This window comes from Rhipicephalus sanguineus, chromosome 1 (assembly GCF_013339695.2).
Source record: "Rhipicephalus sanguineus isolate Rsan-2018 chromosome 1, BIME_Rsan_1.4, whole genome shotgun sequence".
NCBI lineage: Eukaryota > Metazoa > Arthropoda > Arachnida > Ixodida > Ixodidae > Rhipicephalus > Rhipicephalus sanguineus.
Window position 1 is genome coordinate 279,023,312 of NC_051176.1, and position 60,948 is coordinate 279,084,259.

Here is a 60,948-nt window from a genome sequence, read left to right on the forward strand (position 1 = left end):
GCGATGACTTTGTGCGGATACGATAAAGGAAAGCGGCTTCAGTTCTTTAAGGACCCTGAATCACGAAGGGTTGTTGCGATGGAGACCGCACTGATCGGAAGTGGCTACGTCGAGTTTATACGTATACAGTTTCGTAGCCTACGCATTATTACTGGGGTGCTAAATAAGCGTTAACACAAGCGAACTAAAAAAAAAAAGATGAAAAAGAAAATGACGAATAATTGGGTGACGTGCATGGGTATATTAAGCGCTATCGTCAGACTCCTATAAAAACTTAAGGCTAGAAGATCAAATGAGTTTTAAAAAGAACACAAACCGCGGTCGAGCTTATCAGGAGGCTATAGACTTGGCGCAATGAATAATGAAACAAAGGAAGCCCTCGACAAGGTGTCTTTCCTGAAATAAAAGCTGTTTGATCTCGTTACGATATAGAGCCAAGGTCGATAGAGCTGGCATTGCTATGGGCAATATGATAGCTTTGCAAGGTGGCCGGAGAAGGACAAACGCTTCCCACAGACGAGCAACTGGCCGAATGTGAGCTCAGCTCAGGACTTGTCTTCACGAAGCCTCTTTTCCACGAGTTTCGTTTGGAGAATCGTTTCACGTGCTTACCATCTCTGAAAGCAGATGACGCGTGATTAAAATAACCTAATTTCAATTCATGATTGATCTGGTGAAAACGCATCTACTAGAGCTAGCATATCTGGTGTGCCATATTTTCCCTCACCCAGCTTAGCACGTATACGATTACATGTCGATGGTGAGACTTTAAATTGTTCTGACGCACGATGGATTCTTGTTCGCACCAACCAGCACCAACTTCCTTATACAATTCTAGAGTGCTAAAGTGAAGAAGCAGATATGTCAGATACAATATACTGAATTAATCAGTCAGTGTATTACTTGTTTGCTGGTTTTTACACTATTTTTATATTTAACAATTAGTGCCGGGCAACACCATAGCGGCTACTTTCTGTCCAAAGTATTCATAAGCGGTCTAAAGCGTGCTCAAAAACCAGTTATGAATCATCATAATTAACATCACCACCGCCACCACCTCCATCACATCAGCTTGTTCTGTGTCTACTGCAAGATGAAGGCCTCCCCCAACGATTTCCAATATACCCGAACTTGAGCGAGCTGATTCCCCTTTATTTTGCGAACTTCTTAATTTTATCACCCCACCTAATTCTTTGCCTGCAGCGGCTGCGTTTCCGATCCCGCGGTATCCGTTCCGTCGTTCTCCTCACTGACCATCGGCTATCTACCCTACGCATTACGTGACCTGGTCATGCCCACTTTTAGCTCTTAATGTCAACAAGGAGATCAGCTACCCTTGTTTATTCTCCGATCCACTCTGCTCTCTTCCTATCCATGTTACGCCAATCATTTCTCGTTCCATCGCACGCTGCGTGGTCTAATTGCTCATCGAGTTTCCTTGTTGTCCTCCAAGTTTCTGCCCCGTATGTTAGAAGCGATATAATGCAACCGTTGTACACTTTCCGAAGCCCTAGGGGCAGCGGTAAATTCCGTGTCATGATTTGGCAACGTCTGCCGTTAACCTTATTCTTTGGGCAATTTCCTTCTCATGAGTAGGCTGAACTGTTGGTAATTGGCCTAGATACGCACATCCTTGCACAGATTCTCGGGGTTTGTTGCTAATCATGAACTCTTGCTCTTTCGCCCGGCTATTATTACTCTCCTGTCTATTGCTCTCTTGAAAAGCGTGCGAAAGTACTCATTTGCATGCCCCCTCTCTCTTTTAGCTTAAGATTTCAATGCCGGATAGTTCTGGAAACACGCACGAGCGCGCGCATTTCAACGTGTGACATGCTCACTTGCCCGCCCGGCGAAGAGGAAAATAAGCGGGAGAAGCGAAAGGCGAAGATCCGCTTGAGAGGACACGAAGAAGCGGGAAGGAGAAAAAACCGCGGCGGCAGGAACTGCGGGCGCCCGCGGAACACGGCGGGGACCTCGCCCGCGATTCAGCCGCGTTGGCGGTCGTAATTCATTTCCTCCGCCGAGACACTTCTGGAAGAGAGGCGAGCGAGGTATTCGCATATAGGTAGCGGCGTCGGTGGCCACTGAACCACTGGGGAGTGCAGTGACCCACAGGCGTACAGCTACGCCATGCTATACGCAGTGCACGTCCCATCCACCGCATGCAAGCACACTAACCAGCAGCTACGTTTGCATAGTTTATCACCTAAAATCACCTGTTGACGCACGGGGAAATCGCTTCCGGGCAGTGGCCATCGCGGGCACTTCGGACGCCTTGCAACGGCGATGGCCACTGCCCGGAAGCCATTTCCTCGTGCGTCAACAGGTGATTTTAGGTGATAAACTATGCAAACGTACCTGCTGGTTAGTGTGCTTGCATGCGGTGGATGGGACGTGCACTGCGTATAGCATGGCGTAGCTGTCCGCCTGTGGGTCACTGCACTCCCCAGTGGTTCAGTGGCTATCGCGGCTGCCGCCGAGCACGAGTTCACGTCTTCGATTCCCGGCTCATGCACCTGTATTCTGATACGCGTGTACCGAGCTTTTAGTGTACCTTATACCCCTGTCAAACGGCACATGTAATGTCATTCGCAGCGAGTGTCATTAGGCGTTAATGCCATTTTTGTTGCTGCTACACGGGCATGGCGAATGACATTCACCCCTAATGGCATTCGCCCATAGTTCACCGAACGTGACCGAACTCATTCAGGCGCGACATGTGTAATCTCGTCAACAGGGGCTTGGCAAAACTTTGAACTTTGAACTTTATTATCATTAAACGAAATACAGTAAAACAAAAACATGTTAGCAACATCTGGATCCTTAGCAGAATGCTAAGGATCCAGATGTTGCGATTGCGACATCGATATCTTAAAGCACGTTAAAGCAATATGTAAACGATGTTAGCGTTCTTGTTAAAGGTTATTGTTAACTTTTCGGTAACTTTTTTACGTACAACGGGATATTGGAAGCAATTTGTGCAGCTATACTCTCTTTCCCACACTCCTACTTGACGCTAGCGCCACCTGCTGTCAGCCATGTGGCCATGTTTACAAACGCTCACTGTTGTTTTGGTGAAGCGACGCCGCGGTAGCCGTAGCGATAGTTGCACGCCATGGATGCGAACCCCGGAAGCAAAAAAAAAAAAAAAATATGTAATGAGTCGGCCCACATAGCTGCGCGAGGACTAGTAGACCGCGTAGCTACCGGAGGGCGCGCTGAGGTTTTGGAGAATCGGGACCCGCCCACCTCGTATAACGAAATTACCAAACATTTTTACCTGGGGCGGAGACAGTACCCTCCACCACACAGAAAATTAAGCAGACCACAGGCTCTGACACTCAGACTACTTCAAGTCGGGGCGTACCCTAACCCCGCGCTATTGCACAAGATCTATCCTGAAATACAGCCAACTAATGCATGTTCATTATGCGCAGATATCGCTAATCTCGAACATATGCTCTGGCGGTGCCCCGCGTTACACGGCGGCGAAGTCATCACGCCGTCAAAATGGGAAGAAGCTATTACAAGCTCCGGACTCGAAGCACAACTATGGGCAGTCCAACGGGCCCGCGACGCAGCAGAGAGACTTGGTCTTTCTGTTCCGACGTGGGAGCGGCCCGCAACGTGCTAGGGCGCGTTCCGAGGGACCGAAATAAAGTTTATTCATCCATCCATCCATGTAAACTAAAAGCACAATTTGTAACTTTTTGTTATCACAGCCGCCTGCCAATAAACATTGACATCAATGGCGAATGTCATTTCATATGGCCGTGTAGACCCGGAACACTAAGATCGCAATGACATTCGTTTTGAATGTCATTCGCAGCGAGTGATATTACATGTGCCGTGTGACAGGGGTATTAAAAGGACCTAAGGCGATCAAAGTCATTTCGAACGCCCCAGTGCGACGTCTCTCGCAGCCCAAAACGCCGCTCCCGCTTTAAATTCTATTTGCTTTGGGTCCAGCGCAGCGGTGTAGGCATGCTCGGTGCAGCACACCGCGGTGTAGGCATAGCTTATGTTATCGACCCTTGCGATTTTCGTTTGGAGGCACTGTAATACTCGAAAATCTACCATTGCACTTGAAATTAGCGTAGTATGTATTTCATAGTATACAACTCGAACTAACAGGAACAGCTGACGAGTTGGTAGACCTGCATTATGAAATAAAGCTTGAAAAAAAAAACGACAACAGGGAGGAACGTTCCGCCATGTTGTCGTCCCTCCCTGTTGTGGCTTTTTCGCGCTTCATTTCATATGATACAGCTTGGCCGATATTGATGACATTACTCTCTTCAAATACAATTAGAATGACTGGCGTGCAAGGAACAGAAATGTTACAGGCAGAGTTATAACGCGTTGAGGAGCCGTCAGTAGACATGTGCATTGCAGTGTAGTAGTTTAGGCTAATTTAGAAGGCTGTTTTTTTGGTTGTATATTCTTCTTGGAAGAAGCTGCACATGAAAGGGTGTAGTTTCGAATCTAGCAATGCGTGGCCTTAAATGACAATAAGACACTGCTGGGCTATGGAGCACAAGAACTGCACCGTTTTCACTCACTCACTCACTCACTCACTCACTCACTCACTCACTCACTCACTCACTCACTCACTCACTCACTCACTCACTCACTCACTCACTCACTCACTCACTCACTCACTCACTCACTCACTCACTCACTCACTCACTCACTCACTCACTCACTCACTCACTCACTCACTCACTCACTCACTCACTCACTCACTCACTCACTCACTCTTCTGTAGGGTCTTCCCCTAAGTTGCATTCTTTGCGAAGTAGCAAGTGGGAAAGTAGACATCGGCCTAACCACTCTTCTTTTCAATAAAAAACTCTCCCTCTCCTTCTCTATTTCCCTTTCTCTCTCTATTTTGCGCTGCCATGTGTAACACGGTTTCGATTACAGCTGGCCGCAACAGTAGGACGCAACGTTCACGCACGAGAAGACGGGGTCAAAGGCACGAGTGATGGCCGTGTGGTAAGCATGCGCTAGTCCTAGTGAATGTAAACGAGCGAGTCTTCGGTCAGGCCTCAGCTGAGACGAGGACAGACAAATCAACAAGCAACGTGCATCGTCCCAAAACCACAAATTGGCACGCAGTGAAATGCAAACGGTCGTTGTATGTGCGTGCCCTGCACTTTTTGTACCCGCGCTCTCGGCCCGTGACGGGGCCAGCGGTGCCGGTTCAGCTAGCCCAGCGTGGGCGCCGTTAACCGGACCGTCGCGTAGCGTCGTTGACAACGGACACGCTAGCCGAGGAGCTCGTCCACATCACGACGTCGCCGAGAACACGCGCCCATCCCGGAAGCACCGCCACCGATCGACGAGCGGCAAGGTCATTCGCACGAAGCTGGTCTCGCCACCCCGCGCCCGGAGTGTCATATCTACAGAAATCCGGGTTAGCGGGCTTCTAAATACGGCCGATGCCGCCGTTGGGCAGGACGTCTCTGTACAACGGCGTCATCGGATACTGTGGCTCTCCTCTCGTTTGAAGATGGCGAGCACCGCGGCGCGAGAAGTGGCCCGTGGCCATCGCTGTTTCCCAGCGGTGCACCGCCAACGAGCCCAGCGTTGTGTTCCCAGCGGCTGGAGCATATACCTAGCCTCTAGGCCGCGCCGGCTATCGAGAAGACTTGGCGAAAGCACTGCGCAGTGGACTGCAGCACTGTCGTCGCCGACAACGCGATTGATTTGAGCACGGAAAGGGCCGATAATTGTGGCTGTACTCTTACAGCCATCGTCGTTGCTCAGCCGGACACCAGGAGCTAGACGATTCCGTTGACCCCGTTCCCAAATTCAATTACGCGCAGACAATGGGAACCCCTCCTTTGCTTCCCATCCTTTCTGCTTGGTCGCGAAAGGGAAAGCCAGAGCTGCCCCGGCGGCCACTTCCACATCGCCGGAGAACGACCCCCCCCCCCCCCTCCATCCTCGCCGCGCCCAATACACGAGTCGCGCACCAGCTCCTTATTAGAAGGTGCCGCCCTAGCCAGGCGGCCGGAATCTGTGGGTGAGCGGCGGGTTTGTCGATGGGTGAGCAGGTGCAAAGGTCAGACCACCGAAGAGCCCGATGCTTTTTCATCGTTGCATACGCCCATAACAGAGTCCTGAATGATAGCAACTCCCAGTGTAGATTCGTAAAGGAAGTTTTCTATCCAGTTATTCACGCTCACTCAGAAATGCCTCCTGCAGGGCATTAATTTAGCCATTTCCACCTGCCGGGCATGCGTGCAGGCACTAGGTCAGGATATGTCACCTCAAGGGGTCATCGCTTTTATAATGCAATCGCACACTAAAAAGTGTGATTGCATTCATAAATGACACGACAGCTACGAAGATCGAATTGCCACCTTGCCCCAATGCAACACGCGGGGTGCGCATAAGTTAAGAACACCGAATAGTGTACACGGTGTTTTGAGGTGACGTTTACTAGACAGATTAGCGATAGACAGTAGCAAAGAGCGCTTACGAGCAAAATGCCTTGTGATTTCAGCCGGGGGGGGGGGGGGGTCTCGTTGCTAACTTAAGTAGAAGACTTCATTCTAAAGAGTCAACCTTGTCACGGAGACGCGTATGACCCATGTGGGCAAGTCAAGGTGGTAATAGTAATCACAAGCGTGCGCGAGAGTGGGGGAGGGAAGAGGTGCAAGTTTTGTTTTGTTACTTTTATTATTCTGCAAGCAGTCCACGGACCTCTCAGTTGAAATTATCAAAAAGCGCCTGAGACGACTACGTTTTGTACAACTGCGACAGAGACCATGAAAGTACTGGCTGTAGTATACCTGTGTATAGCTTGGCAACAGAAGTAAAATATGTGAGTTGAGCTTTTTAGTTTAATTTTTAATATGGTGGTAAAAGGCGCCACATACGGTGAGGTTAGGAAGTTGGAGAGGGGAAAGTCCTACGCTGGACAACTGCGCACACCAGTGCGCAGATAGTGGAAGAGAGCAGTGTCGACTCAGTAGAGAGAGAGAGAGAGAGAACATATAAAATTATATCGAAGTAGCACGCGACCGACGCAGTTGCAGAAATTGTTCGAGTGCAGGGCGTGGACAATGTGGAATGTTCTATTGGCTCTACTAGCTATATCAGCGAATTGATAAATAAAGTCAATTTGCCACCCGTTACTGAAACAAACCGTGTTTGTAGGCTGAAGTTCTTTTATCAGTTAGTAAAGGATGATTACAAAACTCACACATCACATATATTGATTCCATCTAAAGGTTACGCAACTAGAATCCGACATTCACACACAATCAAGCCTTTAATGCAAAGAGTCAATTCCTTTAACTATTCTTTCTCTCCTCGCACAATAAACGATTGGAATAACCTGTCTAACGAAGCTGTGGCCCAAAAATCTTTGGTATCCTTTGGCGAGCATTTGATCTGAAGTGTTCTGTAACCTGTCCAGACTGTTCAATTAAACAAATAAATAAATAAATAAATAAATAAATAAATAAATAAATAAATAAATAAATAAATAAATAAATAAATAAATAAATAATGTGTTGCCACAAAAAGTTTTGTAGAGCGGACTTTCCGCAAAGAGAGGAACGTCGGCATCTGTTTAACAACCTCGCTAGTGCTCGTATGACCCCTTTCAGTGCCTCGTGGGTGGGATACCCGCTGGTGCACTTGCAGCCATGTAGCCCTTCGGGTATTGATAGGCGCAATTACACCGGCCAGTTACTAAGGGTGAAATCAAGAGCTCTGTACATTTAACTATTGTGACAGTAATGTTATTTGGCGCTACAGCATAAAATGGTCGAGTAAAGCTGACGCTGTCGCTTCTGATTACACAGCAGATCTAGAAGACACTTTCAGAATGTGCAATATTACGTTTTGAGACACAGCTGAACACTGTGCTCACTAATAGCCTGGGTTCAAAAAAGTTATGCGTATGGCTCCGTGTTTTAACAATTCCGATTTATCCGATAAACTCCGATTTTCAAAGGAAATTTTCAACGTTCAAAGGGCATTTTCAAAGCTGAGAGTCATCACTCGAAAGGAGTGCACCTCCATCAGCTGCAACAACCTCGTAAAATATACTTGAGTCTATTACAACAAGCTTTAAGGCTGCAATACGAACAAACGTAGGTGTTTTGTATTCAAGTATTTGTGCTTGTATGTACATGTGTTTGTGCGTTCAAACCTTCCAGACATCTAAAATACATTTAGTTTGTTCGCATGTTTTCGTGTCCAGATATCATTTCATCTAAGATTTCGGAGTACTGAGAATAATAATAATAATAGGTTCTTTATTTTTCATCAAGAAGATGAGGGAGGCTGGGAGAAGAAGCTGACCAGCAGCTTGACTATCTCCTGCTCCTCCCAAACGTACACTTTGGCGAGTTGACAACAATGCACATCAACAGCCTTTTATTAGCAGGGTAAATGAACAGGAAGTGAGAGAAAATGAAAGGATGGAGAAACAGGATTATCAGCAACAATGCAACGCATTTTCGTTGGAAATAAAATTAATAAGAACACATCGCAACAACTTATAATGCAAAATTAAACACCAAATTTCGGAGAATGGGAGATTTACGTGAAATAAGCTCCGATAAACGCCGAATTTCCTCCCAAAAAATCAACTCCGAAAACACGGAACCCTACTTTTATGCAGAAGCCAACCGACCCTCACTAATTGACGTGCATTGGTAAGCCGGACCATGGATGGTGATGGCCATGCTGTAATTGAATGCTCACAACATGCACAGTTCCTCCGAAAGAGCAAACGCAAACGAAGTCACGACTTCTTAGTAAATACATATACGCCCCCTGGCAAATGATCGACAATAGCCAGTCGAACGCATTCGGGCCAACAACAATCGCAGAGGCCCTCTTGCGAGTGCCGGCGAATTCGTGCATCCGCCGGGCCAAGCCACACGGGTGGCCGCGAGCGCTTATAGGAAAGCGAACGAGCCATTCCGTACGTATCTGGGTCAAACCAATTAAGGCGAACCCGATAAGCAAAGAGCCCACAAGGACCCACAAACACTGCTCCGTCTTCCCGCGCGAAGGACGAAACACATGCGAGAAGTCCGGACGCTACCTGGCGCTGCGCGCCCAATCAACAACTCGCCGAGCTCCGTCCGAATTCCTGGCGTCCAGAGTGAGTTACGTGCTGGCATCTCCGATTCATCTACGGAAAATGGGCTGGTCAGAGAAGCAAGTGCGGGGATTGTAAACAAACAAACAAAAACACAGAAGTAATATCGGCACCACGAAAGGTGGCGGAGGCCAAGCCGTCAGTGTAATGGACAAGTCGCATGCGTAGACAAGTTGCCTGCTCTGCTGAGGATGGCGCACAAGCGAGCAGTTACGTATGAGGTGCCTGAAAAATGGCTATACTAGTAAGCACACTTGATATGCGTGGTTAGTTTCATTGATGCGCGAAAGCCGCAGTAGTGGGTATTTAAGAAGCACTTTAATGCGCTAAGGCTACAAAAATTTAATCAGAGAAAAAAAATGCAATTCTTGCAGCTAAAATCTAATTATTGGAAGATGCTGCGGACGGATGCTGCCACTAGAATGAACTACGGCTATCTTACGAGCATTCTCAGAAGCCTAAACAGTTAAAGCTCACAATAAACTTCATTTGATTATAAAAATATTCCTTTCTTGCAGCGTCCCTCATTCGAGAAAGTCACTGACAGCTTTCGCCAGTAAGGAGTCGATTTAAGCTGCCATGGGGTTTCTTGACCCTCGATGGTAGAATAGCTGATGTCAGCAACCTAATGATCACGGGCAGTATGAGGTTAGAGCTCGGAAGATAAAGGGGGCTATGATTGACGCCACTAGAGTATATGTGTGATGTATACGTATCTGCCTCAGTTCCCGCGTCGAGATGAGTCATCCTGCACGTCCTGTTCACATGCAGATAAGGTGTTATGTAGTCGTATGAGTGCGCCGCGGCGTCGAACATCTTCGTAGGTTGCGAGACTGGGGATTTCAGGCTTGTTGGGCTCTGGCTGTAAGCAAGGCGTGGAGGAATGGGCGGTAATCATACCTGTGTACTTCTAAATGCGGAGAAGACCACGGGAGAAGAAGGTGATGGAAATGTCACTGAGGGTAATACGGCCGATGATACAGGAGGCGGCGAAACTTGCCCGGTGTACACAGCAACCTCTTCTAATATACGCGAGAATCTTTCCGCCTGAAACATTCCCTATTCAAGGCTCGAGAGGCTCAAGTGCAGGCGACATCTCCAGAATGCTGCATTAGACAAGCGAACTATCATGTGCGCTGAAGGCATGGCGACAAGCTCGCGCATTTGTACAACGGTACAAGTGCGCGAGGTCAGACACGCAGAGGTAAGAGGCGGAAACGGAGGTAAGTAACGCGCTCTCTAAATTAATTACAGAGTGCGGTTGGGGCTCATACGTATCCCGAAGTAAATTAATGGCGCCCTTGTCGCGCTACTGTGCCTCCAAGGCCCGCACATGCGCTACCGTTCGAGGCACTGGGAAGAACGCCCCGATTTCAACGAAGTACTTAGTTTTCGGTGCATACAAAGCGACTTAATAGATAATGCGATGTATTCTCTCAAGCGAATTTCACGTAAGAAACATTTACAATGTTGCTCTATAGATCTTACTTCTGCTCTGGCAAAAAAAAAACAGAAAAAAGAAAGGAAAGGGGAATTCTGCTCGGAGGTTCAGCGTTTGTTTCCAAATCTCGATAGCTACGCTGTTGCCGCGTTTGTAAGCAGTGTTATTCATCACGCTCGGTTATTTATTGACTCAGAGAAAACATCACTGCAAGAGAGCTCGATCCATTTGACTAGATATGTATGTATGGCTTGCCTACTTCCACATACACTACCTTAATTTTTCGAGCACAAATCCGTGCTGCGAGGTAGGACACTGTCAGCGGTCATCATGAAAAAAGAAAAGCAGCTCGATAAACTGGACAAGAACGTACGCAACACGCACGCACGCGCATATCGCACATCAGCGCTGCTTTGATTCGTCACGTTACATCTGCATCTTCTTTATTGCCCTCCTTCCCTTGCTGTGTGTGTTTTCTTTTCATCCTGTGCTACAAGAATGCATGAAACTATTTAGCAATCATCACTATATTGCTGCAGTTAATCTTAAACTTTTTTAGCAATGGGTAAAACGTATTTATTCATTTAGAAAATGGAGTCAGCTATACTCACCGTCCCATAAGCAACTGCAGCAAACACAGCGCATACACAGTGCACATCCGAATGAATGAATGAATGAATGAATGAATGAATGAATGAATGAATGAATGAATGAATGAATGAATGAATGAAATACGTATAGCAGTCATGACAGCAATTACTGAAAATCCAGAGGGCATGTCTAACATCGCCAGATGTGGGCACAAATGCCTTCCCGGATGCCTTAAACAGAATAAACACTGTTGAACATTGAAATCGTTGACCGACACAGAACAGGAAGAAACGTAGCGGACAGGATAGGCGCTCTTCAGTTGTAAGTGAGCGCCTATCCTGTGCACTACGTTTCGTCCTGTTCTGTGTCGCTCAACGATTTCACAGTGATGCGCCAACTGACCCTGCAGTCTACAATATTAGTTATCTTGCACTGAAGGCCTTATTTACAACAATCGGTTTTTCAAGTTTCTGCTTTTTGCGATGGGAACCGGCAGCAGAAGGATCCATGTTTAGGAAGAAGCAGTATTTTCCATTTCTTCCCAAGATGAAAAAAAGTGTCTGAGCCCAAGGTACCATGAAAGCTCACGCTTCTCGCTAAATACGGAAAAACAGTGCACATAACCATAACCATAAGATAACGACTAGCAATAGAATAGCGAGACATAAAAATAAAATAATGAAGGAGGAACAGAGAATGGCATCACCAATTAAATAAATTTTCGGATAAAAAGTGTGTCATTTCTGGCCGCAAGCGGTAAATGTTCGTACAAAAAAAAATGAAAATAAGCAAAAGCTACGTCCAATACAGATTTTTTTTTCCTTGATAGGATAGCGTACCAGTTAGAATGCCGACATCGAAACTTGGAAACGCTGTCAAAATATGGCGATTGTAGTTACCTAACGACTAGCACAAGCCGGCAAGATACACTTGAGGGTAATCGCCTCCAACGGCGCCGACATTAGTACGGTGCTTATTCATAACGACTATTCGATTGTTTGTTTATTTGTTTTTTGTTTTTGTTTTTTTTAGAAGAACTTCTTGCTGGACGAGTTCGTGCACGTCTATGGAGGGAGTCGTTGCGCATACAGTGTTTGTTTTGCCATAGACAGAAACTGTTTCTAATAATGTTTGAGACATTTCTTTCCGGATGAGTCATGCGGCTCCAAACTTGCGCGATCTCCGCTCACTTTGTAAAACCTATGTCTATGGTATGAAGCGCTCGATTGACAACTACTGCACCTACGCCGCTCTGCTGCCGCTATGCCGAGCAGATCTGGTCGTTGTCCTCCACTTGTCTCGCCAGAGAACGCCTCGGCGGATTCATGCTTGCTCTGCAGCAATCGCTGCGTAGCGAATTCATCCGCAAACAGCCGTCGAACTGCATTCGTACCCACACGTGCTCGTGGATGCACGTTCAGCCTCAACACGAGCACGCGCCGAGTAAACCACGACGCGTCCTCGTAGACTCGTATATCGTTGTTTGTCCTGGAACAACCTTGAAGTCCAAGCGGCACATCACGACCTGCCATTCAATACAGAAGAGCTGTATAGGCGGCCATACATAAAGAAGGAAGAGGCTGCCAAACGGCCCCTTTGTATCATTTTTTTTCCTCTTTTTTTTTTTCTTTTTGGCAGGCCTGCTTGTACTCTTCGCTGTCTACGGCGGAGCGATCAAGTGAGATGTGTACACGGAGAATTATCTTTCCTTTCTTTCTCTCTCTCTCTCTTCGTGTGACGCAGTGCGGACGATCGGTGACCAAAGTTTTCAAGAGTTGTACGGATGCGCACAGTAAGTAAACAGGAATCCAATAATATATTTACCTCCGTATGCCGCTGGGCAAACTGTCGAAAAAAAAAAAAACGTTAAAGTAATAGAGCAAGCATCAATTGCAATTTATCACACTAACTGTAGACTGAAATATCCCTAGTACATGTTTTACCACCGAAAACCTGCACATGATACTACTCGGTGGCGTGTATATCTATCTATCTATCTATCTATCTATCTATCTATCTATCTATCTATCTATCTATCTATCTATCTATCTATCTATCTATCTATCTATCTATCTATCTATCTATCTATCTATCTATCTATCTATCTATCTATCTATCTATCTATCTATCTATCTATCTATCTATCTATCTATCTATCTATCTATCTATCTATCTATCTATCTATTCCATTTGCAGCCGATAGGGCATTGCATCACATTACTGACAGTACTGCAAAACATAAAAGACCAAGTGTACCATCATACCTCGAGTGGACAGCGGATTTTAGAGTATGCGGGACGCTTCGGCAACTAAACAGGCCGCACAGACACTCCAGAGCAGTCAGGAGGGGTGAGGTCTGACCCCTCACTGCACTCTTTCACGCAGTACACGTGTACGCGGCCATCGCAGACCTGTAGCTTGGAAGCGACAGACTACTCATTTAGATATATCGTCCCTGAAGAACGCAGCCAACAGTACTGAAGCCCATAGTCTTGTCTCAATGGTGCATGCGCTCTCTTTGATGACTACGGATAATACCCGCGTGTGAGCAAGCACCCCATCGTCTTGTGAGCCTTGCACGCTCATGACGCTTTCTTTACGTCATACCTTCTATATCTGCATAAAGAAGAGCCGATTCGAGCAGGCCATCACCCTGTAGTTGTCAAGGCAGCCACAGGCTCGCAGTAGCGAACTTCTTAGTACTCCTCAAGAAGCTAAGACAAATCAAACAATTTAAGGAATGGGCGTTCGCGTTCCTCATTCTTCAAACAATAAGGAATGAGGAACGCGAATCAGCGAAGTACCCACTACGCGTTCGTAAAGCAATACGCGCACTTACGCAGCTGATGATGATGATCAATCAAGCCTGCGCACTTTGCAATGGGTGGCGCTTTAAACCACCCACTCGTTCGGCACTTCACATGGTGTGACGCCTGGTGCGATTCTTCGCTTCATCACCATGCAATATTACACGTGTTAACTTGACTCCTCGCACTGCATGACGCCTGCATATGGCTTTTTGTTGCGCACAAGCTTCAAACACTGGCGTGGCTCTGCTGTTGAACGCCTGCTTGTCACGCAGAAGGCCTGGGTTCGACTCCGGTTCGGACCCGCGATTTTGATTATTTGCATCCAACGCGATTTTTCGCTGACAACTGACGACGCCTATGACACCGACATGGAAATTCCTGCGACACGGACTCTTCAACGCTATTGCGTTAAGAAGAGTTCGTTAACTTCGCTTCAAATAAGGTGCGATTTTTTTTTGCTGTTGTTATTGAACATTTATGAGCAACACTATGCCTTTACTTATGCCACAGCCACATTTACTACGGTGCACCACACAATGGCCTTGCTCATAAAACTTAGCGCCAGCTTCTTCACTTTCTATGCAATTACAAGAAATCACTTTTAGCAGGTCATGTAAGAGACATGTAATAACAATCCACTTGCTTCTGTGCATGTTCACGGTACCACTTCGAAACACGAGACAAGCATCAAATGGCAATTACAATTTACCGATATGTCACGATGTTTACCGCGGGAGACTTGTTCAGTCTCATGGTTCAAAGGTCTGGAATCGTTTTCCACTAACAAAAACTGCCACCAACTTCAGATTATCTTCGAAGCTCTTGCCACAACATCAAAATATTCGCGAGTTACCTATCAGAATGATCTGATATAGTTGTATTTTTCTTCTCACTTCAGTTGTCACGAACTACTTGCATTGTAAAGGTATTCACATGGTTTGTTTATATTATATTTTAAGGCGAAAGCTCTAGATGCCTTATCAAACACGAAAATTGACCGTCGGTGTTCGGCGGCGTCCCGCGTCGGCGGCGTCAACACGAGTGATGCAAAAAATCGTCCCCACGTGATGACATCATATGGTGACAGATCGCCAAAATTCGTGACGTAATCATGACGTCAACGTGACGGCACTATGATGACATCACATAACGTGACTTCACACTATGACACTTCACACTTCGCTTGGTCGAAGGTGGGCCGATCCAAGAGGCAGTACATAACAAGCTGAGGTGCAGAAAGCTTGCAGTGCCTCCGATCCTTGAGGCGGTAAGAAGACCACGTTAGGTGCAGAAATATCTTGGAAGGGGGGGGGATGTCCATTACATCGACTGGGAAGAAAAAGAAGAAGATTTATTTCGCCTTCCAATCGTCTTAGGTGAATGCATAAGGGAGCTTGGGAGTTTTCTGTTAAGTTCGCCCCTGTGACCAACCTATCTGTCAGACTTGAACACATCGACAATATTCTGCTGAAGATACTCTATTTTAAGTAGATTCACAGTAATTTGGTATGTTGGAAACATTCTGAGGGAGGAGTATTTTTGCTTTAACTTAAATACACAGAACGTTTACCAACCCCTGCGGCCGCTACAGGCATATTTCCGTTGTTCAACAAAAGCAGGCTGTAAGGCTGCGTACACCAACTCGCACAAACTTGACAAGGTCAGCGCTGCCTTACGTCCTTTAGCCAAATGATGAACCGTGCAGCATGAGAAAGTAAAAGCGACTGACGCGATCACACAAAAGAAACTGGGTCCTCAATACACGCACGCAAGTTCGCTGCAGCGAGACAAAATATATCATGCGATTATGTAAGAACACACGGCTTAACTGTTGCAGCGCCCTCTAAGTGCGCCGGTCGGGCAACTCTCGCGAATTTAAATTCGCACTGCCGATTCCAGTGGGCGTAAACGGTAAACGACCCGCCTCCCTTGTACAGCACCACACTAAAACTTCAGTGCCGCCTCGACTTTTCCATACAGGGTGAAAGGCGACGAGGCCGCAGCAGCCTCCCGCTTGCGTGCACCGAATGCGTGCGCCATTTCACATTTCACAAGTGCGCATGGGAGTATCTTCAACGTGATGAAATCTTTTTTTCCTGGTATTGCGTACTCTACTTAGATACTATTTAGTGCGATACTCAATACCTTGTCTGATTTGGCAATTATGTACGATTAAAAAAAGGTGATTAATAAAATTAATAATTATTTAATTAATAGCAATACCGTTGTCTCCTACTTTTGTTCCAATGCACTAGGAGAACGTTATGGTCCTGGAGGTAGCGACGAATGATCACAAACTAGCACTCAGTCACCAACGCTCCAAAGCCAGGAAGAGGAAAAGTTTGCCCAACAGTTAACCTTTCCTACGAACACACCCTTCTCTACAGGACTAAGCATTATATTATAGCACGAAGAGCCCCTATAGAAAATGTTACAGCTAAATCAGCGACCTACAAGAACACACACATATGCACACAAAGCTCAGTGATAACTGCAGATCGCTGCAGAACAACATCCAAAATAACTTTGTAAGAATAACCATTCAAAACAATTCATTCATGTGTAGCGAAGACGACGAACGACGGCCAGTCATCCTCAACGGCGCTCGGCGCGGGTTTGCTGCTCGTGTTCGCACTCGATGGTCCCTTTCTAACCGTCACGTTATCTCCAAATGATTGTGCTCCAACCATCCGAATCATCCAATCTATGCCTCCATTACTGCGCCAACGCCAGAAAAATAATAGCTAACACAGATCAACAAATGCAGCTGCGTCAGTGGTTCTTGCCCACACCAATGCCCACCGATTAAATTAAAATTTATCAGCATAATATCTCCAAAGTTTTTTAAACTTGATGTTAAAATGGCCCCAAGATCCGGTGATATTCCTAACACTTCATTTTTTTTCGGGCGGGGGGGGGGGGGGGGGGAGAGAGCGGAGGGGAGTGCATTTTCTACGTAAAATATTTACGTATCACGTTCACCAGATTGTTGAGGGAAGGCGCCTTTCCAGATTACTGAAGCAGCGTAAAAATTTGTAAACATGGAGTGTCTGTTCGAGCCGACGTTTCGACAAGTGGGCTTGTCTTCTTCAAAGATAAGCCGGTGACCAAAGGCCAGCCTTTGCGAGAGGCACGTCACTGCTTCAGTGCCATTTTTGCATTCGTTGCGAAGCTTCTTTTTTTCCGGAATCGAACAATAAAGCAAGGGGGGGGGGGTCTGAAACTTCACTTCCCCCAATGGCGAACACTTCGCACGCCTATGATTGTCCTGCCAAGTGACGTTGGACATAACTTCCAGATATGATTGAGCAACTGAACTGGCAAATATGTGTTTCCAAGAACGATATAACGGTAATGTTCAGGAGCCTTGCAAAGAAACAAGAGTTTGTGATACGTAGTTAAGCTCCAAGCCGTGAAAGGTTACATCTATGTAGACTAGGTAGTATAAGGGGACAAAATCACGAGAGGCAAGCCTGCAGACGAATCACATAAAATGCATTGCACGTGGTAGGCATTCCAAAGTCATGAACGCTAGCTTACCGATGTCATTAAATGTGACTGTTGTGCAATAAGTGCATTCTGCATGGGCTAACCTGTGGAGCCCCCAACTACGAGAGTAAGAGACATGAGATGAAAGTAAGGATCGCAAATTACGCGTCAATTATTTCTTTCTTGCACTGCGCAATTATGTAAGAAATAGTAATGATTTAAGTTACGATGTAGACATAAGGAATACGGTACGGATAAGAGAACAAACGAGGCCCTGTAATACATACAGCAGACAACCTGTGGTCCATTACAGTGAAAGAACGTTTGCCAAGGAAAGGGAAGCGCATTTTGGGTCTGGTATAATACTGAAGCATTTGCAGGGATAAGATCGATTGAACAGGTTAGTACAATAATGGTGATTGCTGGAAGAGGCATTCGTCCTTGAGTCGATATAAATGAGTGAACGAATGATCACGGATTACGTGAAATAAGGTCGAGTGTCATATACGTAGCAAACAGCTCACCACAACGAAAGCAATCGTTTGTGAATTTGTGGTTATTATAATGACACCCTAACAGGATGAAAACAAGATACGAACGAGGCCGTGCCCAAACGTTTGGGTCGTTTGAAAATGGCGGTTCAGAAGCAAAGAAGCCCTGGCAAGCGCGGCAGCGCCGTCTCTAGGGATTTCGCGAAAGGAGCCAGTGATCCGCAGCTGCAGGCAGCAACGGAGAAAGGAAATAAAGACGATAAAGACGCTAGTGAGTCACAAGGTGCCCGCGAGATGACGGCCCCGTCGTTTCAACGCACTACATCGGCTACAACGCTGCCAATAAAGAACCCTGCACCTCACAAATGTCTTATTGCAGCCGCCAGGCGATAACAAACACGTGCTCACATAGCGTGCTATTTGAGCTTCCGCTTTCTGCTACAGCAATAAACAAGATAAGGCGAGCGACGTTAGTAGGGAAGCACGTTTCAGTAGTCGGGCAATAAAAGCAGTGGCTTTAATTAAACTCCCGGCTGGTATTAAACCGCAGGAAGCAAACTATTTTTGTTACTGCAGCTAGCGCTAATGTCACGAAAAGTATTTGAAAAGTTTTTTCGAATATCTAGCCCTTCGTTGAAATTAGTCGTATCTATGAACTCAACAGTTTAGCACCATAATTAAATAAAAGTTATACTATCGTTTTGTCACTTCTATTCGTCGTGCAGAATGTTATGACCATTCAAGGTGGCCAACTCAACGTGGAAACTGTGGTGCAGAACCAAAGTAAATTATTTGTACTCAACAGTTCGCATGTCTGCAAGCTATTGCATATTATGCAGAAATATGCAGCACTGCAGATCGGCTTGCCCTAATCAGTTCTCTCGCAGGCGTTACTTATTGGTGCCAAGCGGATTAATCGTGGTATGACATTTAGCATAAATCATAGCTAACTTAGTTTATGGCCATTGAGGTTTTAAGTATTAAAAATGATTTGGTGTAACAATACTCTTGGGATAAACGTGTTGCATACATCGTGTTCAATGCCCTTTTGAACTCCTTTGCAGTGTAACGCTCAATTCAGGCTACTTCACTATATTTAGAACACCTTATTCGAAAACTCGATGGGCAGTCCGTTTAGATCTGCAACATGCCATTTTGTACCTGGTTACCCTCACAGAAAGTTGCACTGAGAAATTTAATGAAATGCAAAGGAAGGACATGGGGCTTATTTACCCATAGACATCATGCAAAAGCCGAATTCGGATAGCTTCTACCTCGTATGCGAGCTTCGCCACCGGCCAGCCGCCTTCAGTGACCTTCACTAATGATTTGTTCAGCGTTTGGACTCGCTGAAATATTCGTTCACGAACAACTTTACCATAATATGATTTTGTGGTTTGGGATCCAGAACTCCTTGCAAGAACGTCTATAAGGAAGGGGTAAGGAAGTGTTCCATTTTTTTACGTATACTGAAAATTTCTCTGCTTTCATAACAATAAAGTAATTGTGAACAAGGGCTGGTGAATGAGCTTCTCCGAAGCCATTTGCACATTAACGGGGTGTAGAACAGACGCTTAAGAGAAACACAGTACACGTGCAAAGAAGTGGACAGCCAAACAGTTTCACATTCAGACTTTCGTCACCAATTTAACTAATATTGAGGATTCTACCGAGAACTAGACTTTTCAATTGTCTGCTGTCCGTTGAGGATCGAAACAAACTCATGTAGGCACCTTGCCGGAAGCAGCACAGGGCTTGCATTTAATTAATAAATAATTAGGATGGTGAATAAACTTTTTTACAGCGAAAGCTGTTATGAGATCATTTCACCGGCCGTTTTTGGCGCCGTAGTTGTCCGCCGCCGCCGCCGCCGCCGGTGTCCGTAACCAGTATCGCTCGAAATAAGAAAAAAAAACGAAATAAGAAAAAAATTCCAGGATGGAACGAGGTTCGAACCTGGACCCTCTGCGTGGGAGCCCAGTAGTCAACCTCTGAGCCATGCCGGTACTTGAAACTGCTTTGCAAAAAGGTCCTATACAGGCTTCATGTCGGGAAGGAACCACATTAGCATATGCAATATAGCGTGGTAGAAGAGTAAAATAAGCACCAAGCGTCGCACAACGCGAATTCTGTAAACCGGCGTCACACAATGCGAATTGCGCAACGAGTAGGTTGTTGAATGCTTCCAACCCATTACAAAGGGATCTGCCATAATTGTTCGTCGTCATCAGGCACAGCATCAACAAAGTGCGCATAATGTCTTACATGCGTTTAGCAGGTACCACGGCTCTCCGTAGAATGACGAAAAATGGCACACTGCCTGCTGCCCTACTTCTCAAAAATTACAATGATTTATAGCGTAGTGGGTTTCTCGCAAGTGCGCTTATATTGGTTGCCAAGGAAGCCCATAAGCGCATGATCCACTTCCTCGGGGTCTCAGTAAAATTACAATGATTTAGAGCGTAGTGGGTTCCTCGCAAGTGCACTTGTATTGGTTTCCAAGGAAGCCCATAAGCGCATGATCCATTTCCTCGGGGTCTCAGTAAAGTTCTTCGCCCCCCCCCCCCCCCGTCTCTCTCCCACGTCAACGTATGTTATACAGAATGACGGGAGAGGGAAATGGTGACCGGGCGTCACCCAATGCAAATTTCGTACCTGGTGGGCCGTTTAAAGCTTCCAACCCATTACAAAGGGTTGAGCCATAATTCTTCATCGTCATCAGTCGTCGCGTCAACAAAGTGCACATAATGCCTTACAGACGTGTAGCCGGTGCCTCGTTTCTCCGCAGAATGACGAATGGGAGTCCGTTCAACACAAATGGGAGTCCGTTCAACAACCTGGCCGACCAAATGACCATCCTTACATGACAACCCACGAACCTCGCTTCCTTCCGATCTCGCGCCCAAGCCGTGAAGTCCATCCTTTCCCGACTGGACACACGTGCACTTATACCCCCGTTTGTCCGCTTCCTTCCCCGCAAATAACCTTTCCCGGGTCTCGAGGAAGTTTACCTCCAGAGGCTCCGCGCTACATAGCTGATGTCACGTGGGCATAGCGACCTGTGAGAACCCTCAACGTACCCAGTCTCCGGCAACTGTGTCCGTGGCGAACATTAGTCACCTCTTATGGTTGTGCCCTGGTACCAAGGACATTAGGTACATGGTGCTCAGAGAGGCCTAATGCTGGATAATTCGAACAACTATGCTAATTCGCTGCTGTATTACCTGCATCAAACAGGACTGCGTGCATTTATTTGACGCCCATCTGCTCATTTTTGTACACATTCCTCGCAACGAACTCCTCCCTCAGACCCACAAGAAACAAAAAGAAGGAAGAATATTGCAATCGATTAATTAATCTTGATATCTGGGGTTTAACGTCCCAAAACCACGATATGATTATGAGAGACGCCGTAGTGGAGGGCTCAGGACATTTCGACCACCTGGGGTTCTTTAACATGCACCTAAATCTAAGTACACGGGCCTCAGACATTTTCGCCTCCATCGGAAATGCAGCCGCCGCGGCGGAGATTCTATCCCGCGACCTTCGGGTCAGCAGTCGAGCGCCATAACCACTAGACCACTCTGGCGGGGCTATCTTTTGTTTTCACTTTACTTTATTCTTTCTGTTTGTCTTCTTTTATCAGAGCTCTACTGCATTTTCTGTTCTTCATAATAAAAAGTTCTGTACTTCGCACAGTCCAAGCAGCCTTTGCATAAATATTTGAGAATATTTTCGCACATTATCTGAGTAAATATTAGAGCGACAATAGTTTTTATACTAATAATTGTTGGTGTTTTACGTCCCAAAACCATGATATGAATATGAGAGACGCCGTAGTGAAGGGCTCCGCAAATTTCGGCCCCCTGGGGTTCTTTAACGTGCACCTAAATCTAAGTACACTGGCATCAAGCATTTTGCCTCCATCGAAATGCTCGCCGCGGCGGCCGGGACCGCAACCTTCAGGTCAGCAGTCGAGGACCATAACCACTAGACCACCGTGGCGGGTTGAAAATAGTTTTTTAAACTCGCGTGTGACAAACCACCCACTTCGGTTTGTACAGGTAGATTACATAAAATAGGAGGCTTAATTACACGACAAGTTGCAGCGTACAAGTAGCTAATTAAGATATTACCTAATTAACTTTTGTAATAATGCACCTTATTGCGCATATTCAAATTACTAAAGTAAATTTATATATGGCTTTTGCAGTAATCCTCAAACTGGCACGACTTTCGAGATATCCAACCTTTGCAAAATCGGCAGACACTAAATCATTCAGGTAGACTGGAGACAATGCTGTCTTTTGAAGTATAGGCCGCCGCCCGCATCGTATTTTTCACATTTTGCTTCCCTATTTTTAGACATCCTTATTTCTTTATAGTTTTACATTTTATTTCTTTGATTGGTTTGTTTACTTTTCGCTCCTATTTATTTCGGTCATCGGAAACATGAATCATCAAAGAACGTGAATGGTGGAGGCATAATCCAATGGTGGATTCAATATGACGCGTAGCGCTTCTGTCTAGCTGTTCGGCACAACACTAACTGCGATGTGAACGCGCTTTGTGGCGATTTTTTTTTTTTTTTGCGTTAATCTCGAAGAAAAATTTCAACAGCGCAGGAATCAACACGAATGCACGAAAAGAGAGCCGACACGGACAAGCGCTTGGCCGTGTCGGCTCTCTTTTCGTGCATTCCTGTTTATTCCCGCGCAGTTGAAATTTTCTTCACGATGAACTACCAACTCGCCCAAGCACTCACGTTAACCCATCTCGAAAGTGGTGCCAGTAAGGATTAATAGTAAGCACGCATGACTTCACTGCAAAGCTTCATTTTAACAGTTTCAGCGTAAAATGCGCAAACACGGACGCAAGAGAGGAGTACCAGACTACACAAGCGTGGTCCTCTTGTGTCCGTGTTTACACACCTTACTTAAATTTTAATTTGATTAATTGCCACTGGAATATTACTTTGTGCCTTTTTCTTCTTCGCGCATCTATTACTTCATGGTGGACTTGCCCGATTTCAGCAACGAGCTGCTGACGCGCGCCATGATGTAAAGTGGAGGGTAGACTTTGGAGGGCTGCTTTGCTATTGCAGAAGATAGACCACGAATTAGGTGTCTGCTCTATGACAAACTGAAGAGTAGCACGGAGGGCTACTATAGCTCAGCAGCTGTAGTTGAGGTTGCGGTTGAGCTTCATAACTCAACCACCAGTGTAAATATGGATGTGAGCATTGTGCACCTCATTTAAGTACAGTATAGTGCGGCCTGTTTAAGGGCAACCGATGACATCCTTGTTTTCTTCGTAATTCCAGGTATATCAAGGCGCACTTCGGGTCGATGTAGGCACCATGAAGGCGAGGACGGTCTTGCTGCAGGCGTATATAGTTCGAGGGCAAAGAAGTGCTATTGGCAGCAATAATGTGGCTGAATGTTGTGTGCGGTCTTCTTGCAGGCAAAGATGCCAGATGGCGGATTGACCGGCGGGTTATGGGAGACACCGTACCTATAGTGTGAGGAGAGGGAATGCTTCTGACCTCCCGGGCTTCCTGTCCGACGGAAGGCACACGAGCGTTCTCAGAATCGAACATGCGCCTTAACGCTCAGAACGACACCGCAGCAGATATGTGCCAGAAAATGAAGAACCACAATCTTCATTAGCAAATATATTTGATTGGCTATCCGGACATTGCAATTTCGCATGCAGGTATAACTCGCCTCATCCCTATATCCACGTAATTTGTAATTAATTAAAGTACATTGAAGAAATTTCTAAAAAGTAATTAATGTATTTTAATTACACATTAGGAGTAAATTTGCAATATTTGTGGAGGACGGAAAAAGGTTTTTCTTACTCTGCGGCCGCGTGTGCTTGCTTCCCTGTAAGTTGTAAATACGCGCTTTTTAAATCTTTTCCGACCTTTTTTCTCCTGATCTATGCTTTCGCAACTTTAGTCTTATCTTGCAAAGTATAGTCACAATTGTTGCCTGTAATTGTTGCACCTGTAAGTGCAGCATACGTGTTTGTGTGTGTTGGTTTGCGCGTATGTTGGCGCGTCCGCTAGTAGACAAAATATCGAAGCATTTCCAATAACCGTAGGCGTGCACACAGGAAACGGGGGGAGGGCACCAAGTCTGCTTCATACCTTTGCTAGTAAGAGCTGTCCCGTTAAAGTTCATGGTTATGGCCATGCGAGCATTGGACGATAATGACAGCCGAGGACTCCTGATGTTTATTTCGAAGACGTTTACTTCCCACTGTTTATTTATTTTATTCAAAATACCCCTAAGGGCCCTCTTACGAGGGTATTACATAGGGAGGCGGGTACATTTGAAAAAAAACGCCAGGCAGCACAGTCACAGCGAAAGCTGGAAGAGCGGCATTTCTAGAGCCCGTTATAAACTCTCCTGTGGCTACTAATACAGGTACATTAGCCACGTACCCACTACGCAACAAAGCGTAATTTTTGGGAAGTTGGGAAGCACCCAGCACGACATTATTCGTTGTTCAGCGGAGAAGCGAGGTACCATATGTAAGCGATTATGTGCAGTTTGTTGATGCGGTGGTTGATGACGATGAATAATTATGGTTGCGCCCTTTGTAATGGGTTGGAAGCCTTAAACGACCCACTAGTTACGTAATGCATATTGTGTGACGCCCGGTCGTTATTTAACTGTCCCACCACGCTTTATAACACACTAAGACCAGAGAAACGTAGAGCGAGAGAGAGAGAGAGAATTGACTTTATTGAGACCCTGAGGAAATGGATCATGGGAGCCTTATGGTAGAGTGTACTAGAACAGGGGAGTGCTCGGAACGGCCGCAGCACCAATGTATAGAAAGTGAAGCCCAAACAGGGTCAATCCGCTTGTAGCGCTGCGATCGGTAGTCTGCAATGTGTCGTTGTTTAAAGAATTGCGCGCGGCTCCGCGAAAGTGGTGCAGTGGTACAATCCCGGATTCCCACTCAAAAGGCCCGGGTTCGAATCGCAGCTGTACAGGGTGGGTTTTTATTCGTAGTGTCTACCTTCATAGCTGTATTGGTTTCCCTTACTTTCTTAAAACTAGCTTCAATTGCTATGTATTGCTACCAAAAGTAACGCAAAATGAGAAGTAAAATAGAAAAAAAAAATCACAGTGAGCGTAGTTATTTGAAGCGCCATCCCGCGGAATTCAACAAAAACATAAGGTATGGCCCCCGAGATTGAATCCCAAGAGATGGCGCTGCAAATAATTATGTTAACTGTGATTTTTTTTTTATTTTACTTCTCATTTTGCATCACTTTTTGCAGTAATACGTAGCAACTGAAGCTAATTTTAAGAAAGTGAGGGAAGCCAATACAGCTATGAAGGTAGACACTACGAATAAAAACCCACCCTGCACAGCTGCGATTCGAACCCGGGCATTTTGAGTGGGAAGCGGGGATCGTACCACTGCACCACTTTCGCGGAGCCGCGCGCAACTCTTTAAACAACGACACATTGCAGACTACCGATCGCAGCGCTACAAGCGGATTGACCCTCTTTGGGCTTCACTTTTTGAAGCTCGTTCCGGGCACTCCCCTGTTCTAGTACACTCTACTTATGGGCTTCCTTGGAAACCAACAGAAGTGCACTTGCGAGGAACCCACTACGCTATAAATCATTGTAATTTTTGAGAAGTAGGGCAGTAGGCAATGTGCCATTTTTCGTCATTCTACAGACAGCCGTGGTACCTGCTAAACGCATGTAAGGCATTATGCGCACTTTGTTGATGCTGCGCGTGATCGGCGTGATGACGATGAAGAATTATGGAAGAGCTCTTTGTAATGGGTTGGAAGCATTCAACAACCTACTCGTTGCGCAATTCGCATTGTGTGACGCCTAGTTAAAGAATTCGCGTTGTGCGACGCTTGGTGCTTATTCTACTCTTTTACCACGCTATATTGCATATGCTAATGTGGTTTTTTCCCGACATGAAGCCTGTATAGGACCTTTTTGCAAAGCAGTTTCACGCACCGGCATGGCTCACAGGTTGAATACTGGGCTCCCACGCAGAGGGCCCAGGTTCGAACCTCATTCCATCCTGGAATTTTTTTCTTATTTTAGTTTTTTTTCTTATTTCGAGCGATACTGGTTACGGACACCGGCGGCGGTGGCGGCGGCGGACAACTACTGCACCAAAAACGGCCGGTGAAATTATCTCATAACAGCTTTCGCTGTAAAAGAAGCGGAAAAAAGAAATACAACTGTGGAACATATATAAAAGATGGAATTAATACATCATTATAGCAGGAGCATCATGTACGGCACAAATATAAAAGCTTTGACATTTTGTGATTAGAAAACATATAGACATAGTAACAGTGGTAGATGCAGCATTACATTAAACTCACACTGATGCTAAATGTATTGTTGCGTTCATAACAGAAACCGGTAATGCTATTAGTCTAAATAAACTCTTCCCGTAAGAAAGCCTGAAAAGATGACAAATTAGTTTCAGTCGCTATGTATAACGCTAGATTATTCCATTCAATGATTGTGCGTGGTATAAATGATTTAGCGTAAAAAGATGAGCGGCAAGTTATGCGTGCTACTTTGTTATGATGGTCACGGCGCGGGAAGACAACGTGGGGTGAAGAAAAGAAGTCATTATGAAGCGTGCGATCATAGTACAGTTTATGAAATAAGGTTAGGCGAGCAAAGTGACGTCGACGTGATAGTGGTTCCAACTCGGCTCGTTACTTTAATGCTGGGACACTCGTGAAGCGGGAGTAATCGGAGTAGATGAAGCGAGCAGCACGGTTCTGCAACGATTCGATGTTGTTGATGACATATGTTTGATCAGGATGCCATATTGCAGAAGCATATTCAATCTTTGGGCGGATCAGTGTTATGTAAGCTAGTTTTTTTAGGTGGGATGGGGCATGCTTGAGGTTACGCTTGAGAAGACTGAATGCTCGGTTAGCTGATGCTAATACAGTGTTAATATGGTAATGCCAAGTTAAATCAGACTGAACATGGACACCAAGGTACTTATAGGTTTATGTAAGTTCAATGCTAGTATTATTGAGTAAGTACGTTGTAGCAAGACGAGTGGAATGGTTAGTAAATGATATTAGCTTTGTTTTAGACGCATTTAGGGACATTAGCCGTGAGGAGCACCAAGTTGTCACTTCTTCAAGGTCAGTTTGGAGGGCATGGCGGTCAGCATCATTAGTAATTTTTCTGTATGTAACTCAATCATCTGCGAATAATCGAATTTTAGAGGAAGCACGTTTCGGCAGATCATTAATAAAAATTTAGAAAAGTAGGGGACCAAGAACACTGCCTTGAGGGTCTCCAGAGGTTACGGGAACAGAAGAAGAGTTAGAGCACATGTGTATTGTTGTCTATTGGAAAGAAACTCTTTAATACAGGCGATAACATTAGGATGAATATTGAGGTGCGTTAATTTGGTTAGAAGCCGGTGATGAGGAACGCGATCAAAAGCCTTAGAGTAATCGAGAAACACTGCGTCCACATGAAAGCCTGCGTCAAGTGCTGAAAATAAATCGTGAGTAAATCCGGCGAGTTGTGCATCACATGAGTAACCCTTGCCAAAACCGTGCTGATATTTAAAAATTATGCCATGCTCTTCTAGGTAACTTATTACTTGAGTATGTATGACGTGCTCGAGAAGTTTACATATGTTACTAGTTAATGAGATAGGACGATAGTTGAGTAGAACGGAGCGGTCACCTGATTTGAAAATAGGGATTACTTTAGCTATTCGCCAGTCGTGAGGAACAATACCAGATGATAATGACTGTGAGAACAAGGCTGATAACACTGGAGAAAGGTTTAGAGAAGCATTTTAAGTATCTTGTTATTGAAACCGAGGTGATCGGAGCTGGTAGTAGTTTTGAGGTTATTCAACAGGGCATAAATTCCGGATGCACTCACGATAATTTCTGACATAGAAGTGTTAGGCAGTGGCTGCAATGTGCGTGAAGAAGTGATGTCTTCATTGGGGAAAACAGATGAAAAGGCATCGTTTAGCAGTCGTGAACACCCAGTTTCAGTGACTGGTTCGCCGTCAATAGTCGTTAGGAGTATGTCAGGATGAAAACTTGGATTGATTACTCGCCAGAATCGATAAAAATTATTGGTTAACATAATGGGGAGATCATGACTGAAGAAATGACGACGAGTTGTTTTAAGCAGAGTCTGATACTCCTTATCGCAAACACGGTACTTCTCCCATTACAAAGGGAAGCCTCTATCAACTGCTCGGCGGCACAGGTGTTTTTTCTTATTATTAAGGTGACGAAGGCGATGTGTAAACCAAGGTGAATTTTTATGATGACGGATGGCGATAGTCGGCACATACTTCTCGACAAGGTTAGTCAATGTGGTTTTAAGCGACAGCCAATTTTGTTCAACTGAGCGAGTTGAATAATGAGCAAGGAAGTTGTCAGAAAAGGTTTGTAGTTCTGTGTTAATCATCTCAAAATTAGCGCGGCTGTAGCAGTGAATTTTTTTAGTGGTTGTTTTCTTTTTGCTGAACGGATTCGTGGTGCATCCGGTAATAATGTCATGATCAGATAGACCATTAAAATGCAGCATATCAGTAATAACGTCTGGGTTGTTTGTTAGGACGAGATCAAGGATATTTGCAGCTGTAGAGGTGCGACGAGTAGGACTAATAATTAATTGCGGCAGAGAAAAATCCAATCAGGACGAAAGAAATGCATGGGCTTCATTGTCACTACAATTAACAGAGAGTTTGACCCAATCAATGTTTGGAAAATTGAAGTCGCCAAAGACGAGGAACATCGCGTTAGAAAAGTGTACATGTAAGTCGCTAAGTATTCGGTGAAATTCACAAGAAAATCCACTACACATATCGGGAGGCCGATAAAAAGCACCAGTAATAACATCGGTAACGCCCAGTTTGCACCGTATCCACACACATTCAAGGAAAGTAGGAACAGTGAGGGGAACAGCGGATATTCGTTTACTTGTGGCTATAAGAACGCCGCCCCCTTTTCTATTTTTTCTGTCACAACGAAAAAAGCAAAATTCAGATTCGCTGAGCAGGATGCCATGATCCGGGATAGAATCATCGAGCCAAGTTTCAGTTAACAAAAGAAGTGAAGTACATGTAGAATCTACGAGTGAAGAAAGGGCGACAGTTTTGGATAAAATACTTCTAATGTTTGTGAACAAGAAATTGGCGATACTCCTTACGCAAGGGCGAACATTAGGCGGAAATGCAGCAGGCACTGGGGAAGTTGATTTATCTGCCAACACAGGTCAAGCTGTTGCGGGTTGATTTATTGGTACCGCACGAGCACCCGCAACATCCCACATGTAAATGTGCAGCTTTACAGTTACCCCCGGAAGGCCGGGCACCAAAGGCAGGCCGTTCTGACAAGCACGTCATCACTTCATTTTCATTTTTACACCCATTGCGAAGCTTGTATATTCTCTTTCGGACTCCACCAACAAAGGGGGGTGAAACTTTGCTACCGGCGCATACCTATGCCAATAACCCAGAAAAGAAATATCCGGTATGCCTGAAGCCGGTGCACTAAAGCGCTCTTTCGTCTGCCCTCACTGTCAACTGAATTCAAATTTTTCACATAAATGAACAGTGAGTTCATCAAGTTTCTTCGACACTATACACGAACTCGGGCAAGACACCCCCAATCCGCGTATAAAGTATAACCAAACTGTACAGGCTGCACGTCCGTGTGGACGTGTGTGAGTACATAAACCGCAGCAAGAAGACAATACGTCGATTGTGCCTTCATCTTTGAAAGCACGAGCATGGAACATTTAGTTAAGGATATCGGAAGCATTGCGCTCCTACTGGAAAGAAGGAAGTGACAACGACGAGCTGCTCGAAGGACCTCTAGAAAAGCCGATGAATGGGTAGGGACGAGCGCAGTGTTTGCCAAACCGTGTCGATAGGATATAAATCGTGCACTAATTGAAGCACGTAACCAACGACTCCCAGCTTTTGGCGCAGTCGATCTATAGACGTTCGTCTGCCGTCTTTGATTAACACGCCGAATTGCTTTGGAGAGCAAACGATAGCTGGAGAATTCAGAGAGGAAGCGATAATGGGGCGCGGCTCTCCGTGCGTCCTTGAGCGCAATCCTCTGGGGCGCCTGCCTTGTTGCATCGAGATGCCTCGTTGATACACGTTTCCATTACACAAACGGGTCGGCGGAAAGCACAAACGACGTGCCAGAGCTTCGGCCGCGCTAAGAGCTCGCAGCAGCGGGCGCGATGAAGCAGTGAAAATCGTTGACCGTTTTTCGGGGTGTGTGCTGCGGACGAAGTGGCGGCCGGCGCACCTCGTCTGAACCGAGCGGCCGATGATCGCGTCTCTTAGCGCAGTAATTGGGTTTCGAGAATGGAAAGCGGGCAGAAAACAGCCGGGCAGGCCTAGAAAAGGAGCGGCTGTTCGACCTCCCCGAAAGGGCCGAGGCACGCGTAAAGCGCGCCCGGAGCTTATCTCTTCACCGCGATGACAGCTCGCACGCGAGGGAAGCACCCGTCGATCGGTACGAAGAAAATCTCGAACTCGAAGAAACGTTCAGTTCTGGTATGTATCTGCCGGACATCGCTGATGCGGGAGCCGCGCAGAGAAGCAGAAACGGGAAACCAAAGAACGAATCTACACACGAAGCGCCTCATTCTCTCGCTCTTCGTGTTTCTCCTATCTCCGCATCGCGTCCGTGCGATTGGGGGCCGTATTTGAGGCGTGCTGTTCCCTTTCGCGATGACACACGTGCCACCACGTACTTATTTGCGGAAGTTTTTTTTTTCTATCTTTATAGGACCGTAATTTCAGCGAAGTTTGTGAAACGGGACTTCTGATGTCTTTGCCTCGGTTCCACGCTTTAAACATGGCCTTAAGTGTCCCCGAAACGTTAAGCGGTAAAGGCGAGAGAAGGCAAGTTGGCACAGTTTACAAACGTTCTGTCATTTCGTGCACTTCTCCGAAATGTTCCTTTTTGTGTTTCTGAACGCGTTCTACAACCGTTAAATTAAGGGCTGGGGTAATTTCTTGTTTTTTTTTTTTTTTACTAAGATTGCCTTTCAGAAGGTGGTTATAGTCAATAGAGCTTGATTCAAAGCAAAATCGAACAGTTAGTGACGGCTATCAGAAACATAACCATGAACAGTTATTTATATTTGCAGGAATACCCTCGTTTATTTCTTAAACCATGCACCCTTTCAAGCGTGCCATCCTGCACACTGTGAACCCGTTCTTTCCGTGGCCTACTGGGACTTAATATTAAAAATAGGAAATTCGAAATAAAATAATGGAAATTTCGAAGCAGTCATGGACATTATTATTTTCGCGACAACCACCATTGGAATCATTAACTAAAAAATTAGAAATTGCTTTCGAACTATGCACATTATAGGGCAGGTATTTGCAGGATTAAAGTCAGTGAGCACACAAAACGACATTTCACTATTGAAAGCTTTGTTCCCAGCACGAGTTCCGTGAAATACGCAACTAAAATGTGCCGAGTGCTGTCTTCATTGCTCTTCGAGTTGCGAGGTTTCCTCGCTGTATTTTCGCACCGTGCGGTAACATTTTAGCTGGAACAAAAGCGCAAAATCGGAGGACATTCTGAGTGCTTGTATGTCAAAATTAGTACGAGAGCGAGATCTGGCAAGATACAGGGGGGACAAGGTGAAGGACCGTGGCGTTAAACGAGGCTGGGCTTAAGTTCGGTATTATATATATATACCGGGTGTCCCAGCTATCTTTAGCCAAGGGTTAAAAAATACAATATTAGAGGCAGGCGAGTGAAATCAGTTGCAAATTGCTGACAGCCACCTTGCGCGCTACAGACAATTTTTTGTTTTGTAATTAACTAATTTGTTAATTAGGACGATTTAACTAATTTGCTAAATATTGACTTTAGGCAAGAAATCCTGCTTGCAAAGTTCGAGAGCGTCCTCAAAAACCCCAACTGCATTATTTGCGATAAAGAAAGTCTCACGTATACCATTTTTTCCAAGCTGCAAAGAAAGCCCGCGAAATACAAAAAGAACCACGTGACTAGCGCGCTCGTGCGCCGCGAGAATGCTGCCCTCAGCCGAGGTTTGAGCGAACGAAATCACCTGCGGCCGGCACTCGCCGGCTCCGTTGCAGCGGTAGGCCTATAAGTGGGCGGTGGTTTCTTGGCCCGTTGCCAACCGAGCTGCGCTCGTGACGGTGCAAGTTGTAGCGAGCGCGGGCCAAGAAACCACCTTTAACTTATCGGCCTATCGCTGCAACGGAGACGCCGAGTCGCGGCCGCAGCTGATTTCGTTCGCTCAAACCACGGCTGAGGGCAGCATCCTCGCAGCGCGCTAGCGCGCTAGTCACGTGGTTCTTTTTGTATTTCGCGGGCTTTCTTTGCAGCTTGGAAAAAATGGTGTACGTGAGACTTTCTTTATCGCAAATGATGCGATTGGGGTTTCTGAAGACGCTCTCGAACTTTGCAAGCAGCATTTCTTGCCTAAAGTCAATATTTAGCAATTTATTTAAATCGTCCTAATTAACAAATTAGTTAATTACAAAACAAAAAATTGTCTGTAGTGCGCAAGGTGTCTGTCAGCAATTTGCAAGTCATTTCACTCGCCTGCCTCTAATATTGTATTTTTTAACCCTTGGCTAAAGATAGCTGGGACACCCTGTATATGTAATGACTAAGCAGAAACTTATGAAGGTGAGGACAAGGAGGAAGAAACACAAGAGCTTGCGTGTGACACTCACGGTCCTCGTATTCCTGAATTTCTGTGCTAAAGGACAGAAGTATATCCTTGCTGAAACCTTCCATGTACGGGGAAGAGGGAGAGCGTACTGAAAGATAAAAACGGAGGGAGAGAGAGAGAGAAGAAATAGAGAGAAGGAAAGGCAGGGAGGTTAACCAGTTTAGAAAAACCGGTTTGCTACCCTACACATGGGAACAGGGTGGGGGAGACTGAAAGATGGAGAGGAAAGAGAGAGAAAAACAGCACATGACACAGCACACACAGAGTCAGTCACAGTCGGTCACTCTTCCTAGGCGCTGCGCCGTGCTCCCGACCGGGCTGCAGAAATTAGGCTCCTTTTCCTCTTCAAACCACTACCACCACCACTCTTCCGTGGTATACGCGACATTTCTGTCACAGCCGCTTGTCCAAGCACGTTTCTCTTAAAAACCTCAGCAGTGCCTTCGTCGCCTTCAGCTGCGATGTCTTCTGTTGACGACATGCAGGAATAGCTTCAACAGACATTTGTCTACTGTCAAGGTGCGCTAGAACGTACGCCAGTGACTGTCTCTGTACATTATATACCGGACAGTCGCACAGGATGCGGTGTAGCGCCTCCTCGCAACGATAGGCATCGCAAAGAGCGTTGTCGGCCATTCATAGGGAATGAACACGCCGATAATGCCGCTCGGGCAGCTCTTGAAAGCACACAGGACGATAGCATACCACTTTCAAGGTCTGACGCTGCCAGCAGTCTTCGTTTCTGCATTTACATGTCCCTTATATATATATATATATATATATATAGGTAGCTTCGCGCTCGTGGCCGCTGCAGTGACCAAATAATTTCAAAATTAACGTCTTCAGTGCCGGCGACACCTTTTTAGGTACCTGCTGACCTTTTAATAAAAAGAAATTCAATCCTGCCTGCATTTTATACACTTGCTGGGCAAGAAGTCGGAATTGCCCATCCTTGCCTAAGGGTCTCATTGGAGGGGCCGTAACTATTAGTGCAACGACATTATGCAACATGTTTTTATTGATTGTGAAAGCTGATGTGGAGGAGAATAAGTGGACAAAGTTTAAAAAATTTAAAAAATGGGGTTTTTTTTTAATTGTCGTCAGAAGTTTCCATTGTTCGGTGTTTTCTTGAACTTAGCCCGATGATATCTCTTTACTGAAAAGTTATATAAACACAAGATTTGGCACTTTGGTAGATAAGCATGCGAAGAACGTAATGCAGAATTTTTGTCGCTCTGCTACAAGGCTTTTTTGAGATAAAGACCTTCAAAGTAAAGAAAATTTTGCCGATTGGGCCATTTTTGAGGTTTTTTATAAAAGCATCTACACTACACATAAAAACTAAAAATACCTGAGAAGAAGCAAAAACATGCATATATTTAGGTAAATAAATTTCAGCTACCTAACTTTAATATATTTTGTGCAATTCATAACGAAAGTTGGCCAAAACAGCAGAGCGGATGAGCGCTCCACTCCACCTCTTCGTCATTATTGATTTCCTGTGGTTCGAAAACATTTTTGGCGGCAAAACAAATTGCGGATCTCTTCTTTCCACTCATCAGGCAATAATACATAAAATTTTGAAATAAATTTGAGAGGTCGACCAGCCATCGTTTGTTCGATCTTACGTGGAATCACCCATATATATATATATATATATATATATATATATATATTATATATATATATATATATATATATATATATATATATATATATATATATATATATATATATATATATATATATATATATATATATATATATATATATATATAGATAGATAGATAGATAGATAGATAGATAGATAGATAGATAGATAGATAGATAGATAGATAGATAGATAGATAGATAGATAGATAGATAGATAGATAGATAGATAGATAATTGAATGGAACACTTTATTTGGTCCTGACACAGATGTTGAATATTGTTTCTTGAAATGCGCTGTTGGTGAGTGATCTCGATGGTCGTAGTAAACAACGCAGCGGGTGGAAACCAACTGCACGATCTTCATCGGTACTACGTCCTTGCGCGTTTGGCGCCATTTCGCAAGTTCGGAGACCGGTCTTCGACACACCTTGCAGTGTCGCAACGATAGTGACAAAAGAATAAACGCCGTAAACAAATAAGCAGAAACCTCTGGGCGACGAGCGGTGTGCGCGTAAACGCATGTGCATGTGAGACACGATTCCCGGTCGAACGCAGTGTGCTTAAGCAACGTCGTCTGGTCAAGGATGTCATTAACCGTGCGTGGTTGTGATCGTCGTCACTGCTTGTTTCATTCTGTATAGTGGCGCGCCGATGATTTCGAGATAACATAGTCGCGAAAATCGCTGTCGTCCGTGGGTGTTGCCTGGCTGGTGCGCCGTATCAGCAGCCCGCTGGGGCTACCGTCGCACATATATGCATATACGTTGCAGGAAACGAGTTGCGTTAGGGTTTAGAAAGGCTATAGCGGGAGATATAAGGGTGATGGAGCTATAGAACGTTCGGCGTTAAGAGCAAGCGCAATCACCTACGCACGCTCCAACGCACCGTCGTTCCCTTGTTGCTCCGCCGGTGCGACGGTGAGCCCTACTCTGCCGATAACGCCCGGCATTTCTGCGCACCTGCGGGGAGAGAGTTTAACCCTGTGACGTCGAGTTCTTGTCTCGAAGCTGAAGCACGCCCACAGGGCACTGATACGTGGAGCAATCAATATTGGAGCAATCAATACGTGGAGCAATCAATATCAATATTCTGGCGTAGCAAGTATTTTTTTTTTTTGGGGGGGGGGGGGGTGGGGGTAGGGGGGCTGTGTAACCATGCTTTATGTATGTTCGTACATGTTTTTATGGGTGCGTGTATATACGCACATGCAAAACTGAAAAATTTTGGGAGGGGGGGGTGAATGCTCGCCCCCCCCCCCCCTTCCCTGGCTACGCCAGTGCACGCGCGTGCATGCGATGAGCTCACGTGACCTTGTTTGCAGGCAGTTTTTTGTTTGTTTGTTTTCTGGCTACGGAGTGATCGCGCGAACTTAAACGTGACCCAACGCAGCGAATGTTCCTCCTTCCGGCGGCATGGGCCAGTGCCGCCGCGAAGATGCGGCAGTATATACTATACCGGGTGTTTCAAGAAATGCGTCCAAAATTCTCAAAAACCAGGGAAATGCGATATTCATTCAATGCCTCCACAATTGCTTTTTCTGTAGCGGCAGTCACCTTAAGCTTGTTTAAGACATCATTTGGGACAGTAATTAAGAAAGCTGAACTAATTTGCTTTTTAATTAATGGCGTTAGGCGGTTATGTCAAATAGGAGAATTGAAGCACTTCATGCGAAACACCCATTGCAGCTTTGAGATTTCGAAAAAGCGGCCTTCAGAACTCATTGTGGCGTAGAACCGAAACCGAAGCACCGATGAGCGCAACAAGCAGACGACCAGAATGACGTCACTGTTCTTGACAACGATTACAGATGTGTAGTTCTTCCGCGCTCGTTAACGTATGTGCGGTATGCGTGCTATAAATGCAAGCGCAGCCCGCACACAACGACGTCGGTTGAAGGTTGATATAACGACGCTCGCTCATTCTGGACGTCTCAGAAGAATGTGGCAGTTGCGCTCTTCCGCGTTTCGGTTTCGCCGCTCAATTGGGTTGAATTTTATTACTTCGCAAATATTACTAGAGGCCGCTTTTTCGAAATCTCAAAGCTACAATGGATTCTTCGCATGAAGGACTTCCAATTTTCCAATTTGACATAACAACTTCCCTCATTAAAAGTTAATTGAACTTTCTCAATTACTGTCACGAATGATGTCTTTAGCCATTTTAAGATGCCTGCGGCTACAGAAGAAGTAATTGTGAAGGCATCGAACGAATATCGCATTTCCCTGGTTTTTGAAAAGTTTGGATACATTTCTTGAAACACCCGGTATATTGATGCGGTGCAGACCATAAGTCAAACATATAAAATAATTTACATGAGTATATTTGCTGAGTGTTGAAACCCCCCACACGTTCCCGAAAGCAACGCATTATTTTGAGCTTAGCGGAGAAGCGTCGTACGCACTGAAGTTGCTTTTAGGAAGACAAAAAAAATCAGGAAGAAAAACCGACAAAAAGGCACACTAGTTCGTCCTCTTGTCTAAATTGTATTATTGTCTGCTGCACACGCTGAGACTAGTTTGTTTCTTGAAGCGTATTTTTGTTTAATTTTGATAGTTGCAGTTAGTTAAATTCGTTATAACTAATACATTGTACCTCGGTCAAGCTCAAAGGCTAGCTCTAAAATGCAGCAGCTTGATAGTGTACTCGACATTTGCATTTGTAGGCGATATCCCAGAGGTTGCCTACTGCCGATTTTTTCCGTTAACGCTCGCTTTGCAAAGTATATGAAACAATCACTCATCCTCACCGTAACCTTCAATATCGTGATTGAGAGCCAAATTGGTTACTATAGTATGATAACGTCGGACGCAAGGGAGGTTGCGGAACCGACGCCGAAGTGGAGAGCTCCGGATAATTTCTGCGGTTCGTTAACGTGCGCTGATATCGCACAGTATACCGCCCTCTAGCATTTCGCCTCCATCGAAATGCGACCGCCGCGGCCGGAATCGAGCACGCGTCTTTCGGGTCGGCAACTGAGCACCGTAACACTGGGCCACCGCGGCATGTAGCTTTCAAGGGACGTTACGGATTAGTCTTCACCAACTTGAGTTCTATAAGAGGCACTTGAGCCTCGCTGCGTGGCCGATAGCATTTGCTTTCGTCTCTGTCGGAAATGCCGCCGCCACAGGCGGCATTCTTCAGCGACGTACGTCATCTTTGTCGTGTTCTCGAGGAGCACGAAAGAAAGCGACTCTCCACACGGCTTGCTGGTAACAAAAAAAGCCGGCAGATCCCACGCATTGTGGGAATCGATGTAATGCGAAGCAGCCAGCAAAGAGCTGCATACATCGTCTTGTATGTCATTGTGGAAAATGCGTGTCATGGTTTTCATGTTAACTCCTATTATTTATGTTCGTCACACAGTGACGTCGCGGAAGACCAATTCCGGGGTAGATCAAGCTAGCGAAACGGCCACCAGCGCGCCATGAGCGTGGCACGTAAGTCATGCTGTACATGACATGCGTGTCATGATTTTCATGATAACTCGTGTTATTTATGTTCGTCACACGGTCACGTCGCAAGATACCAATATTGGTGTATATCAAGCTAGCGAAACGGCCGCCAGCGCCCCATGAGAGTGGCACGTAAGTCATGCTGTACATGACATGCGTGTCATGATTTTCATGATAACTCGTGTTATTTATGTTCTTCACACGGTCACGTCGCAAGATACAAATTTCGGTGCATATCAATCTAGCGAAACGGCCGCCAGCGCCCCATGAGCGTGGCACGTAAGTCATGCTGTACATGACAATCGTGTCATGATTTTCATGATAACTCGTGTTATTTATGTTCGTCACACGGTCACGTCGCAAGATACCAATTTCGGTGCATATCAATCTAGCGAAACGGCCGCCAGCGCCCCATGAGCGTGGCACGTAAGTCATGCTGTACATGACATGCGTGTCATGATTTTCATGATAATTCGTGTTATTTATGTTCGTCACACGGTCACGTCGCAAGATACCAATTTTGGTGTATATAAAGCTAGCGAAACGGCCGCCAGCGAACCATGAGCGTGGCACGTAAGTCATGCTGTACATGACATGCGTGTCATGATTTTCATGATAACTCGTGTTATTTATGTTCGTCACACGGTCACGTCGCAAGATACCAATATTGGTGTATATCAAGCTAGCGAAACGGCCGCCAGCGCCCCATGAGAGTGGCACGTAAGTCATGCTGTACATGACATGCGTGTCATGATTTTCATGATAACTCGTGTTATTTATGTTCTTCACACGGTCACGTCGCAAGATACAAATTTCGGTGCATATCAATCTAGCGAAACGGCCGCCAGCGCCCCATGAGCGTGGCACGTAAGTCATGCTGTACATGACAATCGTGTCATGATTTTCATGATAACTCGTGTTATTTATGTTCGTCACACGGTCACGTCGCAAGATACCAATTTCGGTGCATATCAATCTAGCGAAACGGCCGCCAGCGCCCCATGAGCGTGGCACGTAAGTCATGCTGTACATGACATGCGTGTCATGATTTTCATGATAATTCGTGTTATTTATGTTCTTCACACAGTCACGGCACAAGATACCAATTTCGGTGCATATCAATCTAGCGAAACGGCCGCCAGCGCCCCATGAGCGTGGCACGTAAGTCATGCTGTACATGACATGCGTGTCATGATTTTCATGATAACTCGTGTTATTTATGTTCTTCACACGGTCACGTCACGCGATACCAATTTCGGTGCATATCAATCTAGCGAAACGGCCGCCAGCGCCCCATGAGCGTGGCACGTAAGTCATGCTGTACATGACATGCGTGTCATGATTTTCATGATAACTCGTGTTATTTATGTTCGTCACACAGTCACGTCACAAGATACCAATTTTGGTGTATATCAAGCTAGCGAAACGGCCGCCAGCGCACCATGAGCGTAGCATGTAAATCATGCTGTACATGACATTCGTGTCATGATTTTCATGTTATGACTTGTCATTTATGTTCGTCATACAGTCATGTTACGCCATACCAATTTTGGTGCACATTCGATTAACCAAGCGACCAGGAGAGCACAAAGTCGTAGGCGGCTAGATAGATAGATAGATAGATAGATAGATAGATAGATAGATAGATAGATAGATAGATAGATAGATAGATAGATAGATAGATAGATAGATAGATACGGTCAAAGTCGCAGAAGTTCGCTAAGAAATGCTTCGCATTTAAAAGCGTTTATTTCAGAGGCACCCGGACGCGCCTGCTCTCGGGGTGTAAACCGATCCGCGCACCAGGAGGGCGCGCTGGGCTGTCCGTCGTTTACACTACGCGGCGCGTGCGTGTTACAGTAGGCGAGGCGCCATGCCACATCTCCCTCTTACACCGTAGCGTTCAGGCACAAACACTCTGCGGCCGGAACGGGTGGTGGTTGCTGGAACCCTCGATGTCTATGCTGCAGCATCGTTGACTGGCTTGGGCAGTGAATTATTGCTGTCGGTTCGCAGCGGGTCACCTCGCTGGGACGAAGCTCCATTGTAGAGGGCAGCTAGCGGTCCCGCGTCTGTCGACGGTTCGAAATCTTCGTCGTCAGTGTCGGAGAATAATGAGGAGGGAAGCGGTTGCGCTTTCTTCTGTGAGGCCGGCAATGGGACGAGCATCTTTCTGTTGCGACGCACGTGTCCGCGCTCTGTTTGGACCCAGTAGGAGCGGGGAGTGTCTGCTTGTTGAGTTATCTCCCCCTCGCATTTGAGGTCTCGCACCCAGACACGGGTGTTTGGAGAGAGAGCTGGTAGGTCCTTAGCCGCATGACGACGGTTGAAGTTTCGCCTCTGGCGTTGTTTTGCTTCGAGGTCCCTTTTCGTCACTTGTTTGTTGTCGACGTTTCCGGGAACGAGGAGGGCAGGAAATGCAGGAACTCGAGAGCGTAGCTGGCGTCCCATGAGCAATTTAGCCGGGCTGAAGCCTGTCGGCCCCGGCGTGTCTCTGTAGGCCAGTAGGGCGAGGTACGGATCGTCTGCTTTCTCGAGCAGATGTTTCACTGTTTGAACGGCGCGTTCCGCTTCCCCGTTGGCCTGCGGATGAAGAGGACTGCTCGTGGTGTGGTTGAAGCCGTATGCTTTAGCGAATTCTGCGAATGCCGAGCTCGAGAACTGCGGGCCGTTGTCGGATACCACTGTCACAGGGATGCCATGACGAGCGAAAATGCTTTTGAGGTGGTTAATGACGGCGTCTGCGCAGGTGGAAGCAAGGAGTGCAATCTCGGGGTACCGAGAGCGATAGTCCACACATATCAGATAGTTCTTTCCCCGAAGCTGGAATAAGTCGATCCCCACCATCTGCCACGGAAGCTCTGGTTTAACTGTCGGCAGAAGCGGCTCGGCTCTTTGCGGTCGGTTTATAGCACAAGTTTTACAGTTAGAAACCATTCGCTGGAGTTCCGATGAGATTCCTGGCCACCACACAGACTGCTTTGCCCTTTCTCTGCAGCGTCCGATGCCTTGGTGCCCCTCATGTAGGCGAGTGAGAATTTCGCTTCTCAGAGAATGAGGAATCACCAGGCGCGTTCCGTACAGCAGGTAGCCATCGTTTTCAGACAGACTTGTTCGGTATTGCCAAAACGGAGAGAGGGGGGCTGGGACGCTGCGTTTTTCCGGCCATCCGTTGAGGCAAAAGCACAGAAGACGCTCTCAGACCTCGTCTTCCTTTTGAGCTTTCTTCACTGGATCGAAGGCGGAAGTTTGCAGACCCATGAGTGCACCCTCTACGTAGGCGCTCACTCCATCACAAGTGAGAGTTCCCGCTGTCGAACTGCTTGCAGTTGGTGCTCTCGAGAGAGTGTCAGCAGTAGCAATACTTTTTCCTGGGACGTACTGCATGACGTAACTGAAGCGCATGAGGCGCATGCGGAAGCGTTGAATTCGTGGTGGCAGCAGATCGAGAGACTCTTTTCCCAGGAGGGTGATCAAAGGTTGATGATCTGTTTGAAAGGTTGCCGTGAGACCACGCAGGTATTCTTCGAACCGTTCGGCTCCCCAGGTTAGAGCCAATGCTTCCTTTTCTATCTGAGCATACCGCGTTTCGGCGGGCGTTAGGGACCTTGAGGCGAATGCGACTGGGCGGTTGTTCCCATCCGGTTGCACTTGTAGCAGTACTGCGCCCAATCCGTAGGCTGATGCGTCTGCTGAGAGTGTAGTAGGATACTCCGGATGGTACTTTGCCAAGCACTGGTCCGAACAGATGAGGTCCTTGATGTTTTGGAAGTCTTTTTCCTGAGCGGGGCCCCATGTCCACTCCGACGTTTTCTTGAGGAGAACGCGGAGAGCAGCTGTCCTTTCGGCCAAATTTGGCAGGAACCTTGCCAGATGGTTCACCATCCCTAAGATCCGGCGGACTCCGGCGACGTCTGTAGGCGGCGGGAGATACTTGATAGCCTCGACTTTTTTAGGGTCGGGACGTATGCCTTGACTACTGATGACACAGCCTAGGAAGGTCACCTCCTTCACGCTGAAAGCGCATTTAGAGCGGTTGAGGGTGATTCCAGAGGAAGCAAGCTTTTTGAGAGTCGTGTCAAGGTTTCCGTCGTGCTCGGCTTGATCGCGGCCAAAGACGAGAATGTCGTCCATGAGATTGACGACTCCTGTTAGTCCACTCAGGATTTCGGACATGCGTTTTTGGAAATACTCCGGTGCTGACGTTATGCCGAATGGAAGTCTCGTGAAACAAAAGCGTCCAACTGGCGTAATGAATGTTGTCAGATCTTGGCATGCCGGGGAAAGAGGGATTTGGTGAAAGCCTGAATTTGCATCTAGTCTTGAGAAAACGGTTGCCTCACCTAATAAAGCGAGCGTCTGTTCAACTGACGGGAGGGGAAATCTTTCCCTGAGGACTGAAGAGTTGAGGCGGGTGAAGTCCACGCATATTCGGACACCTCCTGAGGGTTTCACTACCGGAACAATTCCGGCGCACCAGTCCGTAGGGCCTTCTACAGGGCGGATCACTCCTTGTTGTTGCATGCTGATGATCTCCTGCTCGACTGCTTTCCGTAGGGGCACAGGAATGCGCCTTGCCACGGTCACAGAATACGGCACAGCCGCGGGATTGAGGCGAATTGTGTACGCACCCGGCAGCAGACCCAGACCGTTGAAAAGTTCGGGATATCGTTCCTCAACGCGTTCCGTGGCGCACAGAAACTTGACGAGTCCCAAGCTTTCGATGGCAGGTAATCCAAGGAGTGGATGCTTCAGCTGCTGCACAACGTAGATGACTTGGTTCGACCTTCGCGACCTCCACGTGATCGTTGCATCGAATTTTCCGACGACCTGAAGTGCCCTGCCGCTCGGTCCTGAGAGGGTTTCGCTTGCTGGCTGGAGATGTTCAGGAATTCCAGCAAACGTAGCCGGGACAACAGAAACTTGGGCACCGGTGTCGATCTTTGCGATCAGTGGATAGCCGTTCAGGTCGACTTCGACAAGCCTTGAGTCGTGCTGAGCGTCGGCTGGTTGGTTTACCGCCCCGAGAAACATCGCTGAGGTTCCTTGCTCGGGCGTTGAGATGTCTCTTGACGACGGAACTTTTCTGCAAACACGAGCGAAATGTCCCCTTGTGTTGCACTTTGAGCACTTCTCAGTCTTTGCTGGGCACAGAGAACGAGAATGAGGCGCTCCACCGCAGTAGCCGCACGATTGACTATTTGATGTCGTGGCGTTGTTATGCGGTCGCGGCAGGTTCTTGCCTTTGCTGCGATGCTTGTGGGAGACGGCGTCGAGACCGGTATACTCTGACTTGAAGGAGGACGGTTCCCCGGAGGCCTGAAGGAGCTGCTGCTGCTGCTTGTGCACGGACTCCTTTTGGCGTGCCATGGCGAGTGTGAGGTTAGCGTCCATCTGTAGGGCTTCGCAGAGCTTCTTGTCGCGGAGTCCCAGTACGAAGCGGTCGCGGATGAGGCGATCCCGCAAGTCACCGTAGTCGCACCTGTCTGCCATGTTGTATAGGGCGGTGACGTATTGGTCGACGGTCTCTGAGGGCTCTTGTTCCCGCCGATTGAAGCACGCTGACTCGTACACGACGTTTCTCACTTGGACGAAGTGCGAGTCAAACTTCGCCTTGACAAGGTCAAAGTTCTTGCTGTCTTCCGTGGAGAGCGAGAACGTGTTGAAAATTTGTCTCGCTTGGCGACCCATTACGTAGAGCAGAGTTCGCACCTGCATTTCACGCTCTTGATGGACGAGACCCGATGCAAAACGGTAGTCGTCGAACTCGAGGATCCATGCAGGCCACTCGGAGGCTTGATCAAACGTAAATGGCTGAGGAGGCTTTAAAGAGAAGCCTGTCGCGGCGTTCGTAGCTGCCGTAGCCGAGTCCGTCATCGTGGTCGTTGGAGACCGTTGAGGACGACGAGAGCAGAGGCTAGAAGAGACGGCAGAAGGATCCCACTTCTGACACCATGTCGTGTGCTCGAGGAGCACGAAAGAAAGCGACTCTCCACACGGCTTGCTGGTAACAAAAAGCGTTTATTTCAGAGGCGCCCGGACGCGCCTGCTCTCGGGGTGTAAACCGATCCGCGCACCAGGAGGGCGCGCTGGGCTGTCCGTCGTTTACACTACGCGGCGCGTGCGTGTTACAGTAGGCGAGGCGCCATGCCACAATCTTCAGCAACAGAATGAGTTGGTGCCTGTGTGCGTGGGCGCAGGCTTGTGTTCATGTATGCGTGAGAGAAATATGAGAAAATGAGCAGCCTGCGCTAGCTCTCTGCTGACTGCCGACATCGCCTTGAACGCAGATCATAATATTCATTAAAAATTATCCTGACAGACATGAATGCGTTTAGAAAGCCGTGATACGCCACTGCCAGCAACTTTGGCTCCATCGTAAGTAGAGCTTCTTGATTCAAAAGTGACGTTAGCTAGATTATAGTTTTCAAATTGTTTGCAATGGTGCGATTAACACTGGCTATCCCACCTACGTGGAGCAAGCCCTACTCCTCACTGGATGCAGCGTGTTCTAACTGTCCCCTTCCGGTGACGGAATCAGATGCCTACCGCGTGGTATGGGCTTTTCTCTAGGCTTCCAACGCTCCCGTCTCCCGTACTGCAGTCCGGTCTCCCCTACAGTGCCACGGCCAGCCACGATCTCTGGGCACCTGACAACAGATGCCACACAACACACATATAGTTCATATCGAACATTTTACGTTGATGCAATAGAATTCATCGCAATAAAAAAGTGGATTTAGAAAGGTTAGTAATCGGAAAGTAAAGAAAAAATGTGAGAAGCCCACAATTTGTCATTTTATATATGGGCTACGTAAGTTCTCCGACGCGCCGAGGTCGTATTCGAACTCTCGTTTCTAGGGGCGAAAAAATGACGCAATGAATGTCTACGCCTGCGTAACAGCGTTATCACTCACGAGCAAAGGGACATGCGTGCTCAAAGCGGACCTCAGTAATATATGAATCTTGTACCGTCCTTGGCAAGATAAAACACTTCAGCAGGCTGAATCCCTCCTCTCGACAACAACGACCGCATAACTTACACTAGCGCCATAGTTCGAGGCACTGTGTATCAAACAGTGCAGTGTACAGAAGGAGGGCGAGTAACTGTTTTCTTCACTTTCAACTATCTTCTTTGTTATCCAAACGTTCCCAGAAAGGAAGGCTCAACGACACGCGCAGTATAGGACGATCGGGAAACTGGCAGTGTCGTTATATTCGTCGAGGCTGGAGAATTTCTGGCGAAAGTGGCGTAAACCATTTTCGAGCGCCTCTTTATAGCAACAGTGGTTCGCGAAAGCTCAACCTCTTTGCTCAGTATCACAATGATTTGCCGCCAGAGCCTACGTTATACGTACACAACGGAGGCAAAACCGTTTCCTGCTGTTGGAGAAATGTGTGCCGGCACGGAAGGCATGCACGGCTGGTGGGAACGGACTCTGACAGCGATGTGAGACGCAGATGAGCGGGTTGGCGACGACAAAAAGATGGAGCACTGGCAGGTCTCTATTTGAAGTAGAAAATACATGTATCGATGTGATGTGCATTTCCTCGTCATCCTACTTCCGCGTGGCATACATGAAGCATCCCGAGTCAAAGGTGTGCGCTTCGCTAGCACGCACGCACAAATTACGTACCGCATGAACGGCGCTGGCATAGTAACAGTAGAAGGATTTAAACCAGTTCCGGTCACGTAAACGGTTATGCACGTCTTCCTCCTACTTCCGAAGCGCACTTAAGACACACGGCCGACCCCTGTTCGAATTTTAAATGCGCCGTCACGCTCTCAAACGCTTGACTCCAGCGGGTTGGGAGTTATGCCGAACGTGTTCTGCCGTATACGCATATGCAAACGCGCAGCTCGGTGGCTCGCACGTCTGCTTGCACTGTTGCAAACTGCCGAAATTCATTCTGCTCTGTCGTGCAAAGCTGGCCTAAAAACAGCAGTAGTTTAACGGATGGTGCCTGTTACTGCGCTAGCTGCATGCAGGACGCGCCAGTGGCAGAGCCAGAGCTCGCTGGGTGATGCCAGTCCTTGTTCCGAATCAGCAGCAAAAGCATGCATGAACAGGGAGGAATGAGTTTTGCCCGCTATAGTTCACTCCAACGTGGTTTATTTCAGAGTAAAAAGATGCTCGAATAGCTATGCAAGCTTTTTTTTGTTCATACACTTGCTCGCATTCAGGTCGCGAAAACTGTCACGTGTTGCGAGGTGTAATCTAAAGCGCTTCGCCGTACTCACTGGCTTATATACAAAAAAAAAAATAATAAAATAATATTGCGCAACTTGTGGCACAAGGCTGAAACCAAAAGTGGAGCTGGGCGGCCTTCCTTGTTTCTGTTTACTTTTCTCTTTCTTTCTTGAGAAAGAGAAAGAAACAGAGGCTATCTTTCTTTCACTTTCTCATTGCTTTTTTTTCTATCTCTTTTTTGACTCTGTTCTTCCTATTTTTCTTTCCATCTATTTGTCTCTCTTTCTCGCTCTTTCTCCTTTTTTCTTTCTTCCCTCTCTCTCTCTCTCCATTTCTTTTCTGTCTTTCTATTTTTTTCTCTTTCACTCTCTCTCTACTCGTTCTCTCGCCCATCCGAGTTATTGCATCCCACGCTGGACAAATCGGCGCAGCGGGAGAGCGCGCACCGGACGCACGTGTTCGGGGAGCGAAGCAGAAGATGAAGAGGACGAAGAGAGCGCGCGCCGGTCGAGTTATTGCGTTGCACGCGCTAGGCGCAGCTACGCCAGCTGCTAGGCGACGCGAGATGATGATGATAAATGACGCGGCGAAACGGGGAATTGCCAAGCTTATAAACAGCTCCGCTGTTGAAGGTGACGTTCGCGCGTGCGTATGGTAACTCCTCATTTTGCAAGATGGCGAAACCCACACACACGCACAGCACTGCGTGAACGGGCCGCCTTCTGTGGGCATATATATTAAGGCGAAAGCCTTAGATGCCCCATTAAACGCGAAAATTGACCGGCGTCCCGCGTCGGCGTCCCCCGTAAGCGGCGTCCACACGAGTGATGCAAAAAGTCATCACGTGATGACGTCACATATCGCCAAAATATGTGACTTCATTATGACGTCACAGTGACGTAATGTCACATGATGCCGTCATAACATGACATCGTTACTTGGTCAAAGGTGGCCGATCACGGAGGCAGTGCAAAGCCAGGTGACGTGTCTCCGACCGTGGAGGCAGTGGAAAACGACGTTAAGGTGCAGAAAGCTATTGTAGGGTGGTGGGGCAAGATAAGTACATTGACTGAGAAGAAAAAGAAGGTGGCTTTCACCTACCAGTCGTCTTACGCGGGTGCATAAGGGACCATGTGAGTTTTTTAGCCCCGAACAGTTGGGGTGGCGCGGCCTAGCGGGAGGACAGGATGACGTCACGGCACGGACTCTTCCGACGCCTGCGGTGGCGCGCCTATAACATGCGCTCTTCGTACGCTGCCTGTGTCCGCTTCTTGCTTGTTCGGAGCTTCAGATGAACGACGAAAACAGCAGCGATAACGTTTCAGGTAAAAAGAAAACAAACTACATATTTATGTGTACGATCGTCAAACGCGTGCCCGCGTTCCATCGTATACGCCTCGAACGCGGTGACGCTGCAGGTTGCGTTGTTGTGTCGCGCTGCTGAGCTCGAGGACGCAGGTTCGAGGATGCCAGAGCGGCCGCATTCCAATGAGGGCCAAATGCAAGAATATCCGTCTGCTTACATATAGACGCACATGAAAGAACCACAGGTGGCCAAAATTAATATACGGCGTTCCCCATAATCACATCATGGTTTTGACAACACCTTATTTATACATTGTTCTTCTTGGGCGATTTTTTTGGGGAGATATGATCGCTTCGCTTCCACAAGTTTTATACGAATCCGACGCGTCCGCGTATATATAGCGTTTTGGGGCGGTGTGCAAAACCCGCCATCTGAGCACAGCAGAAAAAAGGCAGACAGTGTCGAGTCCCGCAAAATATTTCGGAAGCAGTCGCTCGAGAACACCGCCGCCGCTTTTTTGTTGATATTTCTTCTGTACTCGCTCACTCAATTTGTTGAATAATTTTAGTGCTTTGATTTACTACAAGAACAAGTTGATGTTAACTGCTGAACAACCTTGCTGTCGTCTTGTCTCTCCAAGCAGCATCGTAGCAACGGTGCTGTCAGACTCGTTTGTACCTGTTTAGATAACCAGCTTGTAAATTAATTTTGCTCGCAGTTGCTTTACCCCTGAGCAGCATCAACCGGTACGTGGACAAGGCGTACGAGGCGAGTAGTCGCATGCCTCATTTGGGCGGACGACTGCGCGGGCCACATCGTTCAGTGCGCCGCCGAAACAGTTCAGAGCGCTCATTTCGACTTGCTGGCGTTTGTTTTGCAAACGAATAATATATCAATAATGGTCCTCATGAAGTGAAGATTATCGTTTAGATCGGACGAGCTATTCATGCAAATACAAGAATCGAAAGCTGGGCCAGCTGCGAAATTCGTGCTGTTTTTTTTTCAAATGTGTTCAAAATCAGTCTACAGTATACATAATCACTGACGACCGCTGAGAAAGCTGTACATGCGTCAAGCACCAATATCTCAGCATTTCTGAAAGCACTATGTGACTGACCTTATTATAGCGTTTAATTTTCCAAATATGCCAAGTGATTTTTTATGACAGACAGATTCACCTAATGTCTTTTCAAGCCACCCACTTATATTTCGCTACTTATAGCGTTTTCGTGTATCGCAGCTCGCGTGCCGTCGTAATGCAACAATAGGAGCGTGCCATCCGGCACGCAGGGTTTTCTCCAGCGCCACGTCGCCATCGTTGAGCGAGCGCAGCGTCGAATAAGAGTTTCGTCACGCCTCGGCTAATACCACGGCCAGTCAGCGCTTCCTCGTGGTCGTGGCATTCTAATAACCGCCCCCTACTTTGGCGCGCATCAAACGTCGGTTCGGTGCGTCCAGGCCTGCGCATGTTTATGTCTGTGATGAAAACGGCGCACGCGTGCAGCCTCTTACGAAACGAGCACTGGGTCCGTTGAGGCTTCGCAGAAGAGTCGTGGACAGAATGGCGGGAAATATCACAACGCCGTGTTGTGCCAATGCGTGGTTAATTTTATTCTTTCAAATAGCCACTACTCACGAACGTGGGCCCGTGGCCATCTGAAGTAAGCGAAGAGTACACCTCTGTTTAACTCGAAAGCATGGCCACCATCGTTGTTTAAAGAAATATTACCCTCCTGCACCGCATCTATCTCATTCCTATGGAAAAATCGAAAGCCCCATTCTGTCTTTCTTTATAGGGCGGGTTCTCCGGAGGAGCGCCGGATCGTCAGGAGAGATAACCGCGACCTGAACTCACTTGCTTTACGTTTTACGATACAGACGTCTGCCCCTCTTATTCGAAAGTGTTACCAGACCACCCGCAGTGCGATGAGGTTTAAAGCGTTACGCGGACTATCTCAAAGTCTTAGGTCTAGTTCTTCGAAGCGCTGGCTACGGCAGTATTGAACGGCAATGAGATCGCCGACCTATTACACAAGTTATCTAGAATATTGGATAATTTTACTTCCACGTAGAAAATTACTTTTCCAAAGGACGCTGACACAATAACCGCGCCGACGCAGCCGTCTCGTGAGCACAGGAATTTGTCAGGTGGCGAATAAGATTCCTCCACCGCAGCCTGGCGCAGCACTTTTCTCGGTGGTCCTGAACGTGATTTGAAGTGTGTGCTAGCGGTCCCAACGTGGGAGTCGCCCGCTGCGAGCTATGACGCGTCCCGCGGGACCTCAATAATGTTGGTACATTCAATCAATCAATCAATCCCGAATGTGAACTAATCTTGCACGACTCGAACGTCTCTTCTCGATGTTTCGTCTATACTTTTCGTTCTTCCACTGACTTACAGGTGTGAATTTCCACCTAATCCACCCTTACATAATACATGCGGATCAGCGTCATAGTTACCAACACGTATAGTTATTCTTCACCCATAGGCTGTAACGTCAGCCTAGTAAACGATGTATTCGTTTGTTATTTCGTGTTAATTAATTTGTTCCCTCATTTACTTCTGATTGGAATGGTCTGCGGCTCCTCCTCTCGTATAAGTGGGGCTGTAATAGTACAACCTTCTTGCACCTTATCTGCCTTTGCTTAGACTTAGAACACCTCATTAGGACATGCGCAATTTTCTCAAAAGGCAGACGGCACATTCAACGTCTGCTGCACGCCGACATGACAGCTCCACGGAACTTAATAAAGTCTGACCAAGAAACACAGAAAGCTCTTGCAATACACGGTAGTCACAGTGGCCTCTTTCGAGTGGTGTAGCAGAGGTCGACTGACTCGTGCGAAGGCGTGACATGAAGTTGCTCATCACCCTTTAATCCCCTCGCCCCTCACCCACCTCATCCCCAACAGCGGCCAAGAGTCGTCCTTTTATTTCAATAAAGGCCACATTCATCCCTTCATTCTACGGCTACATAATTATTCACTCTACCCACCACATGCAACGGTGATACGGTCTCAAGAACACTCTTAGAGATATACAAGCTCGGGATGAGTAGTAGCGGTAGTCATGTGACTTCGTGCATGCCTCGTATATTTCCTTCGGTGCTTACGCGGCTGCATTATATATGAATGTCGCAAACGCAGTGGTTGAGTCAAGTGAACAGCGCTGCGATGTCGTAGCGCCGTATTGCAGTCACGGCAGAGGAGTGCGGTAGCGATACGAATCGCGTCCTCTTGGGCGGTTCCGCCTGCCAACCCCTAACCACAGGCTACGCGCTGATATCACAGCGACGCGACCGTTACAAAAGAGCAAGCTCGGTTGGCACGAGTCAGGTAGATTGTTTTTCGCTCGCCAGTTGGTTCAATGAAACCGAGTCACCCAGATCGGGGCTCGCAGTCGATCTGGCTAGACCATTTCCGCCGTAAAAGATATATAAGATGGAATTGAATAATACGCCCGCAAGAAAATGGCGCAGGACGAGCATTAAATAGAAAGAAAGAAAGAAAGAAAGAAAGAAAGAAAGAAAGAAATAAAGAAAGAAAGAAAGAAAGAAAGAAAGAAAGAAAGAAAGAAAGAAAGAAAGAAAGAAAGAAAGAAAGAAAGAAAGAAAGAAAGAAAGAAAGAAAGAAAGAGATTAAATTCGAAAACTACAAAGTGAAACAGTGATTCGGTCATGCATGTTGGGTATACAATTTCAAAAGTATTGAGTGTATATTCCAGGATGAGTGACTTCTGTCCTCTTTATTGTTTGCGCCCCTTTTGCAAAAGGTTGAGTACTGTTGTATAATGGCGTATAAGCAGAATGGCGGAAGCCGGCGTCATTGTAATGTTGACAAGAATGGCATTGCACTGAAGCTCCAAGACGCCATGAAATTCTTAAAAGTAAGAGTCAGGAGGGCTGCGCATCCTCGCCGCGAAGTGGTCATGTGACCGAGTCCCGTTGGGCAGCTGGCCATTGTAGCATTCTTCTTCCGAGACGTGCTGCGAAGGAACGTGTATGTCAGGCGCTAACTAATTTGCAGTGCTCGTTTTGAGATCGTAACTACAAAGCAGTGTCTAGGTCTTCAACGAGGCACTTCTTAAAAGTTGCACTAAAGAGCTATCATTGAATATCGGCCAAAGCCACCGCCACGAAAAACCAGCTAACAACACGACCCCCCCCCCCCTCCCCATCACTTTCTTCCAGGAGTACCTATATACAATTGCAAAGCCACGCAATTTACACAGTGAACAAACCAGTGCTTTCTTCAAATCCACGTTTCCACTATCACATAAGCAACATGTGTACCACGCTACAGCTGCGATCCCGTCTTGGTAATTGTGTGGGACGGCCGCAAGCGTTGCATAACTTCCAGGTAAATTACTGCACATACATACGCCTCTAAACAAAACACGGTTCGCACGCATGATGCGGAAAGCTGCAATTTCAGTTCGCGATTTCATGTATAATTACTGCGTTCGCATGCAGTAAAGCAAATATTCAACGGTGCGTAAATTTTCCTTCGTGTGGGCACGCCAACAGTACGCGTTCGAGATGAAGGGAGAATCGCAGAAAGAAACAGGTTAGCGAAAGCTATGAATACACGATGTTCTATCACTTTCCCGTCGTCGAATTATTACGACACAACGACAGGTGATTGTGGGGGGGAAGTGTTCTTATGAGGCACCCAATAGGCAGCTGTACGTTTACGGTCAATGTAACTGTCCCAAGTTTCATTCGCACGTCATGTTGACATCCTTGAATCGGAGCAAAAATATTGTGCCTTAACTTCTGCAGCCTTCGTGCAGTAGCTATGGCGTTGCCCATGTAAAAAGCGTCCTCTTTCAACTGTTTTAAATCAGCTGTTTCGCTGTGAGCGACACAGCGGGGGTCATTTCACATCTGTTATCTCTTTCTCGCTTATTTTCTTGGTCTGTTTATCATGACAAGCCAGACCTGACTATCAACAGCCCGTTCGGCTTACTATGCACCGCATTCTCTTTCCCCGCTTGCTGCTCGCCCTAGTTTATATATCTCACTCACACGGTGCCGCGAACACTGCAGTAACGGCTCCCGTTCTCGCTTTCATTTTTTTTTTTTTGTCAAACCACGCTAAAACAGACACTTGAGAGCACGCGACCGTGTCTCGCAGCCGGAATCCACGCCGAGCGGCAGCGCACTCTGAGCTTGCTCATTACACACAGCGCCCATTATTCTTCCTCTCGCGCACGCTTTCTTTATTCTCCACCGCATTCCGCGCGTTTTCTGGTACGCTCAGAGAAAAGTTCGCAAAGGCGGCCGCTCTTTAACGTGGAATGAGACAAAACGCGACACGCACGACGACCCCAAAAAGGCAGGACCGCTCAAGGAACCAGCCACACGTCACGCAGCTGCCCCTGTCCGCCCTCCACCTCGCGTCTCCGAGTTCCTGCTGTGCATCTCACGGACGCCCTTGGCGCAACCGAGCTGAAAGCCACTACTTCGGCGTACACTGCGATATTACGGGGGTGCCAGAGGCGAGAAGACGCGTAGGCATGAGTCCCGGGGCCAGCGCTTGTACTCGGATCCCGCGGGAGGAAATCTCTCCCTCGGCACTACACGGAATCAACTTAAAGGTTCACGCCCACGTTTCCGCTGCTCCTAGCAACCGCCGCGACGAGCGCGAGTCCGTCGAAACGGAAGCACCGCGGCGAGAGGCTCTCCGGCAACCGTTCGCATCAAAAAGCCGCCGCGTCGCCATGCACGTCTCGCCTCTCGGCATGGTTTACACGCCGGGAGGGAAGAAGATGCACAGGGAAGCAGGATGTTTGGGCACGCGCTGTTTCATCTCGCACCAGAGGCACGAAAAGTAGGCGGATGGGTTTTTGTCCCTGTATCGGCGCGGAAGCGGTTGCGCTGGCCGCAGCAGTCGTACAGGTGTGTGTGCAATCACAAAAGCCCTCATTGTTTCCCATGAGCGGCCCACAGTTTGCGACGCAAGTTATCCCTGCAGAATCAAAACTCGCAACCTAAAACGTCTAAGTTGCAATAACTCAAATGAAATCAATATATAGATTTTAAAACATCCGCATTAATATCACCCCAATACGCCGAAACACTACCGCCAGGCGCCCGTAGCCAGGAATTTTTTTTTTTCTTGCGGGGGGGGGGGGGGGGGCTCACTTGCTGAAAGACCCCCCCCCCCCCCCCCCCCCGCTGGCTACGGGCCTGACTACCGCACATACATTAATGCTCATGCCTACATAAGTGTAAGTGCGAGAATAGTATCAAAATTATATATTCCAAATTAACACAAAATTTCTAATAGTTTACCGTTATATTTCTTTCTTCGAGAAAGTCGATTAATGTATGTTACGCCCGTATTTGTGCTGCTTCTGTTCGTCACGCACTTCATAATGTCTTCATCAGAGAAATTACTGGGACCGCGCCTAAAGCCCTTGCTGCCAGGAAAAAAAAAAAAACAATTAGTACGTTACTGTAACTCTTGAAATGCAACACCTCAAGGGCAACACCGCTAGCGGGCCCACTTGCGCAACTACTTGCGTTCTCGCACTGTTCACATTCTCCCATTTTCCCTTACTTCTGCTCCCATTTACCCGGCACCTGTCACTGCCTCGTCACTTGGGCACTGAAGAGCGCTGCGCTGTTCGATCGTTTTTATTTACTTGTACGCAGCTGCGGCAAACATCATTCGCGTTGTCAAAACTTTCGTTTGTAGCATTTCGTGTACCTATCCTCAGACGTCCAGCCGGTTACATCGCTTCGTCGGAGTTGTCACGAGGAATAGCTTTTCTTGGTTCCTTCTTCTGCAGTCCTGCGAAAGGGGCAGAGGCCGTGCCTCGGTGCAGACGCCGACGCCTAGGCACAACACAGGCGCTACGCTCTCTGCACTTTATCCGCGAGTTCCGGGGCGGAGAAGAAAGGAGCGCGGGTGGGCTTCAGACAATTGTTGGAATTGGCCGCTGCCTGCGTTGAAAGCAGGAAACTGCGATGTCGTCCCCGCGAGCGAGATTAGGGTCGTCTCGATGTAGGTGTATCCGTGGCCGGATTAAGATCAAGTGGGCCACCTGCAGGAAAGTCTTCGCGTGCTCTTTCGGCTCTGATCAATCGACAGGCGTCCTCTGCAGCGCGAGACGGCGTGTCTAAAAGTGATCGCGTCGCGAAACTCTGTATGGATAACGTACCGAGCGAAGGAGGAAAGAAGCTTAAGCGCATTTCGCACTTGGTCAATCTCATGCCAGTGCGATCTTTCTTCATCTGCAAACGCAATAGAGTGGTCTCGCGCGTATGTCATCGACCGATATACAGAGTTGGACAATGAAAAACTGTATCCGTCATCCTGTACCCAAGAAGCTTAAAAGTTCAAACACATTCAGTTTGCTGTCAGACAATTTCCACAGTAGGTTTTTGCGTACTGGCTAGAAAATTGTACTGTATTCTGCTCTTTAGTCGAAGGCGGCTGGCCACTTGAGGTGAGGCATTTCAGTGAGGCTTCGAGCTAAGTGATCACGACCACACGAGTGGGGGCAAGAACAGGTAGCTATACATAGAGATAACGTTTTCTACTTGGAAAATTGGGAAGTGAACAGTATCTTGATCCATAAAAAATAGTTATTACGCCCTCTATTGACCTTTATGAGAGGCACTAAACACCCTATCGTTTTCACTGACGCGTCGGATTGCTGTCCGCCGAAAGCTACGTGTAGCATAGGCACTTTTACCCGAGTTTGAGTTTGAAACTCCGGATCTCATACGCCAACCAAAGCAACGCAGCATCAAGTTTTTACTTAAAGCACAATAATAATGCACAATTTGGAATTTTTCGAAAATTCCACGAGGAAAAATACCACGTCAAAATATACAAGTTTCTAAACTGTTCGAAGTTCCACGCATCTTTGACAAACTTCATGTACCTATTAGACTTTAGCGTTCATTGAAGCAGGCCGCTTATGTATGTGAGCATCGCTTTGTAGCAGTATCCTATCATGGTATTTGTCTACAGTTACACACCAGGAAAAGATCGAGTCACCAGTGACGCCATATTAGGCCAGCTAGGCCTTGTGGTGCCAAAATCTTGTATCATACAGGGAACATGGCATGAAATTTCAGAATATACCAATGGGTTGCTTTACGCGCAAAAAGACATGGTTATAGAGAAGCGGTTCGCTTTAAAAGTACGTGTCAACGTCGCATAATGTCGCAGTAACAAGCGTGGAACAGAACATCACCGCGTTTTCCAGGAGCTTTGAGTGTTTTTTTTTTTTTATCTGGGGTTTAACGTCCCAAAACCATGATATGATTATGAGAGACGCCGTAGTGGAGGGCTCCGGAAATTTCGACCACCTGGGGTTCTTTAACGTGCACCTAAATCTAAGTACACGGGCCTCAGACATTTTCGCCTCCATCGAAAATGCAGCCGCCGCGGCCGGGATTCGATCCCGCGACCTCCTGGTCAGCAGTCGAGCGCCATAACCACTAGACCACCGTGGCGGGGCCTTTGAGTGGTTCCTGGTTGGCTAAACATGCTGTAATTAGATCTGAGGGTAACTTGCATCTGTCTACCTCAACAGTGGTGAAGCTACAGAAGGCCCCTGTCCTCTTGTCACTTGGTAATTGCCTTGGTAATGTCACTTGGTAATGGCAAAACAGGGTCGGGGACGTTACAATGTTGTTCTATTGTACTTTTCTGCTATTTATTTGTTAAAATCGCCTTGTTGAGTATAGACGTAAAAAATATTACTGAGAGTAAAGCGCTCCTATTGCGACATTGAGCTAAACACACACACACACACACACACACACACACACACACACACACACACACACACACACACACACACACACACACACACACACACACACACACACACACACACACACACACACACACACACACACACACACACACGCACGCACGCACGCACGCACGCACACGCACATACACACTATTCGCCTCGAGATTTGGAGTGGCGCAATCTCGCGTGTGACGTCAGAGAGGAGACTCGGGTGCCGCTCTTCGCGCGCGCTCGCTACGTGAAGGCTGCTCGGCGCTGCCGGCCAGTCTGTCCTGCTCGAGTTATTGAAACATTAGTGGGCAAGTTCATAGAGCAATTTGTACTGAATGTTCAAACAAAATGCCCAGCGAAATCGCGCGGAGTTGCCGTCAGGAGCACGTTCAGTGTCGATTGCTCCAGGTGTCCTCTGCTAGCCATCAATGTGTACCTACATCTGCATGTATGGCGATGATTTCTTTTCGCGACTGTTCTATGGCCGTGGCGCACTCAATATGACTTTCCGGCCAGTTTTCGATCACTGACTTCAGCGTTCAGGTTTCGGCTTCCGTGTCTGCGTTAGAGCGCAATGTATGTATACCGCGTGCTGCGCGTGTTCGGTTGCCAAGCCTTCTCCTTCGGTTCAGTTCCTTTGTTCGGAGTTTTAAGCGTATGAGAAAAGAGGTGGGACGTCACTGAAATAAATTAAATGGTCGTTACAGGCAACAACCTTTGATTAAATCCAAGTTTTCAGCAACTGCTGTGTAAGCGCGTCGTAAGTACTTGAAATTTAAACAAGAAATAAAAAGGTTGAGAGCACGAGTCAAAAGGGGATGCACGACGGTGATATGAAATATTAGTAGGTTGTGCGGAGTTTTTTTTTTTTTTTTTTATGCAACATGCTTTAATCCCTACGTTAATAAATCAACGTTTTCTGACTCGTTCATTTTCAAGTATGCTGAAAAGAATTAGTGTAACCCAGGGCTGGGCAGAGATACTCAGAAAAGTATTCCGGAATACAGATATCGAAATACATGAACTGGAAGCCTAAAATACAGATACTGAGATACATTTGCCTTTAACGTAACGGGATATTTCGGAGATACTTTTGCAATAAGACGAAAAAAGTATTCCGGAATACAGTTACAGCGATACAGATACTGGAATACTTTTTTTATTTCAAGGATGCTCATACTACGCAAAGACATTTATTAGTGCAGCATGATGTTGTAATTAAAGTTACAGCGCATCGAAACCTTCAGATAATTTATTTATTTATTACAGTACCCTCAGCGCCATTAAGGCATTGCAGGGGAGGGGGCGGACAAAGTACATAATTAGTAATAATGACATAATTACAAGTATCAATTGCAATAAAAATACACATTTCACAGCAACAGTAACAAGGATTGGACACCGAAATCGACATACTTGGCGAACAAACTGAGCTATTCTAGAAATAGCACACTTTAAGCAAATCACTCGAATCACTGATGAATCTCTTCTAGTGCACTAATGAACCTCAGTGAATTGAGAAAAAGCACACATTTAGTTTGAAGATCTGCTTTGCTAAGAAGGTTGCTTTCTCAAGTGAGCTGTCTTCTAACAGCGTCGGTTCAGCCTCAGCACAAGACTCACGAAAGAAAAAAAGTGTGTCTACCGCTGAAAGCGAGCACAAATTCGTGTTATAGTGAATAAATACCACCTTCATAGCCGGATTGCCCTGCAGCGTGGCGATATCTCTTCTCGGGTCATCTAGATACCGAAACACTTTCGCCCTCACTTGGGTTGTTCTGACTGTTCAGAATCCGAAGTCTGTCCCCATCTTCGGAATCCTAAGCGTCTGACCCTGTCGGCTTCAATGAAGCTGTCACTACCCCGACGCTACCAGCACCCATTTCAGAAAGCCGCAACAGGCGAAGTCGGCTCCGGCGGTGGGGGAGCCTGCTACCACAAAAGACCGTTTCACGCATATCATGAATTAGGAACGCACCCTGACATTGGAGAGGTGGCTGAAAGCACGTCAAAGATAGCCATCTTCTAGACACTTCGGCCGCGACTAGTACGGGAACTGCTTTTGGAAGTGTCGCTGCTTTGAGGACTGAACGCCCGCGAAGCATTGCAAAGCCTGTTCCAAGGCGGTATCCGCGCCAAGGGTCGCGAAGTAATGGCTTGCCACCCGAAAAAACTTAGGCGTGCTGCACTGACCTTGAGAGACAGCGACTTTCGTCGGCAGAGGCCGCAACACTGCCCCCGCGATTCTGCCGTCTGCGTTGTCGCGCGCTTTACCACATGGACCATTCTGTGCTTGAGGGGAAACCATCGCCGCCCTATCTGTCAGCGACTGGCGGCGCGCCTTTGCTTGTCTTGGCATAAGAAAGAAAAAAAAAGAACGTCATTCCCCGAATGGAAACACGGCTCAACTCATTTCCGACACAAAAAAAAACAATGTAACGAGATACCCGTGTCCTGCATAGTATCGCGATACAGGCGATACATCGTAAATGTGTTTCACTACTGAGATACAAATACATTTTTCAAGTGTATCTCGATACAGAAATACAGATACTCAAAAGTATCTCTGAAACACTATCTCGATACTCTTGTATCGCGATACTGCCCAGCCCTGGTGTAACCTTAGTGTAACCTTACTAACCTAGATAAATACAAAGCTTTCGCATCGGAAAGTCGTAATAAGATGCATTTGCAATAAAATAGTGTAAATCACTCTAACTGGTCGACTCCTGATAGGGCGTGGTGCGATCACTGTACTAAAATGACACACAGGGTTCCTTATACATTAGCCTAAGATATAGTTCACTTTACCTAGGATGACTGGAAGGCGAAAGCCATCTTATTTTTCTTCAGTCGATGTATTGCTCCTTCCCCGCTCCCCTCCGAATGCTTTCTAGTCGTGACGTGGTTTTGCACTGCCTCAAGAATCGGAGGCATTGCAAGCTTTCTACACATCACCTGGTTTTGCATGGCCTCCGTGATCGGCCCTCCGATCATGGAGGCCACGCAAAACGACGATATCATGTGATGACGTCATCATGTGACGTGACGTTATGACATCACACATTATGGCGGTCTATGATGTCATGATGACGTCATAAGGTGACATCATGTGATGATTGTTCGCATCACTCGTGTTGACGCTGCGGACGCGGGACGCTAACGGTCAATTTTCGCGTTTGATGGGGAATCTAAGGCTTTCACCTTAAAATATTCAATCTTGTTACAGCACGGTAAAGAATAGCAATAACCAGCCAAAGGGACCAAAAGAATTGGGGGAAAGAGCTCTCTTTCTCCTCTTCCTGGACGCATTCGCCGATTTTTCCTACTACTTACCAAGCTGTACTATCGGTGTCAAATGAAACACGAACAGTGGAGCGCGTTTCCCAAGCATTGGGAACTGTATAGTGCGCGCCGTCCTGTCATCATCAATGACAGGCCCGCACGCCCGACTAGGCAGCACTGCGCGATCGAAAGCATGAATGTGGCTCACGAGCGGCAAACTGCATGAGCGTATCTCTAATCATAAGGGTGTACCACGCGCACCACTGCTGGCGTTTCATTCGGAGCTGATAGTAAGTGTTGCCAGGAACTGGACGACTTGAAACGGAACACACACAGGGTGAAGTCGTCCAGTTCCTGGCAGCGCGAACAAGCCATGTATTTGCACCAACTAGCCCCCATAGCAGTTTTACTTAAGTGTAACAAGTTTTAATGTGCGTCCAACTCGCCCAATCGACGCTGGTTGTCTGCAATAACCCACTGGTCGATGAAGTTATCAATTTTATTTCGTCGGCAAACGTTTTGTGTACACAGGTCCACATGACTACAATCGGGAGTGGAGTGTGAATTTTTGTTCAACTCAAGTCTGCTTACACAACGCTAACTCTTATTGATCGCACTTCGCTTCCAAAGCAGCGTAGACTCTCTTTAATTCGCTTGGCGGGACGTTCGCGCTTTCACGTAGGTTATTTCAATGCCGCCCAACCCATTGAGTGACGCTACGAACTCGGGGGCATGGTCCTGACCGCGATGGCTGTGGGTAAATAGAAGATACGCTAAATGTTAACATTTCTTAACCTCCTGCATTGCTAGCAGCCACCTAAAGAACTGTCATTACAAGAAAATACAGCTAGTAGTCGAGAAACGCCGTGCGACGCGAGCGAACCGAAAATGCTGCTGTTCTAGTCAGAGCCTATAGCAGACGACAAAAGCCGAATCCCCGCCTTTGCGTCATCGGAGCGCCGTTCGCAGCGCCGCCGTCGGTGGAGTACGAGGCGAATAGTATATAAGGTGTCCACAAAGCGGCCGTCCTCGCCGAAATAATTGAAAATGTCACGATGACGTTGGGGGAGAAAAGGGGGGGGGGCATACTTGCCATCTCTGTCAGCAAAGTGCTTAGGTACAATGTCACTGTAAACTATGGAAGCCACTGAGAGATCATATTGGGCCATTTAATCGGGGCATGATGAAGCACCTCTCTTATTTCAACACCCACTCATCATCTGCTGTGTACCGTAAATCAGGTTCGAAACTTGATATTCGAGCTGTGTTTCCAATCAAGAAAGACGACCTCATTTTGCGTAGGTCCATAATGAGATTTCCCGACACCAGTACGAGGTAATGCAAAGCTCTAATTCGAAGTGCTCGCGTAGATAAGTGCCATCTAATTATTTATTCGAGCCGTTTTCAGCGCAAGACACTCCAATTTCCAGCGTACAAGCCACTGAGATTCTCCACCGATAAAAAATGGGAAAATTTAGATCACCCATTCTGGTCCGGTGCACCGTTGTGCCTTCCTAAAGTGGTAGTGTGTATTTTTGATGATCGAAGAGGTGGGCGACGCCAGCGAATGTATACT

The 60,948-nt window shown here is 46.9% G+C and overlaps 1 protein-coding gene across 1 annotated transcript; it reads right to left on the reverse strand.

Annotated features, from left to right (window-relative positions):
• Positions 1-39,778: 39,778 nt before the first annotated feature.
• LOC119382945 (uncharacterized protein K02A2.6-like) lies at positions 39,779-40,666 on the reverse strand. The gene has a single exon (XM_037650876.1). It carries the CDS (start codon positions 40,664-40,666, stop codon positions 39,779-39,781), a length of 888 nt encoding a protein of 295 aa, XP_037506804.1.
• Positions 40,667-60,948: the final 20,282 nt, after the last annotated feature.

Coding starts and splice junctions, on each gene's coding strand:
- LOC119382945 (XM_037650876.1), bottom strand. CDS start 40,666: ATGGTGGGGATCGACTTATTCCAGCTTCGGGGAAAGAACTATCTGATA.